The sequence below is a fragment of the Alosa pseudoharengus genome, unplaced genomic scaffold (assembly GCF_046254945.1).
Source record: "Alosa pseudoharengus isolate Yale_2024_CS ecotype anadromous, Long Island Sound unplaced genomic scaffold, YU_APseudo_1.1 YU_APseudo_1.1_scf_20, whole genome shotgun sequence".
In the NCBI taxonomy this organism is placed as follows: domain Eukaryota; kingdom Metazoa; phylum Chordata; class Actinopteri; order Clupeiformes; family Clupeidae; genus Alosa; species Alosa pseudoharengus.
Window position 1 is genome coordinate 20,457,689 of NW_027468664.1, and position 72,089 is coordinate 20,529,777.

Below are 72,089 nucleotides of genomic sequence, written 5' to 3' on the forward strand. Positions count from 1 at the left end.
AGTTGCCCAGTGCTCTCTGTTCCTGTGATAGTTTTGGGTCTTTTAACAGGGGTCTAAAGACGTATCTGTTCAACATGCACTTGAATTAACACTTATGGTTTGTATAGTATTGTTTCATTTTCATTAGGCTGTTGATTAATTTGACATTGTTGTTTATTATTGATATTCTCCATAATGTAGTCTTACCATGCTATTGTTATTTTTATTATATTATTGACTGAATGTACATTATTGTTTATTATTACTATTTTCCCTTTTTTCTCATTGTTTATGTCATTAGGCTATTGATTGAATTGACATGGTTGTTAATTATTGCTATTCTCTTTATTATAGTCTGACCAACATCTTCATTTGTTCCCTGTTCAATTTTAAGTATTATATTGTTTTGTATTTATGTTGCTTTGGACAAAAGCGTAACCATAACCATATGTAATTGGAAGCAAATAAAGGTAGCCTACACATCATAGTATTACAAGAGTGGCTTTAAACGTAAGAAAACGGTAATGATTTGTCCTTTTTTGGTCATTCAAACATGTAGATTTTTATTCACATAATTACTAGGTTGTTGCCTTTTCTATCCAGTAGGTGGCAGTCCAGGATAAGAAATAGAGCAGTAGTTGAGTAGGAAAAACGAAAACGAGAGAAAGTTATGCCCATGACATTTTAAAGAATGACAGGCTAGAAGTTTGCAATTGGTAGACAGTACATTGATGTTTGATGGCTAGCTGAGTAGTTCTGTATGGACTGACAGGCTGGAAGTTTGAAATGTAATACTGTAAAAAATGTTTTAGCCTATTTAAAATTACAAAAACGGTAGGTAAGACCATACATCGATGTTTGATGGCTAGCTGGGTAGTTCTGTACTTCAAGGATTGACAGGCTAGAAGTTTTAGATGTAATACTGCAAAAACATTTTTATTTGTTTAAAATTACAAAAACGGTAGGTAAGTAGGCCTAGGCTACATCGATGTTTGATGGCTGGGTAGCCTAGACTGTTCTGTATTTCAAGGATTGACAAGCTAGAAGTTTGAAATAATACTGCAACAAATGTTTTATTTGTTTAAAATTACATAAACGGTAGGTGAGACAGTAGGCCTACAATCGGAATGTGTTTTATGAATCGTGCGTGCAGATCTAATAACCGTGCAAACCAAGTGCCCACACTATGCTCTGCTTCGTGCTCGGCACTAGTCACGCGATCACAATAGCTCTGCACTCGATTGCTTTTCCTGAGCTACCAGCTGTTTTTGTCTCGGTAGACTGAAATTGAATTTCACGTTTTGAAACTGAATTTTGAGAACTGAATGTGAAAGTTCCAAGAGCGAAATTTTCAGTCAGGATAATTTATGTATCAGAGCAAATGAGTTCAATTTCAAAATATTATATTCAATTTCAAGTTGCCTGAGATTCAGTTACAATCTAATGAATTCAGTTTCAACATATACTATTCAAATTCGTTTTTCCAATACAATTGTTCAAATTCAGCAATTCAAATGCAAATACAACATATTCAAATTCGGTTTAAGGTGGCACAAGTTTTACTCCATATTGGTGTTTCTAGAAAGGGTAGTTAGAACTCTCAATCGCAAACAAGGATGCAAAGTTTGGTGGTTTGGACTACTGTCCTTAGGCAGTCGCACTTGTGTCGTTCCTTGGTAGTTCCTGTTGGTGTCCGGAGCGCCTAACCAAAAATCACAACCGCCTAACCAAAAATTGCGAAGTGGATGTTTATCTCGTGACTCAATGATTGATCTATCCTGTAGCTTAATTTTGATTAAGACACTGACTCCCCTACTTGGCTCATTCTTGCTATTTATGTTAATTCGAGTATTGCCTTGCTTTAAGTATTATAATCTTCACAGACTCTTACAACAGCAGTGATAAATGGTGTAGTAGCTAGAGCAGAAGACTTGTTATCCCAACGTTGTAGGTTCGATTTTCTTATGATGTGAGATTGTCCTCTTGCTTCTCGCTACCTGCAGGTGAACTGTGTGACACGTAGATTCAATTGTTTTTGACTGATGTCTTATAGCCTACCTATGTTGTCTCGATGTAGAGTAACTATATACATAAATATGTAAGGTCAAAACCTATTGTTGTGTCTCGTAGGCCTACTCTTACTCAGAGATGAAAAGAAGAGATAGGATGCGAACTTCGGCCGAGCGCGTAGTGCACTGATGCGCTACCGTTAAGCCATGAGACAATAAAATTTTTGCGATACCCAGACATTCGTCCAGGCTATATATTTTTTCCAACATAGATATTTAACACAAATAATGACACATATTGGTCGGCTTCAGTAAAATGTTTTATATACTACAGATGACGATGACAATGTCAGCATTAATCACTCGGTTTAAATTAGAAAAATGTCAACATAGGCCGTGGCAGAGAATTTCTAGGGGGTGGGGTATTACACGTTGCCACTGTTTCCACCAATGATATGTATCGCTGCATCATCAACAACGTTGTTGGAACTACAGTGTTCGAACGTCGGAGGTAGCGAATTGCGACACAGATACGATGCTTTCTGGAAACAGGTGTAACGATGTCCTTGTTTGGTCGCAAGTTGCGTCGTACTATGGTGGTTGAGCAACGTCGTTGCTAACTTTTCTAGAAACGGCCCCCAGAAGAACTGGAACTGTATCAGAAACCTTGTCTGTGTTCAGCTGCACTCTTAAGACATGAAAATGGACCTGTTACAGTACATATCTCATTCTTTATTACATGCTAATACAGTATATCTCATAACATGCGACTATGCAGCATTCTATATAAAATAACAAATGTCACAAAAATACACAGAAACTTTATGAGCTTGTGTGGAAAATGTAAGCTGCATATCAATCATCTCCCTGCACTTTTCCCAAAAGACTTTACCGTTCCCTCCTTTTGACTCTAACAATGCTATTATGAGGACATTTCTTTCCATGGAGACTCAGTTAACATGTGCATCCATCCATGTGGGGTCATGTTTCATGCGTTCTGCATAAGGCTGGGTGGCCTGTCATTTTTCTCGGGTCCATCGCAGTCCGTCTTGCTCAGGGACATGCAGTGAAGCTCCTCTACTCCATAAAACATCATTACTGTCCTCAAGTGGAGAAATATTACAGGTGCTTGGCCATCATTTCTGGAAAGGAGGCTTGGAGAGACAGAGGAGGAGATGGGTGATGGGGAACGGCAGCAAACCGAAGCATCATGGGGGTATTTTTGTGTCAAATGTGTGTCGAAAAAAAAAAAAAAAAAAACAATCCAAGGAAATGAAATCCATATTATATTTATCTTCATTCGGGATTGAGGTGATGCAAAGTTGATGTATGTAGATGGTTCAAAAAATGAGAATTTTCAAAGACAAAATTGACCATCATTTCCTCACCATTGTTCTAGCTTTCCCTTGACAAGGAATACGAGAGGAACTGGAATTGGCTAGCACCTTCCAGAAAACTAAAACAATGACAATGGAGAGGCAATTAGATCTCAAACCCTCCAAGAATAAAGTACTGTAGGCTATATAGCTCCTCAATGCCTTCTGGATGTGGCATTCTCATCTTGTAATCATGAAATAACAAGTGAAGTTAGTTTGTGGTTAACACTGAACATGGATGTACCAACCATACTGACAAACCTGAACTTTCATCACCACAATATCATGCTGTGTCTCGTCTAGCCTCTGTCTCCTACTTTACCTCATGCAGGTTACTGTAATAGTGAATCTTAGGCATGGCTTTGTATCGCAGGTCTTCCATGATAGTGTGTTTGGCTGCATGTTGTACAGATGATTGACTGCACCGGGCGCCTTCTCAAGTCACTTTCTATTTTCTCTCTATAGCCTGTTTATATCACAGGGCAGTTCAAAGCCAAATTATGATTTAGAGACAACACAATGGCTTGTCATGGGGGAAGGAGGGAAAAGGCTTTTAGTCTAATTTGTTGACGTGCGCTTATATTGTAAGGTAAGCGGTTCCTTTGTTCTACACATCTGCTGTGTTTTGCATTTTAAACTGCAGGCCATGTTGAATTCATATTGTGTTGTGCAGCCGATCAGCAAGGTGCCTGATGAAAAATCAAACAGCTATTTTCATTTTGCTGTTCAGTGTGACTGAAAAGGTAAGTCATTATGTTTTCAAACACCTTACTTTATGGTGACCTACAAAAATATATACAATAATCTGAAATAAAAAAAAAGCCAATTGAATGTGCCCATCTCTAATGCAGCATAATGATGTAGGGCTGAAGGCTTATTTATTTTGAAGGTCTTCGGATGACTATTTCACATGGCACTGTACAATACCACTGACATCGGTTGACAATAAAATGTGTCCTGCTCCAACTGCTACCCCAGGCTGCTACTTTGACCCTGAACAACAAATACTGAGTGAATCTGAATAATAATATAGTGTGCAGACATTGGGAACTGAACCTGTAATATAGTGCAATAAAATCATATAACTTTACGTTTCATATTCATTTCAGTCATCCTTACTGCTGCCTTTCTCCATTTTCCACTTTTCCACAAACTTGTGTTTTTATGGTGTTGGCTGTAGACTACCAACAACTATAAGTAACAGTCTTTCAGTTCATGTCTTGCGGTAGTCATTTACAGGAGTGCCCCTCAAGTTCACAAAACAGACTCAACGAGCCATCATAGAAAATGTGTAACCAGCCCACACGAAGCTCATGTCAATGACCCGGGCCGTCTGCTCGGCGGCACGAGGACGAACCTGGCCCGCACTATTACAAGATGACCCGGCTTATGATTAGAGGTGACAGGCAGCGAGGCGGGGAGGACTCCACTCGCCTGACGCCTCGAGCAGCCGCGACCCCAGCGATTAGTGACAGATGCTTCGCCGAGAGAGGGGATCAAAGTGCGCCTGACGAAAATGCCGTGAGCGAGCAGCTGAGAGGAAAGCTCTGTATTAGGGAGAGAAAGAGAGAGTTTGAGGAATAACTAGACAGAGAAAGAGGAAAAGAGAGACAGAGAGAGTAGCAGGTCTTAATCAGTGGTGTGCCGAAGCTGAGTGGGACTGTTGAGTGCTATGGGTAGGTGAAAGGGCTCCTTCATGGATATGTCATCCGGAGATGAGTTCTCTCTCTCATTCTGGAAAAAAGGGAATCAAACCAAACAATTCTCAGAGGAATGAGTGCTTTTGCAAAACATTTTGTTTGTGGTTGAAAGCCAAGGTTGACTGAACATGATATTCCCAATGTCAAAGTGAGATGGCTGTCTCACAATTATTAAGAGGTAGACCATGATAAAATGCAGTGGAAATTCCCAGAGACACTGTCTCTTTGCACAATACATTTGTAAACAGAGGTTTTTTATTAATCTTTAAACAAGGTAAAGTGATCAAATTATGTACGGTTAGATTTGTAATGTTTTTGTATTGATTTGTAATCAATGTGTCCTTGGTGGATGATTTAATTGATCAAAAGCCTTTGTTAATACAATCGATTTATGAATACTTTATAACCCTTTATGAATGTTTGCATAATTTGTTGTGGATATTGTCTTTACAACTCTGTTTATTCTGAAAGCTTGCGGTTCTTGTTTTGAAAGAATAGATCTGAAACACTATTTTTGACACGTATGTCATTTTGCTTTGCAGGCAATTTTGTTTTCTTCCTCGCATTTACTACCTTAAACTTTAGAAGTAAAAGAATACAGTTTATATTTTATTGGAGCTCTTAAAGGTGCGATTTGTAGGATTGTTACCGAACGTTCTGTAGGCCAAAATCAAAACACTGGTGAACGTTCTCAAGACTACCAGACGCGAGCCTCTTCTGGGTTGCCAGATGTAATGAAGACTTAGCTAACATTAGTTGACCTGCAGCTGCTTTAACTTTTCTCCAACCATGACCCAGCTACACATTACGGAAACAGTGAAAACAAAAAATACCTCTCTAACCAACGTAACATATTTAGCTGAAGTTAGCGATGCAGATGAACTTTAGCCTAGGCTACCTGTTGTGGAGAAATATGGCCAGCTCTGCGTCAGACTTGATATTCTTCGTTTGACGAAGACGTCACCATCTCAGGAAGCTCCTCCGATGTCCACTTAATTTGTTTCTTGTTTTAATTTTGGAAATTTGCCTGCCTCTCGTAGGCGTTCATGACTACAACTGACAGCTGTTGACAGTTGGCCTTTGCTAATTTGGCAACCCAAATAGGCTAGCCCATTATTAATACGCTATTCTAGAATTAATCGTTCAAAACATAAACGAAAATTCCAAGATATTCCGCCCCGTAACTAATTTTTTTTCATGGGTTTTACGGGTTAGAGTAATGTTGTCAAATAAGCCATTACTTCAATTCATCGTGTTTCCTTACTCTCTGACAACATATGGTGATCATTTTTGGAATGGTTACAGTTTATTTTCCATTATTTCCTACACACTGGACCTTTAACCTGTTGAGGAGTACGGTCACAAATATGTGATTAGAATGTTCGCGAACCGAGAGTTCCACATTATGATGTGACAATTACCCTCAGAGATTTCCCCCATAGACTGTATTGAGAACACTGAAACTATAGATCGTTTGCGTAGAATTCTAGAAGGAAACAGGAAAATAATTCACTCAACAGGTTAAATTATATATCTAGTAATCCTCAGACTGTCCAGGCTTCTCTCTCTCTCTCTCTCTCTCTCTCTCTCTCTCTCTCTCTCTCTCTCTCTGTGTGCACACTGGGAAAGGCAGCCCTTGGTGAAGAACATTAGCTATTTTTTTGCGACAGATTCCTGCTGCTTCCTTCTTATCCAACACAGTTACAGCCTGTGTGCAAGCTGGGTCAGATTGGTTGAATGCTATTTGGCTGTAAATGAATTCCAGACCTCTCAGCAAAACAGAGAACTCACCCCAGTTTTACTTCCACTGTGAAACTCACTCTAAAGTTTTAATACAGGGTTTGAAAAAAAAAGGATCTGTCTGTGTGTGTGAGAGAGAGAGAGAATGTGTCTGCTCATTGATTCAGACCCTTTTTCTATGTGTGAGAGTGTGCGTACATTGATGGGTGTGTGTGTGAGAGAGAGAGTGTTTGGAACGAGGAAGGGATTAGGAGTCCTTTGCTGGCTCATTTGTGGAGAAGGAAGGGGCCGGCACAGGTGGAAAGGCTGGGATCTGAGCGGTGCAGGGCATACATGAACACCTTATCTCACAGCAAAGCCCCCACTTCTCACCAAAATCACCACACACACACACACATACACACACACACACACATACACAAAGAGAGAGAGAGAGAGAGAGAGAGAGACTGGGTATACTACTTCTGAGTCAGGAGACAGTCAGGACAAATGCAAAAACTCAAAAATAGACACGAAAAAAAAGTGGAATAGAAGTCCAAATGTATATACTTATAATACGCCATACACTTTGGTAGCAATTGGCGTTCCGATTAAAAAATGTCTCTACACTGAATTCCCCCTACCCACTGCACAGGGTGTCAAATTCACAGGGGACTTCACAGGGAACTCAATCGCTAAAACAGTTGGAATGCCCTGCTAGTCCATAGTTGCCATAGAGATGTTTGGATTCATGAGACGTGGGATTACAACAGCTTTTTAAGAATGTACAGGATCTATTTCCCACAAAATTCAAGCATAAAAATGCCAAACAAAAGATGTTTAGGCCTATCTGCAAATACGCCCGCCTCGGACCATCTACTTAACTTCGGGTGCCATCTAACTTCCGGTGAAGTGATGTAACTATTTTCACTCTAGCTCCCTACAGACCGTGCAGTTTACTTGGAAATGAACACCGTCGCTCCCTACGGAACAGAATATCACTTAACATGGCTGAACAGCCTGTGCAGTTTACTTCGCAGTCCACTAGGCCTACGAGGCAATCGGAATGCACCCTTAGTCTAAAATTGGTTTAGTGTGACCATTAAACAGGGGTTTGGTAGAGTGAACAATGACCGAATGAGACAATAGATCATTCCCTAAGAAAAAATAAGCTACAGTCATAGCCCCTTTCATTCAACCAATTCACAGGACAGGATCAGATCCAATCCATTGCCGTCACATTGCTAGTTTATGGCTTCAAATAGTTGAGCTGCAAGAGACAGGCTTCAAGATATTCTGTATGTAGAGAGAAAAGGGCCTGTCAGAATAGAACGGATCCCTTCTCTGGCTTTTGCATATGAAAATCCAACGCTGTCAATCATGAATTAAGATTTCTCACTGACCGCCTTGCAAAGTGAATCTTCTTCCCCTGTGAATCAGAAAAAAAGACGAAAGATAGATGCCGATAGATACGGAAAGATAGATGCTAAAGTTCCCTCCAAGTTACATCACTCAGTGTTGACACACACTTTTACTGTGATTGGCCACCATTAACCAGCATGAACATTATGTTGATTCTAATTTGGCTGGGTAAGGAGTTAAAGGATTCCAATTCAAATTATCCTAAAAGTAATTTGTTTATCTTGTAGTTCACTTATGGAACTTAGTGGGATGATGAACCTGAAGCAGAAGTTTCTCTGTGGAAGCCCATGTACATTTTGAGCTAGATTTCCAGGACCGCATAATTAAAAAAAAAAAAAAAAAAACAGATGCAAATAACACATCATCTCTAACACCCTGGCAGCTACCAGCAGTCCAAGTTGAACCAAAGTTGAATTTGAAATGAAAGCTCACCCTCGAGTCATCATCTGGAATGCTCTCGCTACAGTTCATTGACCCATGTCTACAGTGCAATGCTAGACTTCAATCTCAGTGAAAAACTATGCTGATATATGGCCTAGCATTGCAGTCAGGAAATATTGTAACTCATCCGACTGAGCTAGGCATATAGATGTATAAATCTTCCCCAAGCGCCAAATCTAATGGCTTGGTCAGATTAGATGATTTTTTTTATTTATTTTTTCCACGATGGTCTTTTAGGATTGACCAAGACAGGCTATGTGATCATAGAATCATATATTCTTGCCGCGTTCTGGTGGGTAGATTGACAACATTCCAAGATCATCTAACAAGATTCACGTTGTGTGTCATCATAGTGTCAGTGTCAACACGGGGGTCGTAGGAGATTCCGCAAAAACTCTACTAGACTTTTTTGTGTGTTGTCGTGAAATGTCACAGACAATAAATTGCTGGTCGTTGGATATGTCACATTACAAGAGGCGTTCCTCCCTCGGCGTCATTCCCGCCCTTTTATATTCAGGCGCAATGCTGAAATGTATCGGCTACGACAAAAATGTGGCAGATTGCCTGGACATATTTTACCATTCACCCTTAAGGTGATATAGTTAGATTAAATAAAATATACTGGTAATGGCAGGATACTACATTATACATATTGATCCGTTTCAGTCTCTTTTTAATTTTATGTCATTTTGTCCCTGATCATCTTAAAATAGATTCAATTCCGTTTTTCTTTACAGTGGCAAAGTAAAAATAGGTTTTTGGAGAGTTTTCTTGAATTTATAAAAAGGAAAGATACTAATAATATATCGACATTCATTCTTGTACTGTAGTGTCTTCTAACTGTTGTAGGTTACCATCCAATTAAATTCAAAACAATTACTTCTATTCAAATGCATGGGTTCAAAGGGCAAAATGCGTTCTTTTCAGTTATTGCATGTTTATGTTGTAATGGCACTTACCATAATTGAGACAACAGAGTTTTATACAGATATTTAATCAAGTTCAGGAGAACCGTGCTCATATTTACCCTCTTTCATTTATATGTAAATATTTTCCCCAAAAGAAAAAAAAACAGGTATTTTGTTTTGTCCCAATGAATACCTGCTCGGACAAAGTAATCCCTGGCCTTCGAACCTTGACAAAAAAAAAATGAATCTAAATATCTGCTGTTGTGATGAGCAACTAATGGAATTCTGTTCATGGAACTTGTTTGAATACAAATAACCATCCGTATGTGCATTAAAAATAAATAACTGTATGCAGCTCAACAGGGACACACAATTTATTCTCATCACTGTAAATAATTAAGGTGCCACTACCAAACCAGATTGTCACACTTGATCGTTAAAAATTGGGATTGCATTGGTGGAAGTTTGCCTTGAGGCCGGGTGTCCTCTCCACCAGTTCACTGAGCAAGGCTCCATTAAGGCCTCGACTAGTTGCAATACATACATACCTACATGCATACATACAGTATACATACATAGTACATACTGTACATACATACATGCATACATACATACATACATACATACATACATACATACATACATACATACATAGACATACATACATTAATATACAGTAGGGCAAGGGGAGGACAATCCTGTGTCTGGGCGAAATAGGAATGTCACCCCTAATGTACACATATAAATATATAGGCTGTGGCAAATTATTTATTATTTATTAATCATGTCAGAGTTGTTCAATTGTTAATAGATTTAAGGTGGATATTTCGCCAATCCACAAAAGCTGGATGGCAAGGAACTTCCTACAAATAAATTAAATTAGAATAAAACTAAAATCATTATTTTTGGGCCTCCTAGCTCTGTCCGAATGAAAAGTGCTTTTTAGTTTAACTCAAGTATTAGTTTTTGACCTCCCAGTTTCTTGCCTTTTATATTACTCCCTTTGTTATAGCTTTGCCCACTACAGTCATTAATGTTTAAGCCCAGCATCTCCAGATGGCATATCAAAGTGTTGCAAAGTGCTTCGCCTGTTGTGGACTCGACTGGGAGAAATCCAGTAAAATGTTCTGTTATTGAAACATCAGGGGCCGTATTCAAGAACCTTAAGACTGAAAGTAGCTCCTAACTGGCGAATTTAAGAGAAAACTCCTTAAAAAAGTTTTAGTGTGATTTAGGAGTACTCTTAGCGTTGAGATAAAATACTTGCAAGCCATACTACAAAGTGTAACTGACATTTGCTGAATGCAAAACACAACAGGTACAGTAGTTATCGTCTGAACTATCATCCTTCCAATCTATTATATGGGTTCGTTGTGAATGTCCTTTCTTAAGCAATGTTGTGTCATGACTGAATTCTCTGCAAGTGCTCATTCATCACTGGGGAAAACTTAATGAGGAACTCCACTTCACCAAAATAAATTGCGTGGATGGGTCATAGAGTTTATCGGACATCCCATGAAAGAGTGAATTACACTCAGCTAAGTGGCATACAATGCTGATGATTCTGGTTAGAACGGCACACCAATGATTGCTCTCAATCAAGTCAGCTTCATATTATGACACAGTCCACAGTTTTCTGACCAGCAACTCCAGACTTAAGAGCGTGCCATATCTCCACACTGTAAACCCCAACAGGTTCAATGAACTCAAAATATTTGATGAAACTGATTACCTCAAAATATTTAGCTATGTTAAAAAATATTTTAAGTAATTTCTACTTAAAATGAGACTTTTTTTAATGCTCAAAATCTTTAAGGACAAGGATAAAATTAAAAAGAATAATGTGAGAAATAGATATTTTAAGTTATTGTTACATTAGTCAGACAAGCTCTTAAGACTCCAAATCTTTGAGAAAATGAACAACATTAAAACAAATAATTTCAACAAACAAACATTTTAAGTAATTACTACTCTAAACTAGAAGTTATTCACACTCATTTTTTTAGGAAGTTGATGAACTGAAACATAATAATTTGACAAACAAACATTTTAAGTAATCGCTACTTAAATTGTTGATAAGTTCAATGAACCTGATAATTTTGAAACCATTGTTAAAACTAACAAAATTGACACTGGAAATGGAGTTGATTTTTTTAAGTTATCACTCCTAATAATATATTCATGTTATCACCATGACTCATTCAGTTTCTCAAACCTAAACATTGTCACTTCAGTCTCTTATATTTTTAAGTCGACTTCACTCTATTGAAACACATTTTTTGACTGTTTAGGTTTACTATTTACCTCAAAATCAAAAATATTTTATTTGTATGATTCAAATAAAAAACTACTCAAAAGACAATTTCAATGCAGATTCCATTTATTTAAGAATTCCATTAGAATTCTAACAGAACAACATCCCCAGCAATGCGGTTAATACAGAACATCAAAGAAATAACAAACTTTTACCACTTCAACAAAGGTAATAATACTCAAATAACAAAATAATAGGCCAACATAAATAAAAGCGAAAAAGCTCCATTGCTTGCTTGAGTATTAACATGCTGGCAATATCAACCATGACATTTGGAAAACAGAATGCTTACTCATCCATCATCAGCAATTTATTTTTAAGGCTAAGCAGCAGTCTAGGAGGTAACCGCTTCAGGTCTTCCAAACCCATTATAATTTTTTGAATGAAATTAAATGTGTAGGACAATTGCTTTGGATAATCGAGATGAAGTGCATACATTAAGCCAAATAGCCAAATTATGTCTCTGTCAACTCTGCTATATCACACACAACAATATCTCCGTCAAGAACTATAGAATGGATAGCAGGACCAAACTTCACAAGGGAGTCTGTATCACCCGAGACAGTGAGAATAGCTACAGCTGCATCTGAGAAGTCTGGCAGGCCAATTTCTTCTGCCTGAAGAACATGACAGTAATTAGTTAATGAGTAGAGTAGTCAATGAAAAACACTACGTGTGTATTTAATATAATATGAAATACCAGTGAATGAAAAGTTAATGTAAAATTCCCAAATATGACATTCTTGGTGAATTACTGTAGTATGATTTAATTGCTATTCTGGTGGCTAGGAAGATGGTTGTGGTTGTTGTCTTTTGGCTGCAAGGTAGTATCAGAGAGGGCTGAATAGAAATAGAGATATATAGAGAAGACAAAGTAAAAAAAGAAGAGAGTGAAAAAGGACACACTATTTAATCAAAAACTTACATTCCAGGTCTTAAAAAATCCATCTTCCCACAGGAAGATGGGAAGGGCCTGCAGAGTAATTTTCCTTCTGCTGTTGACATTGACGTCTTCCTAGAAAGACAGAGGGATTTTGGCCAAAGTGGAAGACACAAATCAGCAGAATATTAATCCTATGCATATATTAAATAAGACTATAGTACAGGTGACATGTAAATACAAGATTAACTCCTTCACGCTCCTGATATGCAACCTCCTGCTCTGTCTTTCTATGAAATCGTGAGAGATGAATGTTCAGTGCATTAATAGACTGGAATGAGCAAATGCATGAGTGGTGTATGCATGGTAATGGGCTGACCCTTGAAAACTGACTGTGATTTAACTAAGTAACTGAGCCTGTGTCTCGGAAGAGGCGTCACATGACCTGCATAGCCAACACATTTTGAAAATGCCACATAAAATAAGTCTAAGGTGTCATCCCTTCTTTGATACAAAAACATCACTCAACCCTAGCCTTTGTGTATCCCTGTGGAGAGATGCAAAGGGATAACATTAGGCTAGGCTATTCTCATTCTCATAAATAAATGCTTACAAAATATCCCTATAACTTATAATAATATAGGCTACACGTTGGCTACATTGTGACACTAGTAAATGGAGGACAAATAAGTTATCACTTACCATGGTGTGATGGTGGTTCCTTGCACAGAACTGAAAACATGTCACACAGCCATCTGGTCCTGAGGGGAAAAATATTATGAACAGTATTATTTCACTTTTATGAACAAAAGTCAGTCAGACAGTCTCTTCTTCTTCTGTATAGGCAGGCCTATCAGAGTCGGATGTTGCCATTGATCATGCTTAGGCTATTGTCAGTAAGTTCGGAGCTACAACTTGGCTTCCTATCCGTGTTAACAAAACTGGAATTGACGTTAATATAAGACATATGCTATTGCAGGGTTATTCTTCAACTATGGCGCTCTTTGACCTGGTAATTTTCAGAAAATGTAACATCTTTCAGTAAAAATCTTTTTGCATGGTTTAATTATCTACTCTTTCTAGAAACTTGCCCTAATAGTGGCTGTAAAGATTTCACTTGAATAATATATATTTTTGACATTTTATTCCAAAAGTCTAACTGTCATTTCCAGTATAAGTAAGTATATATACTCTTTTGATCCCGTGAGGGAAATTTGGTCTTTGCATTTATCCCAATCCGTGAATTAGTGAAACACACTCAGTACACAGTGAACACACACTGAGGTGAAGCACACACTAATCCCAATGCAGTGAGCTGCCTGCTACAGCCACGCTCGGGGAGCAGTGAGGGGTTAGGTGCCTTGCTCAAGGGCACTTCAGCCGTTCCTACCGGTCGGGGTTCGAACCAGCAACCCTCCGGTTACAAGTCCGAAGCCCTAACCAGTAGGCCACAACTGCCCAATCACATGTTTCCAAAACACAACAAAACGTGTGTTTTCAAGCAAAAATAACATCTACTGTTCCAAATGTATTTTATTAAATATTACACATATCAGCCAAAATATTCAATTTATTAATTTTCCAGAAATGTTGTATGTTGTATTATTTTTACATGTTTAACTTAAAATATGTGTTGTGCTTGGAAATGACAAAGTGTGGTGGAGATGACATGACATACATAGACAAATTTAAGATTTAAAAGCATTAAGATTTTTAAAAAAAAATGCGTCCCTGCCAAATGTTATGTTATTATGATGTTTTTTTCTACTAGATTCTTTAGTAGGCCTACTATGAAGCAAATAAACTGTGTTTTTAGGGCAATGCCATTTCCACCACCAAAAACCAAAGTAGCCTAAATATGTTTTAGTTTTTCTTATTTCTTCCAAGGACAAGAAAAGTATCATAGTTGAAGAATTACCCTGCAGTGTTACTTTGCATTACATCTAGCAGCTAATGCAAACCATATAGCTTATGGCACCTTATGCTACTAATAAAATGTTTAAAAGTGCGCTGCCTGTTTGTGCGTGTCATGTGTTTTATTTCCAACTTATGAAACGTTGCTTTGGTGTCTAACCTGCGCGGCCAAAGTAGGCCACACCAGAAACGGTTGATAAAAGGATCTTTGGTAATGCTAAACCATACTGTTTGTCTGTCCAGTTTCCACTAAAGTAGTGCAACAACAGGCTGGCTGGCTGGCTGACAGCTCAGACAACAAACTTTAGTTAACTCGCTATAAAACATGCAGCTAGCCCGCAAAAGGTCTCTCTTACATAGCCTACACTTTAGCTGAGGTCTGCCCGCTGGAAGACGGTAGGCTACACAAATAAATAAACAAAGTAGGCTACACCTCCATTTAGGCGCGTTCTTACCTTTGTGTAGTAGCAGTCTGATGATGATTGATGGATCATCTCATTGATTGCTTGCAGCTTGCCTGCCTACATCCGGGTGCGCAGCAGTCCTTGCAAACAATTAGTCTTAGGCCTACGATGTCAAAGTGTATCAATTTACTAACTGCTAGGGATGGGCAAAGCGAGCCTTTATGAAACACTGAAACGTTCCAAGCAATTGTGCCGAATTGTTCCGAAGCTTTGAAACAATTCCGACACCTTAGAGCTGTTTAGGGTGAAACAAATCTGTCAAATACTTCGTATTGGAAATGTAGTCTTTAAAGTTCGTGGCTCGCTGTGTTACCTGTGTTCAGTCTTTGTGAAAAGCTAAGCAGCATACCCTTGGTCAATTACTGGATGGGAGACCACATGAAGTCACAATAAAGAGAATCTTATTGCTGCAACTATGTGTTCTCTAAATCACTTTCTTCTTATAAAAACTCTCGATTTTTGAGAGTTTAGTTGAAACTGTGGTTAATGGTGAAGTAAGAAAACATAAACAGATAGGCCTACGATCTGAAACAATACCTTACAAATCAAACGGGGATCGAACCACATTTGAGCAGCCTGGTCTACCGTGCAAAAAACACCCTCACTAACCACTACACCATCATGGTTATTGCTTAATAGAAAGCTACACTGTTAATTGAACGCGCTGGCACGCCTGCCGACACCGGTGAAACGTACCGAAGGTTCACTTAACTTTGGTCACATGATATGGGGATTTTGAACGATGTTTCGAAGCAGTGGTCACATGATATGGCTGTTTTGAACCACGTTTCGAAACACTTGTGCTTCGAAGCCTCGACACTGATTCGAGACGTCAGTTTCGAAAGTCACACCCCTACTAACTGCCACAATCGATCGTAGACTAGTTAATTCACCATTCATTGGGATTTCTGATTTTTTTTTATTGGTTTATGTTGGTTTGTGTAGGTTATTAGGTTATTTGCCATGTTGATATGAACCTAACCAATGAAGTTGCACGTCTTTATTACGTCAGACGTAATTTCAATCCACTCTTGAAAAAAATGAGTTTGGGGGTCAGTTCTACTCATATACTAAGAGTTAATCTTGTCAAAATAATCAATAACTGGGAAACTAGTCGAGTGAACTTAAAACTTTTGTGGTGCCTGAACAATATGGCAGCTTTGAGTACAGCTCAGCAATTTTATTGAGTTTACAACACTGTTGGGGAATACAGTGCATGCTGCAAATGTGTGCTTATGACCATTCATGTGCTTTTAGAATTTTACAATCGTTGCAACCATCCTTTGCTAGACTAACATTAAGCTTTCCAAATAATCTGCTGCAAAAGCAGAAAGTCCTATCATGCATGGCTTTCAGAGTAACAACCATAACCGTTTGGGCATACAGTACACACACACACACACAGACACACACACACACACACACACACACAAGCACACGCACACGCACACACCCACTGCTATTCCTCACAACTAGAGTAACAAACACCACAGAAATTGATCTACACTTACAGCGTCTCATTCGCTATTACACTTTCCCCAGTCCAGAGCTGAACCAATTAAAAAGGTGCAACTTCTGTTTCTGTGAGATTTCCGTTTCGCTCACCACGCTCCACCGTATCATACTTATAGCAGAAATAGTTTCTGATGACATGTCATTGCTCTGAGCTCTGATTTTTCAAGATGAATGAATTGTTGTTTTGTCATGTTCCAGTGAGCTCAGTGAAATGTTGCGGTCCTTGATCAAGGTCTTTTTTTTCCAGAACATTGAAACTTGTAATGGAAATGTATGTGCATATGATAGAATATCGTGCTCTTTCCAACTTATTTTAGTTTCACAGTGTTTGCAGGAGGACTGGCTCCATCTCTGTGAAAAAACACAGAAATACAGTATTTTTTTTTATCAGACCATGACCTTTCTTATATCACAGCCACCATACCAAGACCACGATTATGCATTTACTCACACACACCCGGTGTGACTTGCAAAAAGAATGGCATTTTGAAAGCAGCTTCTATGTTTGCACTACAAGGGATTGCAGTGCCAAATGTGTTACAGAATCCTTCAGTCTTTCCTGGTACTGAGTGAAGGAAAGACCCTATGTATATATATGCTCTTTGCCCTGAAGGTCAGATTTGAAAAAGCATGATAATAATAATAATAATAATAATAATAAGATACATAAAAGGCAGATGTTAAGGGTTGTAAAGTTAATAAAGAACACTGAAGTAAAATACTTTGACCATTTGTGAGAAGAACAAAAAAAAGTTGGGTTTGAATTTCTCTTATCTTCTAAGATTACTCAGAAGAGCTTTGTATAAAGAAGAGTAGGCTATAAAACAGACTTGACTGGAAACTAGAGGACAAATCGGGCAGATAGGCATCAATTACTGTCAGATCACATTAAAAATGTAAGCCCACAGCAGATCTCGGAGACAATTTGTTTTGGCCACGAGAACATTTCTGTGTGTGGTGTTTCAAATGGTGTGATCAATAATTATAGATCAAGATGATCAGGCCTATATCCACTGTGGCTATGAATGATGACAAGGTTAGGGTTTCCTCTAGTCCTTCATAAATTTAATATATGTCTTATACAGGAAATTCAGTCTGGACTTGTTTCACTGAAAAGTCTCTATGGTTTAGAACTGTGTTATACGATGATGGGCCGATGAGCAACAGTGCCACACCATTCACATCACCCGAGCATGCTTTGTTTGATTTTGTTTATAACAAAAAGACTCTCGCTAGAAAAGCTATCGTGTGTTGCACAATATTTTGACAGTGCAAAAACAAACAAAAAAAAAGAAAATGTACAGAAAAACAGCAATTAAGGCATTTCATTTGCTCTGATTGGTTAGGTCTATCCAATTGTGCGCAGAACCATTTTCCCCCCATGTATCGGTTGAAACATGCCCCATAATCACATCCCAATGATGCAGTATCAGACTCAATTATGTCAAGCTAGTGCACTTTCATACATAGAGCAACATAAATCTGTGATTCATGATGTTAGTAATGTATGAAACAGTAAAATGTCAAACATTTAAATAGTAAGATATTTCTATTTTTCAGATATTGGAAGACTAAAAGATCTCAGAGATAGTGCTTGTACACTGTAAAGGAGAAGGACTATGCCCATGACCTCCAAGTGTCCATTTTACAGATGAGGCTGTCATCTGCTGGAGGGGTGACAGTTAAAAAGACCTGCTGACCCTTAAGCTACTTGGACCCAGGAACGGAATGGGACACTAAATATTACTGGGAGATTTCAAGCTCGAGCGGCCCCCTCCTGACAGGCTGTTGATGGGAGTACAGTATGACCCAACTTGGCCTGATTCCTATTTTAGGTGGAAAATCCAGGGCTACTTAAGACAAGTCGCGGTCGCTCATCTAATCTGTGCCCATCCCATTCGCTACACATCTCATAACCTGTATGTCAGGTCATCATTTATTACCACGTGATTAAAAGGGCTGTGAAGAGAGGCCGCAGAGAGTGAGAATGAGGGGCTGTGATCGCAAGTCCAGGCTGCAGGAGGGCACAGCAAAGTACAAACCGTGATATCATGCCCCTTTAACTCCCCTTTAACAGTTTTTGTCAGTCGCTTTGGTGCTTTTCTCAGATCAGAATGACAATTCTCATAACTATTAGTTCAACCTCCACAACATTTTAGTCATTTGTACACATCATAGCAGCAATTTCTCCTTCCTCTGAACAAATTGCAAATGCTTTTGGACATGTATCAATTGCTTTCATACAATTTTCTGTTTTATAACATTATCCTTTGCTTATGTCATGTCAGTCAAAATGAACTATACTTATGGATGCTGAATAGTCGTTCCAAATAAAACTAATAGTCTTCATTTCATTGCTTGAGTCACATAAAAAAATTGTTGAACTAGTTATCAAATTCGTTCACAATGCTGTAGAATTGTAAAGAGCATACAGTATACAGTAGAAATGTGAAACGTACGTATTCAGTGTCTTGTACTCACTTACTCCCCTAACTACAGCAATGTGTAACTTTACTGTAGTTTTCAAATGGCTGTACAAGTAGTGTATAGTGCATTTTTGCGAATGTGTAGCGCCCTGCCCCACGAGGAACAGAGCTACACCATGATGGTAAGAAAATAGGAATAACAATTATTGTGCGGGTCTCACAGTAACAAGCTGTGCAATAGCATAACATCTTAGTTTAGCTTTGGAAAGGCACGTTCATGAAGGCGGACGGTTACTCTGGGAGCAGAGGTGGTGGGGTGAGGAAGGAGATAGTTTTGCTTGGCGTTTTGGTTCAAACATCAACAGACATGATGTCATCCAACATTACTTACCCTACCTTTGAACTAAGATAACCCCAGACTTGCCAAAAAAATAGCTAGCCTTTGAAGTGAAAATTTAATCCCCCCATGTTTCATTCACAGACTGTAATCTCCAGAGTTTTACTCAGCGTGTGTTTATGCCTCCATCTCTTTTGCGGGTCACAGTTCAGTTCTTATAGGCTGGAGAATAAAGCTAGCTGATGAGGGATCCTTATGACAACTCCATAATCGGGTGTCTTACATCAAGCCACAACCAAGTGTGTGTGCATGTGTGTGAGGTGTGTGTGTGAGCTGGGAAACTGTGTTGATTATCTCTGTGAGTGCCTCAACAGACAGCCGACCACTTCAGCGGAGGATGAGCAGTGAAGTGGCTTCACGGCGGCTGCCACAGGACTCCCTTTGCTCTCTGCCCTCTGTAATTACAGCCATTCAAGGCATCTCTCCTGCCCCCCCCCCCCCCCCCACCCACCACACACACACACACACACGTATGATGGAGGCATTTAGCTTATGTAATCTCAGTGAAGTGGCACTTTAGCATTGCTATACACGTATGGTTTTTATGAGGTGAATGCTTTCTTGTGCAGCGTACCTCTGCTGATGGATAAACATGTCAAGAGTGAGTGTGTGTGCGCATATGTGTGTGTGTGTGTGTGTGTGAAGTTTCCGTGATGGAGAGTGTTTAAAAGATGTGCAATTTTGTGCTAAACAGTGTTTGTGTCCATTGAGTATGAGTGTGGGTAACTTTTTTTTTGTGTGTGTGTGTGTGTGCACGTGCATGTTCTATGAAGTTTGGTTATGTTATGATGAGTTTTTATGTCCAAACAAAGTAATTAAATCTCAATCTCATCTAGAATCTTCAATCTCAACAAAGCTTTAATGTGGAATTCTAAAGTCACTAAAGATATATTTTATTCTTTGGTACAGATATAGACATACAGCCTCTTTTCTCTCTCTCTCTCTCTCTCTCTGTCTGTCTGTGTGTGTGTGTGCGTGTGTGTGTGTGTGTGTATGTACAGTACGTGCACAAGGACTCTCAGTTGTTTGTACACATAGCCTCTGGAAATTACTTCCCTATTCCAGAAATTGAGCGTCCCGCTTTGCACATCTGTCTGACCCACTGCAAAATGTGTCCCCTCCTGCTACCTGTAGTGAGCGATGGCCTCGGTACTGCCTCCAGGCAGAGACAGACGGCTCTATTCATCCATAGCCAGCTCCCTCCTTGTGGCTATCCAGCCGTGCTGTGCCACTCTGTCAGCCACCCATTTAGCGTCTGCAGCCCTGATGCGGTTGTCTGGGCCATTTTACCTTTACAAGACCTGCGATGGAAGGTTAGACAGGGATGGATCGGAAAGTGTGCCACCTCTCATTGGTCATGACCTGGATATTTCCTTTGGCCCACATGTGTGCTTGGAAGTGAATGGAGAGGTCAGGAGTGTGGATGTGGGCAGAAGGAGTCCACTACAGCTGGAGTCAAACCATGCTGATAGACCAGGGTGCTTAAACTAGGGCAGGAGGCAAACACACCTCATACTGTATATGGTGTAGGTCTGCAAAATGGTATACTGAGATGGTGATGCTTTTCAAGTGGGTATACTGCGTAGTCCTGCTTATCATGTAGACTACACCACTGTATTGTAATATAGGCTAAGGACTAACCCTTTATATTTTGGAGCAGAATGCGACTTGTGGGCAAGAGCTAATTTGACCTGGGCTTTATATTCCCCTCTGCTAAAGTAGCTTCAGGTGTTACACAATCAGGCTGACATTTAAAGTGTTATCAGGGATAACCGAGAAATTTAAATATGTGAAAAGATAGTATGACAAACAGGTGCCGTTTTATGATGTGTTTCATTTTACCATAGAGATGATGAGTCATTGAAGTGTACTTGACACTATTGTTAAACATTTTAAGTGCAGGTTTTAGGCATGATTCAGCCTCCTCCTCAACTGTATTTCTATTCATTCTGCAAAGTGTCACATGGTCTTCCACTTTTAAACTTCTTTGAGTGAACCGTGTTCGAAAGAAATTGGATGTGAAGTAACGGAACAATACAAGAAAGGATTTAATGAAACAGGATTTAGACACCACCCACAAAACACAATCATTAAAGTTAAAACTGTTGTTGTCCTGCTTAATTGCCGTCAGTTACAATGGGCATGGGAGTGTGTTAACTGCAGCTGAGGACTTAGTGCTGGCCCCTGCTGCAATTTTGTGCATCACACACACACACAGAGATTTATTTTTTTGTTGCTATGTGTGAATGCAAAATGCAAGAATGCTAGATTTATGTCAAGGTACATTTTTATTGCTGTACATTAGTGAAGTCACATCCATTACTGGCATATTGGCAATATATATTGTTCTTCAGTCTGAAAGGCCACATTTGGGGATCGAACCGGCAACCCTTTGGTTACAAGCCTGAAGCCCTAACCAGTAAGCCACGACTGCCCCACACTTCTCAAGGTTTCCGAGGGCATTGAATAATAGAACACATACATTGAACACACAACATTGACATATTGTTAGCAATTGTAGAACAATTTTTCAGTGGTTACTCTGGATCTCTGGATTACTATTGCCATTTCCTCCTTTATTTTTCTTCTCCTCTTTCTGTATGTGTTCTTCATACTGGAAATGTTTTCTATGTATATGTTTTTTTTTTCTCTGTAGTTGTTTGAATAACTTAGCGCTGCCACTGTGAAATTGGCTCTGGTCTTTACTAGGAGCTGAACAAGAATTATATTTTAAGGAATTTGCTGTGTCCTAATAAGTGTATCCTTAGTAGTCCTTCTTGCAAGTCAAGATAATTAAAGAATAAACTTCTATTTACTACTAGGAAAACATGTAGCCGCATATACGGCAGTAATCAAGGCACTGCGTAATGAATGCCAGTTAATTGCTGTCTTTATAATTATGTAATGTATTTGCTACTCGCGACATGGTCTGAGGACAGAATGCTGGAATATCTGTTTGTAATTACTCACACTTGGTCTGGCTCCCAAAAGAGGAACAGGAATATTCATTTTCATACATACAAATCACTTTTAAAATCCTCATCTTCACCTACAAATCCCTCCACGCACTTGAACCCCAGTATCTTACAGATCTCTTCCACCCCTACAGTCAATCATGCTCCCTGCGGTCCTCTGCCAAAAAGATAATCTTGCCATTCCCCGCACCAGATTCCGGACCTTTGGGGACAGAGCCTTCTGTGCTGCAGCCCCCAGTCTATGGAACAAGCTACTCCTCCATTTACGCACTGCCCCCTCCATAGGCCTTTTGGTGTTTTAATCCCCCAACATCGTCTTCCAGGCAGCGCTGCATGGAAGGCACTAGGGTTAGGCAAGGGTTAGGATTAAGGTTAGATTTTGAAGCCAACGATTGCAGCGCTGCCTTGAAGTCGACGGTGGGGGCTTAAAACACCATCAAGCCCTCCCTAGACGTGTTCAAATAACACCTTAAAACACACCTGTTCTCTGAGGCCTTTGGCCTCTGAGTCCCATTCCCTACCCATCCCTTTGTTAGTCAAGCGACCTTGGGTATCCTGAAAGGCACTATATAAATTTAAGCTATTACCATTATTATTACATTGGTCAACATGAATGTGTACTAACGTTTACAGATTAATATCAAAGCACACATGTGGTGCCATGCAGTGAGAATGATGTAATAGCTTTGTGTGGGGTGTGCCAACAACCTCTCCAACCAACAATCCCACTAAGACCCAACTCACAACTCAACTCACAGACCCACCTCAGACCCATCAGCAAAATATTGTGAATAATCCTGTGAAAACACAGGGCCTTCATTTAAATGCTGGTCAGTGAATGAGAAAAGTTCTCACACATGAACTAACGAACACATGTGGGGTGAAACAGCTTTTAGCTGACCCACCCATGTTTGTGTTTAGGATTTTTTTCTCACTGTGTAAAATTTGCTAATAGATTTTGTGTAGTTTGTGCAAGCTTTAGTTACATTTTAGACTTTGCATTTTGCCCAGCATTTAAAGTAGGGCCCATGCTATTCCTCTTAAAATAAGCCAAGGACCAGCGTCCCCTTTATAATTATAAGGTTCTATCTCAGTTCTGAGTAGTTCTGAGATATTGAGCTTCAAAGTCTTAGAATTCCATTCCATTCCAGAGTTTTACTGATAAGCGGAACAAACCTCTTTAGATATAATGTCTAAAAATACATACAACTACACCTCACCTTCTTTAGGTGTCACAGAATAAGAATATTTCAATAACTCAATTTTGACAAAAATGTCAGCTAGAACCTTATAATTCTAAGGGGACGTGTTTGTCGCTCATCACAGATGAGTGAAGACACTTGTCAGATTGAGCAGGGGGACCGCTGACTCAATGCATGCTTTATTTTTGGCCAATCCTGTGCCTCTGTGTGCAATCCCATCTGATGACAGGCGGTTGAAGAGGGTGGCCTTGTGCATTCATTCAAGAATTCATTCTGTGTGCTGATTACCTTTTTGTTCATTAGAGTGTGTTGAATGAAGGCTGAACTATTTATTCTCTGTGTAATACACAAAAGTTCAATCCAATCTGTCAATTTGGGAGAGGATGAGATGTGACAGGCCGGCTGCATTCGATGATGTTCACACAGAGACAAAAATGTGAGACAATATTGCCAATGTTCCAAAATGAGAGTATTGAAAACACCATTTGGAAATGTTTTGTGTGTTTGTGTGTAGTTAAATCAATGAATCAACAATGAATCATCTACCTAATTAAAAAAAAAGTTTTCTCCATGAGCAAAATGCCTGGGTTACAACTGTAACACCGGTGTAGGGGCCAGACCTATTACTTCGATTAGATGATGTGATCTTGCGATCAAGTCCCATTGAGTGATAGGTCACAGTTTCTGCAATATGGAACTTGTTTTATTGTGAATGTTTACCATCAGAGGTGAAATACACATGACAGGTAAACAGACTCCTCTCACAAGATGCTTTGTACACGATGAAGGCAACTGACAAAACAACACAGTCAAAGACATATACAGTACCTGTTCCACCCACTCATTAGACTCTCATTCTCCGACAGAAAGAAAGGGAGCATGTCACGGACATGCCCACTCTTATCTCTGACCCGTTCTCCCAGCCTGATAAAATCTGTGGCCAGACTCGGTTACCGATATCTGGATGCGGCTCACTCATAAGCTGTGATGTGACGCCGTGATTAAGATAACAGCCAATGATAGCAAAGCAGTGACACAGTGGCAGGTATAACAGCAGTGTTAAAACCCACGTGATATGCATCCGATACACTGACAGGATGTAGAAAAGGAACCGTACATGTTGCCTGATTTTTCATCTCAATAGTGTAGAGAACCTCTGTAAGCATATAGCACAATAAACATATCTATATAAATTGTATTATTGCATACAATTATACATTAAGGTATAGAGTATTTAGTAATATACTAAGGTAGCAACATTCAATATTCAATGCCACAATAGGAGAGTAAAGGGAAATGATTGAAGGCTTGCAATTGGTCTTGGCCCTGAGAGCCAATTGCAAGAAGGCTCCAGTCTTTCGTCATCCTCACCTAACTTACTCTTACAGTCCAGAAACACACACAGTCATCTAGAGGGAGAACCCCGGGCTTGCGTGTCCTTTAGGAGTGCCTCGGTGTTGGACGATAATGAGAGAGAGTGCTGCTGAAGTAGTCCAGAGGTCCGTCCATCCTCCAGCTGCCATATCACAGTGCCTTTCTCATTAGCCCTGAGCGTCCATCCTTCCTCCCTCGCTCCCTCCCTCCCACCTCCTTACTGTGCCTCGTTAGCTTCTCCGCGCCTGCTGCAGCTGTCACGGGCCAGGTGCCTGCCCCACCCCCCAGCCTTCCTCTGCTGTGAGCCTACTAGTGTCACCATTCAGGTAACTGTGTGAAACTAGCCCGTCCCTGCTGTAGTGTTGTCATAGGGAGCCTCTGTTCCAGACTCATCACCTTGGTGTGCTTGTAAACGAGGGAGACTGTGGAAACTCACATTAAAAGAAAAAATGTTGTGTTTTAGTGATGGTGTCATACTTCAGTAGTATTCTCAAGTTATTCATGCAGTGCAATACCCATTTAAAGTTTAGTCAAAAGATTATTATTGCATTAAGAGTGACAGATCTCCTTGTCAGAACTTATTTTGCAACAATAACTTTGAGTTATCATTGCAACACACACACACACACACACACACACACACACAGACATATATGCATAGCCTTCTTGTCCCATAGTCTGCTGCATTCAGATTCCTGTTTTTGCATTTGACTGGGCTGTCTATGGGCTGCCCACTCTGCTGTCACCTCCATTTTTTATTCCACTGCAGTGCTTAATCGGGGTGCCTCTGTGAGTGACAGGCCGGGCATCTGGCAAAGGCCCAGTTCGGCACTGCCTGGCGGTCTGCTCCTGGGAGCCTGCGAGGCCATACACTCGCAGGTGTCTGGCTGCTGTGAAGTCTGAACCTCTTTTCTGCCATTTGCGTGATGGGAATGAATGTTGGTTTAGATTTATCTTAGAGCTATGTGAGTGTAATTAAACATTTGAACGGCTCTCAAACCATTTATATTTAAAGTTGTGTGAAATCTGTGAGGGATGACTTTTTCAGTCAGAAACCATATTTCAGATTATAAGTAACTTTGGCCCATGCTTTTACAATATCATCTTCACCCATCATTCCTTATCTAAATATTGTTCTATAAAGTAATGAACATTATATTATAGCAAATATCACAAATAAATAAAAAGACATCAATGGGATCCTTCCAGACAGACAGACTTCCAAGGTAAAAAAAAAAAAACTGAGAAAAGGTATGTACTTGGGACAAACACTGACTAGGTTTGCGAGATCTTGAGTTTGTTTTTGCGAGATCTCGAGTTTCTTTTGCGAGATATTGACTTTCTTTTGCGAGATATTGAGTTTGTTTTGCGAGATCTTGAGTTTCTTTTGCGAAAATAAATAATCAAATAAACGTTTTCTGTGGTGATTCTGCATTAAGTGCATTCATTGATGTGTCTCACTTACCAGCTTAAAGCGTTGTTGCTTGTTGTTTCTGGCAGTTTCCCTATTGGCTGATAACGATTTATTTTTAAAAATGTATCAAAAGTTACCCCTCCCCCCGGGGAGTAGTAGGCTATGTTAGCCCATCTGACTGCAAGTGTCAAGACGTGAGATTAAGAAGAGATTCTGTTCTCGGTAGCGTAGCCAAAAATGTTCAAATGGGTGGCCATACAAACATTAATCATAGGCATGTTATATTTATGACATAAAAGTGGAATTTATTGAAGGCATTTGATCACAGCTGACAAATTACTCAGAAACATTTTCAACTGGAGCAAAACAATGCATGAATGAAGCTTTGGTGCGTCACATGAAACACAATTGAGACAATAGATGGACCATATTGGACAACTTCAAAGCCTCATCATAGGCATGTTACATTCATGACATGAATAGTGGATCTTATTGTACAAAAATGACACATTATGCAGTCGGCTAAACATTTTAAACTTGGGCAAAACTGCATGAACCCAGCATCGGTGCGTCGCATAAATTAAAACACAAATTGAAGCAACAGCTTGACCATCGGACAATCCTACTGCAAAGACTTTTCATAGGTATGGTGGAATATGAACGCATTTCATCACACCTGACAATTACGGAGCTGCCGGCTGTAGTCTACGCGATTTGACTGATTCTTGAACTCAGTGTTGACTTGCGCGTCTTTTTTAGATGGTGAACGTAAACGAAGGAAAGCCCTCTAATTGGACGGGCAAGACAAGTAGACAGGCCCGGCCGTGGCTACGCGTATGCTTGGTTGGCAAAACTAGTGAAAAAATGTCTGTAAACCAATTTGGTAGCCAGAAAAAAAACATTAACAGAGGATAGAAAATACAAAAAAGGAGGGAGAGAACGCAAAGAAGGTAGGCCTATGGTTCTTGGCTTCATGTTCGGGCAACAGACGAGTTTGAGGATACGGTAGGACAATGATGACATTAATACAGTAGCCCACTGTTGCATGGTCACTTGCAATTGTATGGTTGATCTATATTATTTTTAGCCTGACAAGCCAGACCCACATTAAAATGTAGGGTCTGGGCACTCACCGTTCGCAGTGCTCAGTCCGAGGGGCGGGATAATCAGTTGTCTTTCAAATTCCCTCTGCAATAGTACAGCGGCAGCGCTATGAGTCCCATGCGTTTCCCACCAGCGGAGCTAGTTGGCTAGTTCAAACGTTTGCCAACTTAAAGGAAAATTCGGTTTTTTAGCACTTTAAGGCCCTTTTCTGGTTTGTTTTGGATGAACTAGAGTGGTGGACACCGAAATTTTGACGATTGGTCCTGTCTCAACTTTTCTGACTCGTTTTGAATCGCCTTTGACTTCTCAGGGTGGCTGGCAATGGGCATACTGTAGGCTACTCAAACATGTCCTAAAACAACCCTTAACGTTCGTTTTTCAAAACTGTGCAACTCACCGAGTGGTTAGTGGGGTTCGTTGCTAGGGGCGCGTCTAGATTTCTAGGCTATATTATTTTAACTAATTGATCTGAATTGGTTGATGTTTCTCCTGGTAGCCTGTGCTCGCCTGTGCTGTGTGCGTATACCTAGGCCATAATGGCTGTTGCGGTCGTAGGCGTGTTGCTCCCCGGCCCAGAATAATGTAGGACCGGCCCTGTCTAAAATCAAAAGACTATCACTGTACGCGTGTGTGGTAACGTTAACTTCTGATCAGGGCCGGCGCTAGCCATTTGGGTGCCCTAAGCACAAATACTTGTGCTTAGGGCAAAAAAAAAAAAAAAAAAAAAAATCTGACTAAACCTATATGAATGTGAATATCTTGAGAACTGTAGGGCCTAGGATGACCATTTTTTCCGTATATTTGCCTCCAGGGGTCATGTTAGCCCAGTTCATGTGCACACATGTGCACAAACAGATACACACACACACACACATTCACAGTAATCATGACACATACTCACACAGTAGACATGTACGCTTCCATGCACAGGCACATACGCAGGCACGCACACACACACACACACACACACACACACACTCACACACACACACACACACCCACACACATAACATAAACATAACACAAACAATCAAGAATTTCTCATAATTATGAACAGGCAAGATGGAGGTGGGGTTGTATAAAATGAATTTTACATGTGAAATCTATGAACTAATCATGTTTTGGTACTTGTTGTCTAGCAGATACCAGTGAGAATTGAGTGTGGATAATGCAATTTAGTGAGACAGTTAGAATCATATAGGCCTTTCAGCGTGATTTCTTTTTGTGGAAAAAATGTGCTGGACTGGGCGGCGGTCATATTTTGTACCGCTCTGCGGTACATCTAGTTTATTTAAAACATTGTCTTAACTGCAAGTGAAGCGCGAGCATCATCCCGCTGTCTCTTCTTTTTCCTTTTTTCCGCCCCCGACTCTTAGTGCCTTTTCAAGGCGATGTCTACAGTCTGCCAAATTTGTGATTGAGGAATAATCGAACAGACCACTGGGAGGTGGGGGAGGGGGCACCAGAGGGAGACTGGACAGAGGGCTGCACAGGAGATTTACCTTTTTCTCGACTAATTTGGTCTAGGACTATATTCATTTTGTATTGCTTTTGCATATTAACATGCTTTAGACATATTTTATTTGTTATTAATACTAGTAGCCTATTGTGGTGATTTTTCACGACCCAGATTTTTTGGTGCCCCCCCAGGCACTTGGTGCCCTACGCGCAGTGCGTGATGTGCGTGTGCAGAGCGCCGGCACTGCTTCTGATCTTGACTCACTGCAGAATGCAGTGGCTTGTTCACTGCACTGGAGAATACAGCTAAACAAGTTAAAGAAAGGGAAACGAAACTTCATATTTTTAAAGCCTCTAAAATCAAATTGACTATTGAAATCGAGGTTTAGGATGGAGTGATGTGTAGGAGCGATGACGCATCCTCGTCTCGGCTTTATTCACAAATCGCACCCTGACTAGGTTGGCTTGTCAGTCAGTGTGGAACGCAACCTCAGACCAACGCAGATGCCAAAATAAGGAACTGCAACCTAATTCCAGTGGCTAAAGCTCTCCGGAACATTTCTAGTGGTTCTCATATGCATTGATGGATTTGCGAGACTCACAAAAGAAAGTAAAGATCTCGCAAAAGAAAGTCAATATCTCGCAAAAGAAACTCGAGATCTCGCAAAACAAACTCAATATCTCGCAAAAGAAAGTCAAGATCTCGCAAAAGAAACTCAACATCTCGCAAACCTAGTCAGTGTTTGTCCGAAGTACATACCTTTCCTCAGTTTTTTTTTTTTTACCTTCGTTTTTTTTTTTCATGTCACCTCCTGGGCTCAGTACCAGATGGACCTGCAGAGCAAATTTAAATAGTTCATCTGGATTTACCCAGACTATTTATAAACTATAAAAGACACAGAAATGCTGAGTGCAATAGCTATTTTGATTTTTAGTCACAACGGGAGTAAAGAGTCAGAAAAATGTATGATGATCCGGTTATAAGACAGCATCTCGGGTTGCCAGACAACGGCACTAAGGAACTTGTTGTGTAATCAGGATGTGTTGGTAAGCAGGATGTATTTTTTTGTGGTAAGCACTGGGGATTAAAAAAGTCCACAGTGTTATTAGTCCATCAGCCTTCAGGCCTGACCAATCAAAGACGGTCTGACGGCGACGTCATTGTGAATCCAGCCATGCAGATATACATGTAGAGCTGACGACCTCCTGGAGAAAACAAGCAGATATGTTATGAGTCTAAAGCAACAGTTAGAGAGAAGCAAGGGAAGGGATCAGAGAGAGAGAAAATAATTGAAGAAAGATTGAATTATTAAAAAAAGTGAGCCATCTGATGCATGTCAATTGGTCCGACTTAGAATTTAAGATTTAGAACTAAAGTTATGAAAAAATCCATGTGAAAAAATGGGAAAATTGCATAGCCTCTGATGAAGAGAGAACGCCCAAGATCACATAATGGAAGCTGTAAAGTGACTTCTACTCCAATTAAAAAACACATTAATTACTCATTCTGGTGTCATTTGTGTTGTCAGATTTGAAGTTGGGCTCTCTGAAAATGGCTTGTCTCAAACAATTAAGTCAATAAAAATGGACTTAATTCAATTAAGCCAAAGTGATGTCTCATGTGTTGGCGGGTTATTGTAATTAAAGACGGACTAGATTGGACGTTATTGATGGTTGTCCTTATGGAGTCACAGCACTGTGTGTAGCGAGCCAAGACTGGGCAGTTGTCATTTAGAGACATCTGAGATCAGTGATAACCTGGCAGCTAAACATGTCCCATCGACAACGACTCTCTCTGAGGGGAGGTAGAATATTCATCAGTATTCATCCAGAGTGTTGCATTTATATTGACGCTACAGTATGCCATACACTGACAATCTGAACTACCTGACATTATTCAGGGTTACATTAGTATAGCACTCTTTGTTACACATTGTTTGATCGTGATTCAAAATCAAGCAAGAGAAATGCATTCCATCTCAGTCCTCCATTCCATTCAGTAGAAATGTTATGTATCTCTCAATAAATGTTTGTGCAAATGTCTTGTGTTTGTGCCATCTGTTGCTGTTGGTTTCCAAGGCCACGCATGGTAGTGAATGCTCAAGGGCATCTTATGGGCATCCCCTCCTTGTTCTGGAACTCTCTCTCTGTTCTGGGATTCCTCCACGCTTGTCTGATCATATCAGAGCGTTGGTCACAATACCAAACATGACTGATCTTTTCTCCTCTGTAAAATCTCTGCATTTTCTGTATGCATGGCTCATCCTGCACTATGAAAAGAAATTGCCTTGTCCATCTGATCACATTTTAACAAGGACTTGCTAGTCCACACAAAGCCCATAAAGTGAGGTTTCAGATGTCTTTGCCATGCAATAATTGAATGTATTCTAATGTATTACCTCCAACATAACACTAAAACTGTATATGCTGGTGTATGTGAGTTGAGATTTCAGATACCACTATATACCACAATACCACTGATATAACATTTCACTCTAATATGTCACTAAAACATAATAAATCCCTGCACAGGCATATAACAGCCATTGACAGTGTGGAAAGAAATCACACACAATAAAAAAAACTACCGCAAATGCAATGCTATTTCTAGGACGCCCAATGCCAAAAACCACAATGAGTCTTGTTCCCCTTGAATGTTACTAATGGACCAAAATGAGTAGGTCTGATTCAAGGGGCTACTTCAGTACTGGAAGAAGGCATTAAAAAAGGGCAGACTGAGAGAGCACATGCCAGGGCTACTACTGTAATCTCTCCTGCTCATCACCTCTGTTCTTAAGCTCTCATATTCTCCTCCCTCTCTGTATTGATTTGCCGCATTCCCAGAAATTGAAACAAATATGTGCTCAAAAGTAATCTCATGAGTGGACGACGTTCCTATCGCAAAGCATTAAGTAGATTTTATTTCCCTCTCTCTCTCCAAGGTTGCTCTCTCTCTCTCTTTCTTTCTCTCTCTCTGTGTGTGTGTGTGTGTGTGTGTGGCTGTGCTGATCCATACGATATGTTTTATACTGCCCACATTACCTTGCCGATCTGTGTGTGTGTGTGTGTTTCTGTTTGTGTTTTATTTGTCCCTATTCATGGGAAAGAACAAGTTCTCTGTCTGTTCTGCCCCTTTTGTAATAAATTAATAGTAGGGCATGTGTGCACTCATGCAAACACTAATGTGTCAACAGCACACATAAGTAGAAATTAATATTGTATATTCAGTGGCGGAACAAGTCAGAGCCGGGCCGGGGGCGGGGCACATGACCGGGCCCTTTATTAAACTCATAATTTTACAACATACACATGCCCGCAACAGCTATGGGTATGTCTTACAAGCGTCAGCGCCACGGAGAGCAACTATGTAATTTTGAAGTCCATCGAACGTACATAAAGTGTAACCAAGAGAACAACAACAAAAACATTAGGCTACATGACCCCTAATAATAAAACAACAATAATACGCAGCACTATTTGAAGGGCATACGACGAGCCTTGCGCTCCGCGAACTCGTCCACGATGCTCTGTGTATGTCCATTTTCTTTGCTCTCTCATTCTCTATGGACAACATGGCAAGTCCACTCAGTCTCTCCTGTCCCACTGTGCTCCTCAAGTGGTTTTTAATGATCTTTAACTTGGAGAATGAGCGTTCAGGTTGCAACGGTGACGGGAAGAGTCAAAAATAAAATGAAGGCGGTGCAAATCTCACTGAATGCAGAAGTTACTGCTGGGTGGCTCAAGCCCCGAATCTCTTTTCAAAAGCCCCGAATCTTTTTTTGTATGTGTTTCAATTTCCAACGATTCTAATTTCTAATTTAACTTCCCCTCGGTTTCTCTATAAATGTTACAAAATGTAGCCTACTATTACTGAGCAAATATCCCTTGCTTTCAAAGCCCAATATTGACAGATAATCTGATTTCCCATACGATGAGTTTAGGCAATGCCAGAGCCGAGATGTAGCGGTAAAAGATGCTTCATACCAAAACAACGATCAAATGTATCATGACGTGTTGTCACAAAGACTTACTCCAATTAGAAAATCGAAACCAAAATCATGTAAGTGTAAGTGTTCTTTCATTGACGCCTGTAGGAGACAATATCGTTGATCCAATTTTGTAAATTTGCACGTCGTAAATTTCAATATGAGAGTTAAAATAAAGCCAGTCATACAGCAGAACATTTTATTTAATATTTTACTGATGGTAATTTTGAAACCATAGATTCAATAGAGACCCAGTCAGACCAATAGAATGAAAAATCAGGAACAGAGTTTATTTACAATGATGCGCATCAAGGGAGAGACAGCATGACCACCTAAAGATCCATCAGCTGCTCTAACTAGACAAGGACATAGTTAGAGTTTAAGTATCCTTCCAGGCTGACGGGAGATGGCGTTGGTCATCCCATCTCACGTGGACTACACTGAATCAGACCCTGATTAGTGGCAGCCTGGCAATCTGGAGCAGATAGCTACTGACGCAGCCATGCAGAACAGTGAAACACTGCAAAGTCATAATATTCATGCTTATCTCTAAACATAGTCACACAGAGATATACACAGGGACAGTACAGATATCATACAGTCATTACATAGAATCATACTTTTAGTATCAAAGTGACCCACTAATGAGAAATGCAGAACATTAAACCACATATTGGAATATTGGACATAATGTTCTATTCCACTTTCTCTCACTACTAAATCATCAAAGTAAATTTCAAAACTTTTCAGCAACCGTGAGTCATAACTCGTCCTGACTGGGGCAACCTATAAGCCTAATACGTCCCACTCTGATGAAAATGATTGAAAAGAAACCGTTTGCATGATCTTAGCTCCTCCGGCCTTGTGCCGTGGGAGAGGCCCGTCCCACCTTACCCGGAGGGCCGCCGTTTCACTTTTGGGCCGGTCGAGGAAAAAAATATTGACATTTGTCACGTTAGTCTATGTTCTCTTAAAGTAGGCTATACACGACGTTCCGCAATCCGCATTCTGTGCATGACACCTTTGCCTCTGCATGGGTTGTAGCCTACTATGTGAGGGAGCTCTCCCCTCCCAAAAAGAGTTGGTTGGGTCCATATAGCCTGTCTTTTCCAAAAAGTTTTCTCAGATAGCCTAGCCGGGCCGGCCCTACAGTAGCCATAAGCGTCAGAAGGATGGATGGCAGAAAGAGGCCAGGAGGGACTGAAACGGCCAGGTAGAATGGTGCTAAATGTGCCAGGCTTCCAGATTACAGACAAAAGTGGCAACTGGCAAAGAGAGATAGCCTAATGATTATTAGCAATGTAATTGTAATTGTAACTATTCGCAAGCAACATGGCCTATTAAATGACTTAAAATATTAGCCTTTTGTATCCGATTCATAGACTTTGCAGTATGCAAATATTGATAACAAAACTGAAGATTGGTCTGTGTAGGCCTATGCGGTAAAAATTGTAGCCTCTGAGCAGCGGATCAACCAGTTGACCACTGAAAATGATCCCGAAATTAGTGATGAGGAGGCCATGAGCAGGAACAAGTAGAGAGGATAAATTAAAGTTATTTAATGTAAGAAAGAGCAATTATGCTACATGATAAACGTATATCCTTGTTTGCTCAGAAGAGGGTGTAGTAAAGGAGTATAGGCTAAATCACCAAACAACAATATAGCCTATGCAAAAAACATGTAGCCTAAACATTAGTTCAATATGCCTCTTTGTGGAAGCGTGGGATAGGCTACATTTCAAAGGCTTTCTTTCTTTCTTTCTTTCTAACTGTTTCTGTTTTTGTTAACTTTGTTAAATAATGGAATATTTTTTGTCAACTTCTCAGTTGAAGTGAATTATTATAGCCTATAACCTTTACACATTTGTTGAACCATGGTTCTAATAGAAACTACAGGATAGTAAGAGTTGAAATGTTGCTTCATTTATCCAATTTCCACCACTATGGAAAACGTGGGCCAGTCTTGGGCCTGAAACTCCCGGGCTGAAAAGTGGCCCCACTCCGGCCCTGCGGGTCCGGGCCTGGGGCGTGCCGCACCCCCTCAAGCTCCGCCCCTGTGTATATTGGTTCTGTTTCTATTTTGCAGATTCTTGTGGAAAACAGTGATTCAAGTCACTTTTTTCTCTATATCATGCGCCATTAACAATTCTGATACATTAGTTTTCTTGTCATTCTGTTGTATTTGAATGTTCTGAAATGTTAATTATTTTGCCATGTTTTTCACACATTCCATTGGGTAAACTCAGTCATTTCTTATCCCTGCTTTGTTTGCTATGTCTGGCAAGCATAGGACTGGGCTGTTGAATGAGCTCTGCTACTTTGTATATCCATATTCTTCTACAGGGTCCCTACCAAATCATTCAAGTATTTTCACAAACACTGTACATCGAATCATAACAATGTTATTTCAAGTTTTACATCTTCAAGTTCAAGTTCCATTTTGACCTTCACTTATTCCTTATCCATGGAACTCCCTATTGGTGTGAAGTTGCCTAGCAACAGGATAGTAGCATTCATCATTGAATTCTCCCCATGTGTCAGTAAGCCAGGTTATGGCCTGATAGGTTCTCCTCAAGACCCGGAGCTCTTGGGGCTCAGCCCATACGGACTCACATAATGTGTGATTTCTGCTAACAGCAGTCCCTTCCTGCCAGGATGTGTACAGACAGCCTGTTGTGGGGAGGTAGTTGTGTGTCCCATGGAGAGCTTGACACCGTCACCTGCATGTTTCTGTAACAAGCTCCTGCTGACCAGGAAATACGGAAGGAGTCGGTGGCACAACCGAGAGAGAGAGAGTGCTAATAACTGCAAATCATTCTCTTTGGTCACAGATGAATAGAATATTGGAAAATGTAACACAATGATGAATACAAATTAGTTGTGTGAAAATGTGAAAGAATTCCTTACTCTGTCAAGACTGTTTTGCATTGGTATAAATGGGGTCCCTATGACAGAACAAATGAATGAATTGAGGGTTGCGCTGACAAGATCATTTTGTATCGGTAAAAAAATGCTGTCTCCATCACTTTAGAACTAATGAATAACTTAGACTCAATTATGTTGCCTTGTAAAAAGTAATTTCACTTTAAAACAAAATGCAGATAAAATGTATGCAGAGCAATATAAAATGCACCCCTTTTTATATATTTTATGTGACCAAACACATGCACATTAGTTATCCTATTCTCTGACAGGGGAAATTGGTAGACGGCATAGATGTGTCTTTCTGCTGGCAGACGTGGACCCTGGGTGAACTGTCATTATCTATCATTACTTCCAATCAGCCCCACAGGTAGTGTTGAAGAGAGGGGGCACCTCGAGGGTCTCTGGATCTTTTATCGAGAGGGCAACAAGAGCGCCGACTGACAGCCTCAAAATGTCCCAAGCAGTGACTTTGGAGCGAATGATGAAATATGACCTTGTCAGGTCATATGCAAGTAAAAAGTGTGTGTGTGTGTGTGTGCGTGTGAGTGTGAGTGTTGGTGTGTGTGTGTGTTGTGTGCGTGTGAGTGTGTGACTTGAATTCAGTGGTGTTAGAATTTCACAGAGTTAAAATTAGGTAGGGATGACAGATAGTGTCAATATCTGTTTCTCACCTCAGTGGCAGATTCAAGAACATTACTGAGTTTATCTGGAGTTTGCCTTGAGTACAGCTCCTATTCTACGTAATTCAGTGCCGACGATGACAGCCAACGAAATGTGTTTTTCATTGTGTTTTCCGTGTATGCCCCCCCCCCCCCCCCCCTCAGGTGCTGCCTTTCTTGGCTGGCAAAATGCTACTGGCTCTTGATTGGCTCTATGATTGAGGGTGGGGGGAACTGAGGTCATGACAGTACAACAACATGGGGCCCTATCATGACATTTTAAAGCGCATCGTCACTCGTCAAAAGTTTATTCAAATTTAGTAGGATGTCCAGTTCACATTGGGAGGTGTTTCGTTATCAAACGTGGAGCGCATGGCGCAACAAGGTGTTCCTAGGTTTTTTAATCAGTCATATGGATGTGTTTGGGGCGTAACATCATTTAAAGGCACAATCCGTCAGGATTTCGTTTTATTTAATTCACACTCCACACGCCAATCCAGTTGGGGGCAGCATGTAGGAAAACAATGTCACAATGATTTGCTAGTGGTAGAAACGACGAAACACACATTGCCCATGCCCTCCTCTCCTCCTCCGTCCCCCGTCTCCGTTTTCGCTACTGTCTATCCCTATGTGTCTATCAGATAATGTCTCTTGTCTATGGTCGCCACCTAGAAAAAAAAAACTCCTAAATCCGGAAAATATCTTCTTCAACCGGCTCACCCTTACCCGATCACTACATATAACAGTTTTTATTAACGTTTTGCTTTTCACACTGGTATTGTTGGTAATGAGACATTTGAGAAATAAATACAAATTTGCTAGCGGCATTTGGCAAGCAAGTCTTAGCAAAGGCTAGGCCTAGCCTGCGTGTAGTAGCGATTGTATGGATGGATAAAACTGAAAATAGTAATAAGGTATTTTTTTCGGGTGGAGACTGACGACGAAGATTACATCCCCCCTGCATCGAGTCAGACAAGAGTGGGCAAACGTAAGGGCCAGGCAAAGAAGAAAAGTCCTGGGTGTTTAGTGTCAGTCCCAAACCTGGAGAGAACAGTACAGAGACGGCTCGAGCTGTCAGAGCAGCCAGAGAGCGCGCTGACCAGCAGAGGCGTTTGGAGAACAGTCACCGTGAGAGTCTGGTAGCAACACAGGTGTTCTTGCTACGTAGCCAGTAACTAAAATGCTCCATGTAGTCAGTGGTTACAGCCAATCGTTCTGTTTACTATTAGGTCATTATTATTACCATTTATTACACGGCTCTTTATAATGCTGTAGAATGCTCCATTCACTCCGATGGGACTTCCCAATGTCCTACGGTCTGATAATTTTTAATACCGGACCGTTGCTAAGTATAACTAGAGAATGTCAAGGAAAGTGAAACTCGGCAGGCCACGGCCAGCGCTGCATCACTGTCGGGAGATATGCCACGATAATGACCGCCTTACAGAACGTTATTCCTTACACAATCATCCTCTACAACTAACAATAAAGCTTCCCATTCTAAGAGCACAGTGGCTACATTTCATGTAACATAAAGAATACCTGAATTACGACTAAAATGGTATGTTCATCTTTTCCTTTGCACCTTTAGGCTATGAGTTCATATTTAAAACTATGGGCACAAATGTCAAGAGCCAAAGCTACCACACAATGAAATTACATTAGTTTAAACAACTCTTTAACAACAAATAGATTCTAAGAAGTCAGGAACAGGAGAGAAAAGCATGATGTTAGTATACCAATCTTGATCAAAGAACACTTTCAGGCACAACCAATGTTTCACCAATCCTGATTCTTGGTATTTATTATAAAACTACAAGACAGGAATAAACTTTACATCTACCAAGTGCAACAACATGAATAGAAATGTAACTTTTGGACTATATGAGGCAGGAGGGAAGCAGCTGGGCACATGGATAGTCCTTAGCAGTCTTCAACAGCAAGCAGTTGGGCTAACGAGTCAGGCTTCATGTTGATGAGCCACAGGAAATGAAGAGGTGATCTGCAGCAGGAAATTCAACCTGTTGACACACCAATCTGAATGAAAGAACATGAACAAATCAAAGCAGGACAGGACCTCTTAATCTGGGGGTTGGGACCCCATTGTGATTGTGAAAACTGCTGGAATTAGTTCTTAAACATAAAGCTACTGTGTCACTAGTCACTGTTTCTACTGTTTTTTAAAGCCTACTTACAAAGATAACTAGATTCCTCTAAATATTACAAACAGCTTATGAAACAGCAACACTGGCATCTGTCTGGGGAGCAGGGTTTGCTTGACCAACTTTTTTGGAACCTCTGCAGCAGGAAACAAATTACTAACTGGGCATTAGCTAAGCATTTTGCCACATTACTGAAATTAGATGATATTACATTTTCCTACCTGTTGGGCAACAGCAATGCAATCGTTACACCTTCATAGGGGAGGACTGGACTGGAATTCTGATCCTGTGAAAACAGATAAACACACACATGGGTATATTGTGATAAAGACATATTTGAAGAGCTTCAAAGGAAAATGGTGATGCTATTTTGCAACAGGCCCGACACAATCTAAGCAACTTATAACGTTACCGGAGATAGAGGATAGTATTCTAACGTATCTGAAAGTTATCCTAATCGTGTAGAGCTAGCATTAGTTGTAATTGTAGTATCTTATGCTGCCAACATCATTCGTTAGCGAGACTACAAGCCAGTGAACATTCACCAATATATCAAAATGTATTTATTGCATATTGGAACATTACACTCTATGTATTGTGTAGGACACAAAACTTGGTCACGTACAAATAATAGTATTTGGCAAACTGTTTATATGCAGCAAGGACGATATCGCTAGGTTGGTAACGTTAGCAATGGCGGTCGAACGAAGTCAATTTACCGCGATCTACAGCTGACAAACATTACCTAGTGGCTCGAGAGCTAATTCTACAATATCTCCTTTGCGTAATCAAAATTATGAATTATGTTTAACAGATGTTTACTTACCAGTCAAGAAGAAATGTCGCAAGTTCAGAATCGAACTGCATCTCCTTGCTATCCAAGCTGTCTCCATTGGTGGAAAGCACTCCCTAGATCAGCGGTTCCCAAACTTTTCCCTCCGCGTACCACCGCCTACATTCCGACTCGGCTCGCGTACCCCCACCATCCGACACATAAACACATAACCCCCCCCCCCGCGTTGACAATATTTGTCCGTTTCCCGGTTTTAGGTGCGTGCATTTGGTCAGTTAAAAAGTTATGAAAATTAGCCTGCATAGTAGCCTAACTACATCCACATACAATATCTTATCTTATAATAGGCCTACAACAATGCATGACAAGGATGTATTCGTTTGTACAACACTATACAGCCTAGAAAGACTAAAGTTAGGCTACCTTTAGTTTGTTAAATGTAAAGCCTAGCTTAATGTTACCTTTCTTTCAAAAACCTGTTATATCCGCGAAACTTTCCCCCCACGGACCATCCAACAAAAGTAACGCATTCTATTAGCTATTCCAGGCATCATGTTTAATAAGCTGCCCTTTTTTTGATGAACACATACAGAGTTTATAAATGATATCCTTTAATTTCACGTTTTCATATCATTATGACCTGATTCGAAATTATGTATTTATTCATGAATTAATTACAAAAGATTTAAATTTTTCATTTTATAGGCTACCTGTCCGCCATAGCCCTTTTCATCTCGCGTACCCCCTAGAAGCAGCTCGCGTACCACCGGGGGTACGCGTACCACAGTTTGGGAATCCCTGCCCTAGATTAACGTGTATTTGCTTGCTTCCCATCTGATATTCTTTTCGCCTCAGATCAAGTTTTTTTTAGCTGGAGGCGATGGAGGTCTCTTCGGTCTCTTCCTAGAACTTTCGGCCATTCTCGCAGTACACTTCACTGTAGAACTTGAACTCCGTGGGGGAGGGGAGCGTGCGTAATTGCGTTGTCTCTTTCTCGACTGCTCTGGGCTGCACTGAAGACGGTTTGGCCGGTATGTTACTCCCTGTCGCCACATCAGACATAAACTGGTATTGCAAGACTGGACGACACGGGGCTAGTTGGTTAGCACGCTAATTCTGGAGGAGATCTCTGCAATGCTATGCATATTCTTCGATTAGAAAATGTCAGTAGTGTTATTTCTTCACATGCTATTGATATGTATAGTTGATTTTTGAATGCATTACACTTCAAAAGTTCACAAAAAAGACACATTGTGCCTTTAAACCAATTCCCTTTAACGGCGCAAAGCGTGATATGTCAAATAAATGCATCGGTATTTTGGCTTTCAACGGCGCATTTGAAGGAGGCTGCTTGCGAGACCGTATGGAATAGTCATTCCTAAACCATGCTTTACTAAAAACCTAGCATAGCCTTCACACATTTGCACTCGTCTATTATTTGAACTCATTGGCAAAGTGAAACTAACTTCACCAAGGTGTCAGTCAACGACAAGACAGTTGCTGTTGCATATGCAGTTACTTTCACTATTGACTGACAATGGGTTACCATCGAACACATAGGCTGGAAAAAGTAACTCTTACCATAATATTACTCAAATGACTGAATAAAACAACATTTATCCTGCAGAGGAGTTGCTTATATCTCGTGACAGTGCGTCTTCAGCTGTGCTCCATACGTGTCTCTCGCCTCTACCCTAATCACTTTTAACCGTCATTACCAATTTGCAAATGATGGTGAATAACTACTCATCATGAGATGTATACAGTATTTCGTAATATCTTTATTCTAATTATGTTTCCCATTGTAATCGTGCAATTTGTAATGTTTTGCATGGACGTGCGCTGGTGTGCGTTCATGAATGATAGAAGGATGGTGCTTGCACCTGCCAATATGACTGTTGACAATGCACTCTTAAAATAACATATAAACAACTCGCCATAGGCTTCTGACCAGGTGTACAATAGCGATTTTCAGACAATGCGCCAGGCCCCTCCCTAGGTTGTTAATTGCCACACCCCTGGGCGCATTGTTTAAAAAATAAACGTGCAAAATACCGAATTAAACTTTGCACGGGTGGAAAACTAGTTTTACGCCATGCGCCAGTGTGCAAAATACAGCCCATTATGTTTTTCATGAGATTCTGCATTTTGTTCTCTCTTGCATGTATGGCACAGGTCCTTATGGTAGCACTTGCCTCCATTACGGAATGTCACTGAATAACAAGTTTGCCAGCACAGGCTGCCTATTGCTACTGTACATAGTAAGTTTAAATCCTTAACAATAGTCCACAAACAAGCCACAAACACCCATCTTCCTTCAACTGCCTCATCCATGTTCACACAGTATAATCCATCCTAGGTTACTAAATCAGGTCAGATATAGTCCCCTCACCGCATGGTGAAATGTCTCAATCGTGGGGTCCTTTCTTTTGTAATCCTACAGTGCTGGAACAGACCACAGAGCTCCACAGGACCTGCTAAGCCCCTCTTCATCTCCAGGAAACAGTTTGAACCAACTCAGCGGTGGTCACCCACGCACTTGACATTTTCACTCACCCTCAAAAATTCTCTCTTTCCCCTTAGTGCTTTCTAGCACCTCTGCCATAGCTCTTCAGTATTGTTCTCTGACACGTTTAACACGCTAGAACTTTAGCATGGCATTGCTTTCACCTTTAGTTCAGTGTATTGCCCTTGTTTCCATGCATTACGCTACTTCATGTTGAGGTCCCTTTGGATTTAAAATGCCTGCCATAAAGAAGCAATGTTAATGTGAACTTCCGTGTCAGCTTTCACTGCACTTAACTGGCCACTCAACAGTGTAGGCCAAACACTGTGGCTACTAGACCTGCTAATCAAGCTAACGCTATTCCAGCAACCCTCTTATGGACCTGGGCTGTCTACTCATAATGTTTTTAACAACTTAACCTTTTCATATTTGACTGTAATATGGCACCAGTGGTGGAGGTGGATAGAGGAGTTGCTTGGCAACCAGACAGGTGCAGGTTCAAACTCAGGTCCTTCTGACCCTGTCCAAAATTTCATTGAGCTAGACATTGGCACCTTTCACCATTCAATGTACGTGTAAAGAGGTATACATTTGTAAAGCGCTCAATTCAAATGCACTACATTCCAACCAGCAACTTGAGAAGTGGACCATGCTGTTTAGTGACCTTGGCACACTTAGCTAACATTATGGAGTGAGATGTGGTTATGAGTAACACTTCTCTGTGTGTTTTTAACAACAAGTCATATTGTTGAATTAAAAGCAGCTACATCAAAGCTCTAGTTACTCTGAAGCATGTCACCAGTAACATCCAATTAATTCACACCTCTGTTTACAGGTTGTCTGGGCATGACAAATTGTGTTTGCAAGGTAAGGGGGCGACCTTGAGAAACAGATGGCACTTCAACCAACAAGCTTTTCCTTTTATCCTTTTTCCTTTTCCTTCCCTCTCTTTTTCTCCACACTATCTGTCACTCCCCTCACCCTCCATTCACAAAGCAATTAGAAGGACCGTGAAATGGCGCTTCAGGGAAACATTATCATGCATAATGCATGGCTGCGGTGGAAGATGGCTCCATATTTCACTCTCTTTATTGGAGGATCCCCGGTACCAGCCAAATCCAACTGCAACTGTCCAAGCCAAATGTTTCCTGTGGCCATTTTGGAAAGCCTGGCTGCCGTTCCCTCATATGGAGAGCCAAAAATAAATGTTGTTTTTTATTCAACCTGGCATTGAACATGTTCTTTATTTTTGCTTATTGACAAATATTTGAAGCATTGATCTCTTAATCACCAGAGCTTTATGTAACTTCAGAATGTTTCATGAAAAATAAATTAGCGCATTACTGTGGATTCATTGATAAATAATGAAGTTTTTTCTTGACGGTACATGCCATCAAGAAAGTTTTTGGGAATTAACTAGGGAAATCTTGGTGAGATGACAAGATGCCTCAACACTCAGTGCTCTACTTTTCATGAGGTCTTCTGAGTTTAGGTTATGTAAACATGTTGAATGGTAGCTGTTATAAGCAACCCAAACAGGTTCCGACTTCACATAAAACTTCACCTCACTATTCATAAACAAAGTAAAGCTCCAGCCGTTAATTAAACCCCCATTCCTAACACACCTCTTTCAGCCGCCAAACTCCGTGGTGGAAGGAAAAGAAAAAAAGTAATTACTTCCGAGTCTGAATTATTCTGAGCACAATAGACTCATGACCTTCTCGTCATGTGGGATCTAAGTAGGGAGGCTCACCACCACACAGCTACGAAGCAGGGAGTGATTGTCCTCATGACATCCACTTTTTGAACCCATTTCAAGCTTTTGCGGAGGTGTTCCAATGAATGGGCCAGGGTACTATTAAGGGGTGGAGGGCATATATAGCAAAGCAACATACATGTTAAAACCAAGCCCAAAATCAAATGCCTTTTCTCCTCAGCTGTATATTTGCTATGTGCATTAGGGTCAAAGGCATCATGGAGTCATGGAGATAAATACAAAGTGTGCACATTGCATTTAGAAAAGAACTGTACAATGGAATATTATATAGTACAGACAACATGCCCTCTCTCACCTTTTGAACAGGCAAACAGATGCAGTCCACATGGCTGCCTGGCGCCTGGCTTTATTTAACAGGGACAATGATTCATGTAAATATTTGCTTTTGTAATTAGACTGTCTGCGAGTGTATTCATAATTAAACGTTTTCATTTTTCCCCTGCCAGGAGTACTGAACAACCAGTTGCTTTGTATTCAAAATGTGAAAATTGCCCCATTATTTTGTTCACCCAGATTTTCTAATTAGTACAATGCTGCTGAGGTGAATGTAATTAGTCGACGTCTGTTTGCCCCCTTGCAGGACTGGAGCAAACATGTATGACATTACTCTGACTTTCCACAACTGACCTCCGCATGCTCCTGCAGTCCGCCGCATCTCAGAGGGGTAATTAAGATATACATCTGTGTGTGATGACAGAGGTGGGATCTGGACCCTCAAGTGCACTTCAGCATTGCATAAAGGGCTTTCATGCTATCATCCCCTGTCATGCCAATCCATTATGTGCTTAAGAATATCTCTGACCTGGAGATGTACTGTACACTGTGGACATATAATGTGCATCTGGTGTAGTAAAACACATAGCTGAAGCAGAAAACACGGAGGAAATCAGAACACAAATTATACAATTACACTCATACAACTAATGTGTCGTCTCATTGTGTTATTTTCAACACATATTGTGTAACAAATAAGAAAAGGAAACAAGGCAAACTGTTCTGTCCCTATCTGGACAGAGAGATGTGTTAAAAACAACGCAAGTTGTGTTGTTTTCCACACATTCGTTTTTAGAGTGTATGCAATGATCATCAAATACAAAGTGATGACTTGTAATGCTGTCAGGTGAACAATGCTGTTTTTTTTTAAAATGGCGTTTTACAAACGGAAGTTCGGGAGGAGCGTGACTGAATTTGCCACGCCTCCTTCTTCAATCAGTCAGGTTATTTATTCGCAGTCTACCTGCCGAAGTTACTCCGCTCGCAGTGACTACCGGTTTGCTCGCTTGTCTCAAGCAGAACTTGCTGCCCACTATCTGTTACAGACTTTCATGGTCTAGGTTGCGTGGGAAACTACTGCAGGGAGGTATCTTGTTGCTTTGTATTAGAGCTGTTTGTAAAGCCCACTCGTTCCTTCTGAATGTTGAGATACATGTCACAAACATGTAGGCTACTACTAGATGAAGGCACTTGTTTAGCTATTTGCCTTACTTGTTTTTAGCTAACAACTTTTCGGTCTTTGTCAACCCAGCAAGTTATGGGTGCCCGCGTGCAGCCCTCTACCTTGCCTTCCACTACTGCGGCCTCTTTTCTCTATTCCAGCTAATCAAGCCTCTTCTCTTTGCAGACCCAGGGTGCTGTGCAACCTCCTCCCCCTCCCCTGTAGCGACCGCGTCGCTACCTTTTCCCTTTCCCCATCATCTCCCACCGGCGTGAACCGCGTTCGTGCCCGTGTCTTCCCCAGCCAGGGACCGTGTCCCTGGTTCTCCCTCACCCCTCTTTCCCTGGATTGGTGCCACCACCCATGGGGTCACCCAGTGTTTCCCATACATTGACTTATTTGTAGCGGCCTACCACAATATCAACATTGACCACCACACAATGATTTTCCAGGTTGTATTAAATTGTGCTTAAATCTGGTTAGCATCATAACCACGCTGTGCTAATTTGATAAACTGTTCCATTCAAGTTAATTCTGCAAACCACCACAATTGGAATTCAATTCGTTGGGAAACACTGGTCACCGCATCATTCTAACAATGTTTTCCAGATCACACCCAGGTCAATTTTCTCTTTCCGCTCTTCATGTTTGCTCTTTACAAACCCTTTTGCTTCATTTTTTAAGGTGCCTTAGTTGCCCTCATCTTTGGGCTGTATACACGGATCCTGCTGACTCCTGCCTGCACAGTGACTCCTGCACGATCCCCCCAGAGCAATTTGGCTGAGCCATAGACTCTGCCAAGCATGGGTCTCTTAACATCCATTAATCAGTTTTAGCTTCAAGATGGCTCTTCAGGCTCTTCACTTGCCTAACCTACTCCAGCCTAGCCGCTTGCTCTCATTCTCTAAATTTCTTCTCATGCTCTTGAATGCAAACTGCCTCTATTAAAGTGTTTGCTACAGGTTCATATTTACTCTCTAGATTGGCTACCATAATGCTAGGTAGCTCAGTGTTCTCTACAAACTTAATACAGCAAAGTAGAAACCTGTAACACCCATTTATCACCTTTCAGTAACTATCCTTATATTCAGACCATGTGTATGCTATGTAATGTCTAAGATCCCCTTATAGCATATATTTGAAATTTTTTGCACATGTAACCCTCATTGGTTTTAAGGGCAACTCGGATATTTACCAATGCATATTGGTATTGGCACAGACTGTTTAGGTTTCATTCAGGCAAATAACGGTCTACCCGAGTAGTAGAATACTCTAGGCGCCTTAGATACCTTTCATATCACCTTATATGAAAGCCAGGGTCTTTTCAATTGGGTTGCATTTTTTGGGGTGATCACATGACATGGATCCTGCTTGATTCCTGCCAGCGCAGTACACTCCTGCAAGATCCCTGCAAAGCACTCCATGACCCTGGCTAGGGATCTTGCCAAACAGCAGAATTGTAGATTGTAATTTGGAATGTTAACTTTATGAATCACTCACAAATCTTCGAATCACATGCCATGAGCATCAGCAACTACATCAGTCCTCTATTCCCACTGCACTGGTCCCGAGCTCTGCTACTGCAAGCTGTACTCCCCTACAGTGATCCTGAGCTCTGCTACTGCAAGCTGTACTCCCCTGCACTGACCCCGAGCTCTGCAACTGCAAGCTGTACTCCCCTACACTAACCCCGAGCTCTGCAACTGCAAGCTGTACTCCCCTGCACTGACCCCGAGCTCTGCAACTGCTAGCTCATTGCCCTGCATGTTAAGTGCATGTTATGTGTGCAAGTGCATGCCTGTTAAGTTAGCTCTCAAGCTTCCCATTACTTCAGGATTGGTACAGCCACCACCGCGGCTGGGGGTCTGACCAATCCGCTAAGCACTCCTTCACCCTGGTTAGGGATCTTGCCAAACAAGTTTGCTGTTTTGCATGTCAACTCATAGATTGGCATTTGCATCATCATTAGACCTCCATCTGCCATAGACGACAGGTGCCCCTGGCTGTCTTAATTCAAGTCGTTCCTCTATCGCATCCCCATTAGATCCCCCATTTGATACAGATGACGGACGCTCCGTCACTTGCTTCTGTTTTCAAATGCAGCTCAAAGCTGTTCTAACGCAAGTCGGAATCCCAGCAGACCGTTACTCAACTTATTCTTTAGGATTGGTGCAGCCACCACTGCGGCAAATAACGGTCTGTCCGATCAAGCCCTCAAAACTCTCGGCCGGTGGTCCTCCGACGCCTATCACTCATTTATCAGATCAAATCTCTAATCTGAGGAAGCGCACCTCGCGCACTCCCATTGAATTTGCTCAGCGTGCTTCTTGCCATAGGGTCCTTCATCTTCAAATGCAATTTTTGGGGTGTATGGCGGAATCCTGCCCGACTCCTGCCTGCGCAGTCGACTCCGGCACGATTCCGCGAAGCCCTTCAGGACCATGGCCAGAGACTTCGCCAAACATGCTTTTCTATTATGCTTTTATGTATTATGCTTTTATGTCTTTATGCAAATTCAGGAATGTGAACTAGTGAAATGGCGTTTTACAAACGGAAGTTCGGGAGGAGCGTGACTGAATTTGCCACGCCTCCTTCTTCAATCAGTCAGGATATTTATTCGCAGTCTACCTGCCGAAGTTGCAGCATCGGTGTTACTCCGCTCGCAACCCACCACCTCCCCTTACGCCTCCCGTCTTCCATAGTTAAAGAATAAGGGGGTGTATGGCGGAATCCTGCCCGACTCCTGCCTGCGCAGTCGACTCCGGCACGATTCAGCGAAGCCTATCAGGACCATGGCCAGAGACTTCGCCAAACATGCTTTTCTATTATGCTTTTATGTGTTATGCTTTTATGTCTTTATGCAAATTCAGGAATGTGAACAAGTGAACGTACATGCACAGTATCAATAATTGTGCAACCTATGAAAACATTCCTATACATACTGAAAAATGGTGCTTTTTAACCGATGACTCAATAGAGGCCCCAAAGCTTTGCTGCTCAGGTGTGCTGCAGTGTTTGTCAACATTAAAGCTTGATGTAGCCTATTCCTGTAATATCCCTCAGGTTATCCAAACCACGGCGAGGTCAGCACATCAAGCAAGAGATGTCAAGGCCTGCTGATGCTGATGATTACAGCTGCGCAGACCAAGGCCAGTGTCAGAGCTTCCTCAGACGCATGCAGCACATCTGAGGGAATGGAGAGACTGACAGAGAATGAATGAGAGAGAGAATGAATCAGACAGACTGACAGACTGTAAAGAAGACAGACAGAGAGAGAGGCAAGCAGCAACTGTGAAAAATGGCGAAAGAAAAAAAGTGACAAACAAAATGCAAACAAAATCTGAAGGACCACAGTATGCAGAGAGTTCTGTGAATGATGTTCAGAGGGTTAGTTCATCATTGACAGGTTTGCCTATTAAACAAATAAATGCAGACTTGAACATTACATGTAGGTGTGTGTTTTGCATTGTAAGTTTTATAAATGTAAACTTTTATGAATGTTTTTAGTTATATATATATATATATATATATATATATATGCAGTATATACATATTGTTTGCAAAGTATTTGTGTTTCACTGACAATGGCAAATTTAGAACAGCGCCAATTACATCCATTCCATATCAGTGAGTGGGCCGAGGTGAATAGGGCACCCTATGCACAGCCATGCTGTACAGTACTGCTTCTGTCCTAATCCTTTTGTAGTTTGTAGTAATTTGCTACTGCATTTTGTTTTGGTCTATCTTTCAGTGGTTTTTGTACTGAGCCCTGGAGCTGTTTTTTTGACTTCACCATTTTCCCCGATGACTCTGTGCATTCTGCCATTAAAATCGCACTTATACTCCAGTGTTCATTGTTCTCTGAGTCCTACATTCATCCATAACCACATTGGCCTCTGACACCACAAGGACACACTGGTACACTGGGAAATAACTGTGTGAGTGGAACCTCTGGGTCACACTGCAAACTAACAACCTCAAAAAATTCCCATCTCTTCGAATTTGTGGAAGCGAAGCACCAACTGCTGCCAGTGTGGCATCCCTTTGCCCATTTACTGTATCAGGTTAGGCAGACTGCCTGTCAAACCATTTCCATTTTCTAGCCAAAGCAGCCAATAATATGTGAAGACTATATGGTGGTTTTCAGACTGGCAGCTATTATCGATAGTGGTTGTGTTTTGTACCCAGAATGCCGAGCAGTCTATCTGGCTGGTCTAGTCATAACTGAGGAAAAATTTAGCAATAACAGCACCTTGCAGTACAATGCACTGTTCATTTTATGTTTTCTTTCTGGTAGTGTGTCCATAGAGAATCATAAATAAAATAAGTTTTGCTCGTCAGCCTAATAACCCCCACAGTTCACGATGGCTGCCAGGAAAAGGCCAAAGCAAAAGGGGTGGTTCTAGATTCTCATTCTACACACTCTTCTGTCAAATTCAGCAAACTGCAATAACAAATGACTCATCAAGATCCACTCTCTGGCCATTCAGTGTGTACTCAATATGTGTGTGTGTGTGTGTGTGTGTGTGTGTGTGTAAACTATAGAGTTCATACACAGTTATTTCTGTGTAAATAGAAAACAAACATAGTAACTCAGGCTGAGCCTTAAACAGGGCTGTGATTTGATCATCTGTTGAGCTCAAATAACAGTTTATTCCCCCAAAACTGTGGACTGCACCTTCCAGTCTCTGTCTGGAAATATTTGTGTATGCGATTCTACAAAATCCTTTCAGCTTGCATTGCATGCTGGAAGGCAACCCATTCTTCACCTATTCTTTTACTTACTTAGCTGACACCAGACTTATCAAGTTTAAACTGAGATTAAGAATGGGTCTGGGGACCTTTCATTCACTTGCGATTTCCAAGGGATGTAAACTGCAGTGAAGTTAAACTTGAATTGAAATCTTTTCTGAAGTACAGCAAACGCATTTGTCTTACTCTAAACAAAGGTTTGAAATGCAGTTGTTTGGATCCAAAAGAAAATATATGTCTTATTGTTTAACATCAGTGCAGCCATTGGTTGTGCTGCACACTGCTGCTAACTGTACTCCTCTGTCCATCATCAGATGAAGCCCACTAGATGCCTGATAAGCGGTTGTGATTGGTTCCTGGGTTTTTAGTCATTTAGTCTCCAGACGGACCTGCAGAGCAAATTCAAATGTGCTAACAGGTTCGTCTGGGTTCTTCCAGCCTAGTAGTTTCTACCTGCGCTGAGAGCAGTATCTTTTTATATCATTAGTGGACCTGCATCAGTACAAAGTCAATATCATTCAATCTAGTTGTAAATGTCCTATATGGCAAACCGTTTTCGTACTAATGCTTTCATATTTCTTTCACTGAGTCATATCTAATGGCAGGACAATGCTTTAAACTGGAGTCTCAAGAAAGGATGGCCTGGAGAACACACGATTAAAGCTACGCACAGCAATTACAGCAACAGCTAACTGCTTTGAAATCCTTATAGAGCAGAACTTATCCGCAGGCTCTGGAGACACATACAGTACACTCATATTGCCTTGAGAGGGACATTGGATTCACAGGAAGGAGCAGTGATGAGAGACATTATCATAGCTGTATCATAAACAACTAGTACAGTATGTAAGGAAAATTGTATCTAATGTTTCTGGCAATTTTGAAGTAAAGTAACAAAGCCTACTGTACCTACAAGGCAGCAAAATAATCAAACAAGAAAAAACAACAACATACATGTACTGTATGTAAAACATTCTGCCAAAGGCTCAATTCCTAAATGAGATTTTGGGAGAGTGGCAAGCTGTGCTCAAAGTTGAGGTGAATTAGGCCCCATATGTGTATCCTGTCCTAGGCCTAATACACAAACAGTAAAGCACTGTTTTTGGCCTTAGACCAAACCACATAACTTATCCAGGGTTTATGTCATGAAAAACGTATCTGAACAACTTTATGGTGTCACTGTGAAAGATTAGAATAGCCATCCCACAGGTGTATGAAGGACAACAAACACATTGGATTCTTCATGGTTGAATATCCAAAACAGAAATAGTTACCATGTTAACATAGAGTCCATTAAGGTCATTAATTCAATAAATTAATATATTTTTTACTGATGGCATCTTTTCTCACATGCCAACCTCTCAAATTAACCTTTTGGTAACACTTTACTTGACAGTATCGTCATAAGAGTGACATGACAATGTTGTGAGCACATTTATTGCTAATCCTAACCCTAACCTTAAACCTAACCCTAATTCCTAATTCTAACCCTATGGTCTGAGCTACACCAGGCGCGTAACTGAAGCGTTCCATTCGCGTTGTGTCTGCTGCAACAATTAGCTTCCATTATAATCAATGGAAGTAGCTACACCCGACGTGACAGTGGGGCGTACGTTCGAAAAAAATAGACCATTCATCTCAAATGGATTTTTACGCGTCGCGAACGGAACGCTTCAGTTACGCGCCTGGTGTAGCTCATACCTAACTTGTTATGACAAAAACAGAATGTCACTTAATAACCGAAGCTGGTAACACTCCATAATAAGGTGCCATAATAAATAGCAAACTAGTAATTACCTAACCCTTTATTAATATTTGTTAATTGTTACTAAAATATATATTTGGCACAAGTTAATAGCTTTTTCATCATTATTTAAATATTAGTTGTTTGCATAAAATCTGGATGTTAATGTTTTAACAAATCTATTAACTAATATTGTATAGAATGCGTTACGTTTTTATGTGTTTATGTGTCGGATGGTGGGGGTACGCGAGCCGAGTCGGAATGTAGGCGGTGGTACGCGGGGGGGGAAGTTTGGGAACCGCTGGCCTATACCAATATGAACCACTCCCCAGGACCCTTACAATAAAGTTTAAGCTTAATTAATACATTAGCAGTATATAGCTATCAGCGTGGGGCCCCTTATGATAAAGTTGGTTAAGCTTAATTAATATATTAGTAATATATAACTATCAGTATGGGGGACCCTTATAATAAAGTTGGTTAAGCTTAATTAATATTTTAGTAGTATATAGCGATCAGCGTGGGGCCCCTTATAATAAAGTTGGTTAAGCTTAATTAATATATTAGTAATATATAACTATCAGTATGGGGGACCCTTATAATAAAGTTGGTTAGCTTAATTAATATATTAGTAGTATATAGCGATCAGCGTGGGGCCCCTTATAATAAAGTTGGTTAAGCTTAATTAATATATTAGTAATATAGAACTATCAGTATGGGGGACCCTTATAATAAAGTTAGTTAAGCTTTATTAATATATTAGTAATATATAACTATTAGTCAGACGGTGAAGGGACTGAGACCAAAACTGACTTATCACATTTATGCCTTTAGGCACTGGCATACATAAAACAGCATCTGCACAAGCAAAATAAAAAGAAGTACAGTAGTTGAATGGGCTATATTAGGCTACATGCATCATTCCTATACCATCACTGTCAGCCCTACAGCAAGGGAGACATGTGACATGGAATGTTCAGGTGCACAGAACGACAGTTCATTAATATTCTGAGACTCACTAAACATTCACAGACGTAGACCATACGGAGGTAATGCATAAACATAATGCTAAACTAAATGTACATTAATTTCCTGCTAGACTGAATTGCACTTTCCATGCACACTAAACTAAACTACACTGAATGCATAAAGTTGCTAGCGGAGTTTACAGCTAGTCACATAAGACTTAATGTGTATGAACTCGTGTTCATAATGAAAACATTAACAAACTTTCTCTAAGTTGCTAGAATTGCACCCAAATCCTAACAATACATGTAAAGTAATATAATACAGGTGATGTATCGAAGTTTTCAACTGAAACAACATGTTACAGATACAAAATCAAAACAAAGTGGGGAGTGCTTTGTACGGTCAACCTACCCAATGCAAAGCATACCGCTTCTGATCGTGTACAGCAACAATACAAGGACAAAACGCAGCAGAGCTGCAGTATACCATTTCTCCAAAGGGGCTCCAAAACACCAATCTCAATAAAGCTGCTTAATTACGGCGAAAATTACATACAAACACTAAACTACATTTCTAACTCTGTTACACCCACCTCCACTGAATTTCACCAAAATCGAGCAGCAACCAAATAGTACTTCCAAAGGCAGTACTAGACAGACGGTCACCAATTACAGGACAGCCAACCACAAAGGTATCCAATAAGGATGAAGTGGAAGAAGAGGTGTGCAAACACTCACACAACCAACTACTGGCAGTAGGGTGCCTTATACAACCCATAAGACCATAATGCCATAAACCATAAATACCATAAATTCTCCATAAAGCTAATCAGAAAAGCTTGGGCCACATAACCATGTTACCAAACGTATGTATGACCCCAACTCTAATTATGTCTAATCATGAAAAACCTGAAACACTGACCTACAGATAGCCTGCATAGACGGATGTGTGTGAACAATATCTTGTCTTGACATAGTTTGAATCAGTCTGTCAACTGGCTTGAGAATGCGACCAAATCTAGAACTCACCTGTGCGGATGTACTAGGATTTTCAGACTGTGCGAGATAAGCTACTGTATCAACATTGTTCATGTCATTAGTTTTGTCTGTCTGTGTATATTACTAATCTGTGTAGATATAATGTTATAATCTGTTTGTGTATATTACTATATTACTAATATATTAAGCTTAACCAACTTTATTATAAGGGGCCCCACACTGATAGCTATATATTACTAATATATTATTTAAGCAACCAACTTTATTGTAAGAGTGGTTCGTAATGGGATAGGCAGAAGCACAGTTTAATAACAAATAGATAAATAATAATATGTCATTAACTTTTATATTAACATATAGTTTGTAAATAAACATTTAACATTTAAATGATGTGAGAAATAACTGTTAATTAGTGCCAAAAAGACATTTAGTTAACTATTAACAAATATTAATACAATATTAGTTAATAGATTTGTTAAAACATTAACATCCAGATTTGATGCAAACAACTAATATTTAATTAATGATGAAAAACTATTAACTTGTGCCAAATAGATATTTTAGTAACAATTAACAAATATTAACAAAGGGTTAGGTAATTACTAGTTTGCTATTTATTATGACACCTTATTATGGAGTGTTACCCAGAAGGGGTACGTCATAAATGTTTATGACTTGTTTATGACACGTTCATGACAGTGTCATGTCACTCTTATGTCAATACTGTAAAATAAAGTGTAACCGCCTTTGGTTTTTTCCTGATTTATATAAGCTTTAACACATTAAACACATACTTTCACACATTTCCAAGATTCTGAATAAACAGCTGGTTAACACTGATGAATATGGTACAATATACATTCAAGAACATTCTTTCTGTTTCACTACATGAACACAGTGTTTTGATACACTGGCATTGTTTAATGTCATGTCACAATTATCACATCTTTCTTGACTTATTGACACATTCGTGATTTTACATTTACACATTATGTGAGTATTGCACCTTGTATCTTGCCTTGTATGTGCCTTCCCGTTTTAATATGTTCCTATAAAATATCATTAGCCCTACCACCGGACCTTTCAGTCTCTATACTGTTGTCCTGTTGCTCCCATATTTTGGGTGAGAAACCCGAGAAATCTCCCTTATTTTCAATGCTCAATGTTGACAGCTATGCATAGGTAAATCAGAATAAATGTATAATTTGTCTATCAATATCATCAATACATACAATGTCCCTGGGGAGAAGAATCTGTACAGTCTGAATCTCTGAATCCCATGTGTCACACACACACACACACACACACACACACACACACACACTCTCTCTCACATACTGTATACACACACAAACACACACACACACATCCATATACATTTGGGCTAATCCCTTGAGTTGATTTGTACCACCCCAACATGACGTTTAGTACAGGGGGGAAGAGCTATCGATGATATGAGCTTTTAGCGCCATGCAGATCCAGCAGTCTGTCAAAGTAATTACAGTTTGCCATTTTTACTGCTAATGAGGAGGTGCAATAGAGGCGGCCGGTACTGGCGCTGTTTCCTGACTTCTGACCTCTTCCTTCGGCAAAGTGCTAAGAGTGGCCTTCCAGAATCATCCATTCACAATCATTATTTCCCAGAAACTCACTGCGGTGGACTGTAATTACACACAAGAGACTTCTGGAGGGAATTTATAACTTCTCTGTGTGTGCGTGTGTGTGAGTGTTTGTCTCTTTGTGATTTTATGTCTGTTGGTGAGCTCATATGAATGTGTGGCAAGCAAGACAGACAAGCAAAAATGACTTGGACTTGAAATGGTTTTGACACATTCCTCTTCCCACCTATTTGGCCTGTTTGTGAGCAAATTAAACTATAATGCTGTTTTGTGTCTCATGATTGTGTTTTTTTTTTATGTAGAAGACTTTGATCTTAACGGATCCACTAACATACACACACACACACACAGAGAGATAGACAGTAAAACAGATAGATAGATAGATAGATAGATAGATAGATAGATAGATAGAGAGAGAGAGTTAGAGAGAGGGAGGAATATAAAGAGAGGGAGAGTGTATGTGTATGCAGGAAAAGAAGGTGATCATATTCTTGACCACAATGGTAAATTATGTACTGTGTTATTTAGATAGATAATAATCATTTTGATTTGATGTAATTAGCCTAATTGCATGATCATAGAGTGTGTTGTAGTGCACTTCAATTATCACTGTATTTACAAGCAAACGTATTAGCACTTTCTTGTTTATGACAAGCAGTAAAATAGTGAACAAGCAGTCACTGCAGCAGCTATAAAACAGCTTTCACTTTTGTTAATTGTCTTAAAAATGTTTTTCCAATATTTCAACTCTTAACAACACTGAAAATTACAACTGTGCAGTATAAGGATATTATGCAAATCATTGTTTACATTTTTTGAGAGAGTTCAGAATGGTTGTCCCTGCCTCAATTAATGCAAAAACGAAACATTTAAAAGTTTAGCTAAAGCTACAGACAGCTAAAATTGTTTATATGTGATTGGAATTAAGTAAAACTAACTGTGTTGACCCAAACTCTGCCAGTTTTAAATACCAGCCTTGTTGGCTCATGCATAAAAACTCTGTACACCACCGAGCATATCTAGAGATTCATAGTATACACTGTATGCAGGGCACAATATTCCCTTATTGTGAGGAAATGATTCCCATGTATGGGCTGCTGCAAAAGCCACTGCAGAGCGAAGGAGAGTCTTCCAAGGCCTTGATGAGACATTTCTATAAGTTGACACATTGGATTGTTGGAGGAAGTGGGAATGAGGAACAATGATAGAGAAAGTGACAGAAACTAATCAACCTGTCCTTGCTTTTGCAAGTCATTTCAATGTCACACACTCACTCGTCATTCCAATGGCATTTTATTTTTGTCTGAATGCAACTGCATGTGGTCTTCATCTTATCATCTGGTGGTTATTTTCTTGAGAAACATCCTTTATTTTCTGTTCCTAATGTTAGTTCACAGAGTAATTGATCCATTCAGCAAAGCAATATAAATGCGTAAGTCAACTCAGGAAATAACACTTTATAAGATGGCTTATTACACTGCAAATGCAGATCTTTAGATGATGCAGAGTATAGATGGCTTATTACACTTAGATAGATAGCTAGATAGTTATATAGATAGCTAGATATACAGATAGATTATTTTATTGTGTATGTTGAAACACAATTCAATTCAGTTTGGTAGTCCTCCAACCTTAGGACTTAGCAGCTTATTGGAAAAGTTGAATGGAGTAAACTGACGACAACATTAAAAGAATCAAAAGCTTAATCATACAATTATACATGATAATTAGATAATTAGATAAGTCAACAAACAGCAAGAAAATGCAGGGCAGTAGTTCTTCTTCACTTATAATATACTCAAACTTTGTGCAGCTAGGCTATGACAGATCCAACACAGTTTTTTTTACTGCTACTGGGTGATGTGGTGAAGTGGATGATGTGAAAAAGCAAAAGTAACATATTCAAAGGTAAGCAAAAGTTGATTTAGACATGGTTCAAAGAAGCAGAACTGGTGCTCTGAATAGTTCTGTTGTTTCTCGAAAATTTCTCCTTTTGGTGCATTTTACCGCAATCTGAATTACTGTACAACTACTTTTTATAGAAAATGTTTTACCTCAAAACAGACGTGCACAATTCCCATACTGGAATATCAATCGCTTTTAGCACTCCAACTCTCACATTTTTGGGCGATACTCCCACCTTCGCCTTGACCTTCCCATTTTATGCATGAGTAAGAAAAGGTCAGCCTGCCTGACAGCTCTCCTGTGCCTGGCAAAATGCACTTCCAGTCATGTGTGGTCTGTTCCTACATCAATGTCTTGTTGAAAGGTGCAAATAAACCATGAAACAGGCACATAAGTCTTACAACAACTCCTCAGTGTCTAGACACACAACATGATTTATTTATTAGTGTAACTTTTGAAGATTAGGATTTATCTCTCATTGCATCTTTTGAAAGTACTGTAGCTCTTGCAGACCTTCATTTGCCACCATTAAAGGCACAATGTGTCTTTTTTGTGAACTTTTGAAGTGTAATGCATTCAAAAATCAACTATACATATCAATAGCATGTGAAGAAATAACACTACTGACATTTTCTAATCGAAGAATATGCATAGCATTGCAGAGATCTCCTCCAGAATTAGTGTGCTAACCGACTAGCCCCGGGTCGTCCAGTCTTGCAATACCAGTTTATGTCTGAGGTGGCGACAGGGAGTAACATACCGGCCAAACCGTCTTCAGTGCAGCCCAGAGCAGTCGAGAAAGAGACAACGCAATTACGCACGCTCCCCTCCCCCACGGAGTTCAAGTTCTACAGTGAAGTGTACTGCGAGAATGGCCGAAAGTTCTAGGAAGAGACCGAAGAGACCTCCATCGCCTCCAGCTAAAAAAAACTCGATCTGAGGCGAAAAGAATATCAGATGGGAAGCAAGAAAATACACGTTAATCTAGGGAGTGCTTTCCACCGATGGAGACAGCTTGGATAGCAAGGAGATGCAGTTCGATTCTGAACTTGCGACATTTCTTCTTGACTGGTAAGTAAACATCTGTTAAACATAATTCATAATTTTGATTAAGCAAAGGAGATATTGTAGAATTAGCTCTCGAGCCACTAGGTAATGTTTGTCAGCTGTAGATCGCGGTAAATTGACTTCGTTCGACCGCCATTGCTAACGTTACCAACCTAGCGATAGCGTCCTTGCTGCATATAAACAGTTTGCCAAATACTATTATTTGTACGTGACCAAGTTTTGTGTCCTACACAATACATAGAGTGTAATGTTCCAATATGCAATAAATACATTTTGATATTGGTGAATGTTCACTGGCTTGTGGTCTCGCTAACGAATGATGTTGGCAGCATAAGATACTAAAATTACAACTAATGCTAGCTCTACACGATTAGGATAACTTTCAGATACGTTAGAATACTATCCTCTATCTCCGGTAACATTATAAGTTGCTTAGATTGTGTCGGACCTGTTGCAAAATAGCATCACCATTTTCCTTTGAAGCTCTTCAAATATGTCTTTATCACAATATACCCATGTGTGTGTTTATCTGTTTTCACAGGATCAGAATTCCAGTCCAGTCCTCCCCTATGAAGGTGTAACGATTGCATTGCTGTTGCCCAACAGGTAGAAAAATGTAATATCATCTAATTTCAGTAATGTGGCAAAATGCTTAGCTAATGCCCAGGTAGTAATTTGTTTCCTGCTGCAGAGGTTCCTAAAAAGTTGGTCAAGCAAACCCTGCTCCCCAGACAGATGCCAGTGTTGCTGTTTCATAAGCTGTTTGTAATATTTAGAGGAATCTAGTTATCTTTGTAAGTAGGCTTTAAAAACAGTAGAAACAGTGACTAGTGACACAGTAGCTTTATGTTTAAGAACTAATTCCAGCAGTTTTCACAATCACAATGGGGTCCCAACCCCCAGATTAAGAGGTCCTGTCCTGCTTTGATTTGTTCATGTTCTTTCATTCAGATTGGTGTGTCAACAGGTTGAATTTCCTGCTGCAGATCACCTCTTCATTTCCTGTGGCTCATCAACATGAAGCCTGACTCGTTAGCCCAACTTCTTGCTGTTGAAGACTGCTAAGGACTATCCATGTGCCCAGCTGCTTCCCTCCTGCCTCATATAGTCCAAAAGTTACATTTCTATTCATGTTGTTGCACTTGGTAGATGTAAATTTTATTCCTGTATAGTAGTTTTATAATAAATACCAAGAATCAGGATTGGTGAAACATTGGTTGTGCCTGAAAGTGTTTAAGATTGGTATACTAACATCATGCTTTTCTCTCCTGTTCCTGACTTCTTAGAATCTATTTGTTGTTAAAGAGTTGTTTAAACTAATGTAATTTCAAGTGGTAGCTTTGGCTCTTGACATTTGTGCCCATAGTTTTAAATATGAACTCATAGCCTAAAGGTGCAAAGGAAAAGATGAACATACCATTTTAGTCGTAATTCAGGTATTCTTTATGTTACATGAAATGTAGCCACTGTGCTCTTAGAATGGGAAGTTTTATTGTTAGTTGTAGAGGATGATTGTGTAAGGAATAACGTTCTGTAAGGCGGTCATTATCGTGGCATATCTCCCGACAGTGATGCAGCGCTGGCCGTGACCTGCCGAGTTTCACTTTCCCTTACATTCTATACTTAGCAACGGTCCGGTATTAAAAATTATCAGACCGTAGGACGTTGGGAAGTCCCATCGGAGTGAATGGAGCATTCTACAGCATTATAAAGAGCCGTGTAATAAATGGTAATAATAATGACCTAATAGTAAACAGAACGATTGGCTGTAACCACTGACTACATGGAGCATTTTAGTTACTGGCTACGTAGCAAGAACACCTGTGTTGCTACCAGACTCTCACGGTGACTGTTCTCCATACGCCTCTGCTGGTCACCGCGCTCTCTGGCTGCTCTGACAGCTCGAGTCGTCCCTGTACTGTTCTCTCCAGGTTTGGGACTGACACTAAACACCCAGGACTTTTCTTCTTTGCCTGGCCCTTACGTTTGCCCACTCTTGTCTGACTCGATGCAGGGGGGATGTAATCTTCGTCGTCAGTCTCCACCCGAAAAAAATACCTTATTACTATTTTCAGTTTTATCCATCCATACAATCGCTACTACACGCAGGCTAGGCCTAGCCTTTGCTAAGACTCGCTTGCCAAATGCCGCTAGCAAATTTGTATTTATTTCTCAAATGTCTCATTACCAACAATACCAGTGTGAAAAGCAAAACGTTAATAAAAAAAAAATAATGTTATCTGTAGTGATCGGGTAAGGGTGAGCCGCTTGAAGAAGATATTTTCCGGATTTAGGAGTTTTTTTTTCTAGGCGGCGACCATAGACACAGAGACATTCTCTGATAGACACATAGGGATAGACAGTAGCGAAAACGGAGACGGGGGAGGGAGGAGGAGAGGAGGGCATGGGCAATGTGCGTTTCGTCGTTTCTACCACTAGCAAATCATTGTGACATTGTTTTCCTACATGCTGCCAAAGTCCTTTTAGGCAAGTCCCTCCACTCGGCGGCCATATACCAACGTTTTATGGGCACTCATCGGACACAGTCTTTGGGTCGAACTGCGTGTGCGCAAGGCTTCACGACACCAATCTTGCTCCAGCGGCGAGATCACAACACACGATTGGCACGATGTCTTCACAACACACCATATGATTGGCTCAATGTATTCACATGTCGACGTTTTGCCGAGGAAGGGGTGGGATATGTGTAGACAACGGCCATATTGGCGTGACAAACTAGCCCCATGCATTTCTATGGAGTATTTTTTGAGTGCTGTGTCTCCTCATTAGAAAGTCTCTGATGCTGCCCCCAACTGGATTGGCGTGTGGAGTGTGAATTAAATAAAACGAAATCCTGACGGATTGTGCCTTTAAAGCTCTTGAAGGAAAGTCTCTGTCAAGCACATCTAAAACTGAATCTCTTATCAGCAACAATAGTATGTTTTTGTTACTGACAGTGAGTACCCGCAAATGCCCTGAATGACTATTGTATGCCAAATTCTGATGAACTGTTGTGGCCTGTCTTGTGCCAAGATTTAAGATGTTTGACAGCAGGCGTTAAAACCATATCTTTCCTAACTAAATATTTTATTATGTCTGCATTTGGGTCTAAGTCTGCTTCTCTGGCCTATTTTGCTGTAGCAACAAGCAAGAAATGGTGGACTGGCAGAATGGCCATGAGAATGAAAGCTTTTGTTCACCTTGTTTGTAAAAAAACCAATCATTGTATTTAAGGAAGGAGAAACAATCCACTTAATTCGAATTCCTTTGAAGTACAACATAAAATATGTAGTTTCTTCCTTTAAAAAAAAAAAAAGATTGCTCTCCCTCTCTCCATATAAAACACGTGCACATAGCCACATATACAGAAATGCTTCAATGCTGTCTCTCCCCAGATGTGTTTTTTCCCCTCATGTCTTCACTCAGTAGATGTCTCAAGAGTCAATAATAATTATAACTCAGGTGTGCTTACATATCCTTTAATGATATGTTTTAATATTTATGACCAGTAGGAAAGCCAGCAGGGTGATTCACGGTCGGCGGTGCCGTGCTCACCAACCCCTCCTGTGTTTCCCACACCCCTACAGTAAATTAATGTCAGCCCCTGGACAGTGTAAATCACCGTTATTCTGACAGTTGTCTGTGGCCGACTAGGTTTTCTTAAGCTGAGCTCATAAAAAATGGTTTATTGATCCAGCCCCATGAGCTCCTTAACAAGGGGTTTGCATAGCAAGTGTTTCGGTGACACATAAATCCGGCAGCTGGACAGCGTGGTCACTGAATACAGTCTGTGCCTGAATAGGGTGGAACTGTGTGTGTGTGTGTGTGTGTGTGTGTGCGTGTGCACATTGTTTGTGTTTGTATGTGTGCATGTGAATGTGTATGTATGTGTGTGTGTGTGTGTGTGTGTGTACACAGTAAAATTGACAGTGTTATTAAGTGTTAATTTTTCAGTGTTCATTAGTGTTAATTAGTGTAACTTCGGGAGTTGTTTGAACAAACATGTACACCCACGGTGTAATTAAAACTCACAACTTAGTGTTTTAAGTGGGTGTGAATGTACGAACTCTGGGGTGGAGTCATTTACACTTCCGGTCCTTCAGTTGAGATTTTTGAAAAGAAGATGGACGCCATTGAAGTACAGCGTGGGATAGTAAAAGGTAAATTCATTTGTTCCCTCTACTTCTGTAAGCTAGCATGAAAACTACGACAAATACACAATTAAGTAATGTCACATCACAGGTATATGTTTTCATACCAACGTGTTTTACCTACTATGAAATATTGGTGACGTTAGCTTGGTCGCTAGCTAGTAGCAAGGTCGCTAGCTAGCTCAGAAAATTATTGGTAAAACATCCAGCAAGCTAACAACTTCGGTGGGTTATAACCTTATCAAATTGAAATGGTTAAGTTTATGTTAATTTGTAATACTTAAACTGTAAACTGACATTAATGTAATATTGGAGTCAACAACGTCTTAAAGTCCTTTCTGAAATTCGAAAAGGCGGTTGGAATTTGAATACCCACTGAGGGAATAGCTCTAACATGCTAACGTAGCCTAGCTGATTAACATTAGAATTAGTTACAGCCAGAACTCCACTGTTCATAGCGATCTAACGTTAGTGTGCTGCCAAATGCTCACCTGGCACAAATGAATCTGTTGACTGACTAATTATAACAGTCTGTCGACTCATTGACGTTTGGTTGAACTGAACACTAGTGATGTGCCCAATGAAGCGAGGCTTCGGAGCTTGTGTCGAGCAGAAAGGGGCGTGCCAGATGAAGCCCCGGTTCGAGGCTTGTGTCGTTTCCATAAAAATCACGTGACTGATGACAAACGAGGCCTCGGTTTGTGAGTGTGACGTCTGAAGCTTCGTTTGGGACACACACCCACGTGACTGCTTCGGAATCTGATTCAAAGGCTTTGAATTGGGCAAACCAGGGCACCCGCTCTAGTGTCGGAATGAGTTGTGTTGTATTGCAAGAGCCAGGCGAAATTTGTGGGTAGCCCTGATTTATATAGGATGCTTGCTCTGTTTGTGAATTTACGTTCTTTTCTTTCCGGAAAATGTCCATAATCCATAATATCATGCACATATAGAAATAAAGAAGAAATAGCCTAGGCCTAGCCTAAAGCTTTGCCATTTAGAACAATGACATTAAAACGTGTCTGCGTTGCAGTCTCAACTTCAATCATGTCATTTAAAAGCAATACAGGCTAATATTTTCTATGTAGGCCTAACAATAATGGCTGACATAATATTTTCCTTTTATTGAAAGTTTGATTCATGAAACGTCAAACTATGTCAGGCCATGTAGGGTTTGGTTTAATTAGGCGCCTGGTCGTTTCCTTTTCACTCTCGTCCATAGCGTGTTGAGGTTGATAATACTTCGTCCTGGTTCAGAAGCTAAGTAGTGTCTACTGCGGTCGTTAAGTGGATGGGAGACCGATTGGATCATTGACTGGGATAACATGATTTCACGCCTCCACGGAAACACCAATCTTCACGTGATAACGAGTGACGGGATTATGTTGCCTAATCGTATTTTATTGTATTGAATTGAGACAAACAGAAATGCACATTTCTTGCAACACTTTTAATGTAATGAATGAGAACATTTCGAAGCTTTGGCATTGTGTTGAACGTGTAGGCATTCTTTTCACTAGTCCGTGACTGCGGGGCTTTATGCAAACCACCAGATGTCGCTGTGTTTTCCTTATCTTCCATGTTTCGAAGCTTCGACACATTACTCGGCACATTAGGGAAATGTGCCGAGTAGCGCTCGAGGCTTCATTTACTCATCACTACTGAACACTATTGCTTGCTTATAAAAAAAATTGCTGCTAGCTAACATTAGCTGAGACCACGAGGGCATTCGTTTAACTGTTAGGCATTTTACCAAACAGAGGTGCCATAGATATATACACTAGATGTCGCCTTCTGCTTCTCAGCATGCGTCAACACCGCCGCCATCTTTGTACAGGGATCTGAATCGCTAAACTAGTTCTCCTGTATTGTCAGCGTTACCTATTTAGCGACGTTTGGCCATCCCCAGCGATAGAAAACCTTTTTAGCGATTAGCGACAAATTTGGGAACTTCTCACAATGATGGCAGATCGGCTTCTTTGTTGTTGAAACGTAAGAAAATCACCTTTCTCATGGCTTTGTCATTTATGAATTCAGCTACATCTCGTTTGCCCATGGCACTGACCCATGATTATAAAAGTAACGACTGGCGTAGCCTATGTAGTAGCAGAGGTAAATGTTCTACAGATCTACAGCAACTTCTGGTGAGATTACAACTTACATGAGTAAACGAGACGAGGGGTATGTGGCCTCAACCAGAGCCTGTCTACGAAGAGCCTGTTTACTTTCATTGTATCGAACCTGGTTGCAGTTTACTCATTGTTCCTCTAGGGGCCGCCGCTAGCTAGTGCAGAATAAATGGGAGTCTATGGGGCTAGACGGGTAAAATGTATCTTTATTATCGTCTTAAGCTTAGTTTTCTGTAGACTCAACCATAAATACATGCCTGTCAGTTGGAACAACCCAAAAAATTAGATAATTGCTTGAGATTTTGACGATTTATGGTGATTTTATTTTCGCTAGATCTTTGCCCAGATTGACGCTAATGCATTATAGAGGAGTGGATCACTGAAGCAAGATGGCGTCTCGATTGACGCATTCGTTCCAATGAACAGCAGTAGTCAAGGCGACATCTAGTGTATATATCTATGCAGAGGTGCAAGGTAACCGTTAGCCTGGTTGGTTTGGTGCAGTCTCCATTCTCTGTATGGCACTGGTATTCGTTTCTGTTAGAGTCTGTTGGCTTTATTTGGGTTAGATCAATTTCTTTGTTTCCTAACTTATAAAGGGTGCAGGTAAGCCAAAGAGTATAGAAGTTAGCTAGCTTATACTAATTTTAGATATTTGTAGAAATTGTGGTTCAATACTAGCTTGCAAGCACGTGCATAAAGATATTCAGTCCATCAGGCATAACGTTACAGCTGAGCAGAGTAAGAAATGTTAATTCTCTGAAATTATGAGCAGTTTTTTTATGGATATGGTAATATGTAGACGAGTTTACTGCCTAATAAAATTATTTAAGTTATTACTTAAATACTTTCTTACTGTTGAGTTTTGAGTTTAAGTTATTACTTAAATACAACTTACTGTTGCTTAAAAAGTAGGGATTATATAAACATATTTTAAGACAAAAACACTTGCGGTTGAAACATTTGGTAACCTGTGGTAAATAATGTCAGAATAAAGTTTAGAAGTCCTTTGCTGGTTAGTTGATATACTGCTGATAGTCAAATCATTGTTGTTCTTGTATTGATGTAATCATTTTCTTTGTTTTAACAGGGTCAGCAAAATGCTCATCAATGTCCAGTACCATGGAGAAAAAAGTACCTCAAACTGCAGCCTGGTTTTTCTTTTCAAAGTTTAATTCGAGAAGGTGAGGTTTTATGTGAGTTTAGCCAAAGTCCTTTTAGGCAAGTGCCTCCACTCGGCGGCCATATTGCAACGCTTTTTTTTCCCTTTTTTCTAGCTTGTGAATCAGCCTGACCATAGGCATGTTTCTTAATGATTTCACATGCACACTTTGTATCCTGGCTGGAGTTAATGCAGATCCTTATGATCGATCCTTTTTAAGAAATACATTTGAAATCAATCAAGGTTCAAAATCCCTGTGCACAGCCCTTTTGCAGGTGCTGATGGTGTGCAGTATAACTATTAAAAAGTCAAAAACTAGTATAAATCGCACACTGAAGGGTATATTTTGTTGACTTTATTTGGCGTGAAGGCTTTAGGTTCACGTTCAAACCTGATGAAGAAAATTGTGAAACGTGTTGTTCACGCCAAATAAAGTGGGTAAGGTTAAAAAAAAAAAAAGATTTTGTCTTTTGTGAATTAAGTGAAATAAAATCGGAGACCGAATTTCTTAAAGCAGCCCTTTAAGATTCCAATTTTTTTTTCTTGTTCTTCAAACAAGGCACATCAATCCACTGGTGCAAAAGAAGAGAACACCTCTGCCATAGGAGATTCAGCAGAAAAAGGCCAAACAGGTGAGCATTTAAAATTAAAATATCACTAGGAGAAATCCTTGTCTGTCTCGTCTCCAAAATGCAGAAGCCTAGCTTTGTGTTCCGGTAGTGTCTCATCAGTGGGCACATTCAATCTTGCAGCTCTGCACTAATCTGGCTGAACGTAAAGTATGTTTATTAGATTCAGTCAGATCTGCTTGCAGATCCAGTGCTGCAAGATCAAAATCCCACTGATTTCATGCTACTGGAACACGAAGCCAAGCAATTTGCTTCCTTCAGATACAGGTCTTGTTATAACCTCTCTGTACACTTTACAAGTTTACAATACTTCTGTTTGTCTGTAGAGACCCTCATCACACAACCACAGAAGTGTAATTATATTTTGAGCACTATCAGTGGTATTAAATAGCGTTTGTTTTTTGACGTTTGATAGTATATTTTTTACTACCATATTTCTCTTGAGACTTAATCAGGACGATGCAGGTCAGAATCCAGGCTTTATTCTTTTCAATGAGGGGCCTAGTGCCCCTCAAGGGAGAAAAGTACATGTTTGTGTCACCCCATCATGGGTTTCACCAGATTCTCAATATTCTCTTCTAACTTCTCTGACTAACAGAGACCATATTTAAAGTTACACACAAAGAAGGAGTGACCTCTAGGTCCAACCCAGTTTGAATATGCAATAGAAAGGGAGGATGAGGATTAGGCCTTCATCAGGTCTGGTCAGCTTCTATTATCTTTTAATTAAAACTACCCCCTTTCCTGGGAAGTCCTTCAGAGGCTTGGACACATGCTGTTCTACAAACATTCACACCTTGGCGATGGGCAAAAGGCATAAACAATGGATACACTGCATACAGACCAAAGACACACACACAGGGTACACATGGGTACACAATCACAAATGACCATAAGAACTATACAGTCTTCAAGTCATAAAGACTTGAATCATTAAACCATTCACATAAAATATGAATACAAAATATTCCCTTCACGTTCTAGCTGCCCCCTTAGCTTTCTTGTTTGTACTCTGGAGTTACACTTTTTAGAGGGTGCATGTAAGTTTTCTCTTTACAAGTGTATCACTGTTATTGTTTCTTTTTTTACGCATAGATGGTCCAGGAGGTTCTGGAGAAGAGTTAAATGGGAGAGGAAATAATGGAGGAGTATAGTAGAGCACCTTGACACACTGTACAAGAAGGCATCTTCTGAATATCCTGGTCCATGGGTATGTTTTGTTTTGAATAAATTAATCTAATTGTATACAACAGTTAGGTCCAGTCAAACTATGAACTATTTTCTGACTGAACGAGAGGGATTCCATGGGTGGGGTTATCTCAGGACATCCCTACTCAGACTTAGGTAGTGCCATTTTTACATTGATCCAATGTTATCGTTCCATTCATTCAAAGTGAGAGAACAGTGTAACATAACATCACAATTGACTGTTTGAGTGAGAAAAATAGAGTGCATGTAATAGGGTGAATAATGTAATGTGAAATAAAATGAAAAATCATTATTGTGCACATATAGCCTCACACAACCTGCCTGCAGAGTGACAAGAAAACCCTAAATTGATGTCTTTTAATCCAGGTATTTGGTAATAGAATTGCTATGTAAAAACAATATTGAACTGGTGATTGTGGGTTTGATAAATGCTATAAGGCAGAACCTTAGCTGTAGGAATATCTATTACCAACTACACAGTGGCTCCATTTTCAAAAAACTCCTGAAGACACAGCTCTTTAGAGAACATCTCCTCTCATAGCACTACTTACAACAAGTCTTGCTGATCCTAGTACTTACCACCTGTCTTGAACTGACACTCAACTGTTTAAAAACAGCACTCACTGATGCACTTATTCTTACTGTACTCTACTGTTTTTAAATTGTTGAGAGAATTGCTTTAAAACTTAAACTGCTACCATGTTAGTCGCTTTGGTTAAAAATGTGTTAGCCAAATCTAATGTCATGTAATATTACTTAAGCATATTTTAGTGGCAAGAAGCGTTAAGTCTATATTTTATCCATAATCCATGTTTAATCACTCTTCCATTTTATAGCTTGTAATGTTGTCTGAATATATCTAATATAATTTTCCTATTGTTTTTAGAAGGATACCAGTACGAAGTCAAAGAAAAAGATATGCACTCGGCATTGTGACTGTTTCCTAATCTCAGGGATCCTTACTCCACCAATGGCTATGTAAGATTTTACTCATTTCCATTTAAGGTTATATATAATAATAATGTTCAACTATTGATCTGGATTATCATAGTTCTTGCCCACATTATTTTGCAGGAACACTTCTACGATGCTGGAAGAGGGACAGGCTATCTGGCATGGCGCCTAAAGCAACGAGTGTCGCAGCGTTTGGTCAAGAACAGCTCGGGAGCCTTGGAATACATGAACACCATGAGCTTTTTAAGGAGGTAGACTTTCTAATGAGGAGACACAGCACTCAAAAATCCTCCATAGAAATGCATGGGGTTAGTTTGTAACGTATGGTGTTGTTTACATATATCACACCCCCCTCCGTGACAAAACGTGGACATGTGAATACATTGAGCCAATCATGTGGTGTGTTGTGAAGACATTGATTGTGCCAATCATGTGTTGTGATCTTGCCGCTAGAGCAAGATTGGTGTTGTGAAGCCTGCCAAAATAGATGCCCGATAAGTGCCCAAAATGTGTTGCAATATGGCTGCTGAGTGGAGGGACTTGCCTAAAAGGACTTTGAGTATACCCACATGTAACATCACTTCATGGTGCATTATCTGCTTATGGAAAATTGGCCCATTATTGCACATCTCTAGTAATAGATTTGAAGCAAAACACAAGTTTGTCAAATTGTAAAAAATCTCTTGATTATATTGTTTTATTTCTTGTTTATGAAATGTTTACTCAGTGTTGCAGAGCATTTTCATGCATATGTGGTTATGGATTGTGAGGAACACTGTTTTATTGTTAGTCAATGATTTGTATGAGTATAAGGCCTTTGCTCAACAAAATGCTTATGGACCAAACTTTGACATATATATTGTACCTCTGCGCATTGATTTGAGCCATATCATGGCAAATGTTAATAAAAAAAGAAAAGTAATTAATTTGCTGTGGTTTGTTTAATATGTTTATTTTGATAAATATATGGCTCTAGAAACTAATTAATTAATTAATTACTCCAATAGAGTTAATTTTGAAACTCTTATAAGAGTTAATTATGAATCACTGATGGAGTTAATGATACACTCCAATAGAGTTAATTTTAACTCTGATAGAGTTAATTATAAAACACTAGGCTAGTGTTAATATGGCAACACTATGGCAAGTGTTATTTTAACACTGATGAGTGAGGATTATATAAACTCTGGAATAGTGTTAAAATTAACACCCGTAGAGTAAAATTAACACTGGCCGATTTACTGTGTTGTAAGTTAAAGTAATGTTGTGTTTGTATTGCATTCCAAAATAGAATCAATAGGATTTCCATGCTTGAATGGAAGCAGGTGAGATATAGAAATCAGAAATATGCATGTAGTTATACATACAGTAGGTTACACTGTTTTCTCTATTCGTATGGTTGCTGAGTGCATCTGAGTGCATCTGAGTGACATTCGAATGAGTTGATGGTCATATTCAACATTAACAGACCACTGCAAATTTGAATATGACCGTCAAACTCATTCGAATGTCACTCAGCAACCATAGGATGACATCAGAAAAATCTGTAGTGGTCTCTTAATTTTTTCCAGAGCTGTATATACATACCGTTATACATATTTCTTTGGGATTATGTTTTTATTTTGGGTCTTCCAACATCAACACCCTTGTCCAGCTGACTCCACTGGTGTCCAAATGGCTATAGGCATCTTGAGGCTGTCTCTGCTGCTTCGGTGGTGCTGCGGATGGCTCTCCTCTTCATCTCTCCTTCGATGCGGGTGGTAGCTGAAGTTTGGCTGTGGTACTTCAGCTGCCGACTGAGGTCCAGGGTTGCTGTCAGTCTCTTGCTGAGGTCAGGATGCCTGCAGATGATGATATCTTGGCGGGATTGGCAACTCTCCAGCTCTGATGAAGCTACCTCTCTACTGTAGCTTCCATATTCCATATTTAGCCTACTGTATCTGTCTTAGCTGGAATTCCTACCTAGACCATGCAGCATTTCCCTGATTTTTCTTCTTAAATTAAGAAGAAAACAACTCCATCACCTCCAAATTGACATGGTTTTTCCAATATCACAAAAAGGGAAAAGTCTAAAAAGTCTAAAGCACCTGCAATCCATCAGAGTGTGTTTTTCAGTATTGTTCCCTCTATCACATTCTTCACACTGCAGAGCAGGCTGAAATTAGGTGTGGATGTGTGTGAGTAGGGGCCACTTGTCACTTGTTTTTGTGATTGTTTGTGAGGGGATTGTTGTGTGCCACCTTATTGTTTGTTGGTGTGTGTGTGTGTGTGTGTGTGTGTGAGTGAGAAAGAGATAGAGAGAGAAGGAGAGAGAGAGTGAGAGAGAGAGAGAGGGGGGGGGGAGACAGAGAGAGTCTATATTGTCATAAACAAAGAAAAACACTTGTGGTGACTGAGTATTGAGTGGTACTCTGACTGCTGTTTTTCATGATTGTCCTTGTAAGAGTGGATTAGATGTTGGCCCTTTGTCTTTGTTGCTGTTCATCTCTGAACACTACTTATACTGTGTACCATGCGACAGTCCTGCTCCCACAATCACTCAGTCACAATCTAACTTTTCATTTTTCACTCAGTCACAATCTAACTTTTCATTTTTCACAGAGCCAGCAAATGAAAGAAATTAGCCAACGGTCTCATTTTCGGCTGCAGATGCAGTGGCAAAAATAAAAGGACAAAGGAAATTTCACCACAAACTAGAAGTTTTTAGGCAGGGGGGAAAAACGCCATGCTCTGTGTTCGACTACAGTATTTGTTCCATGTTATGCTGCTTTCTCTTCTTCCATGGTACATGGCTAACAGCATGTTTTATTTGGGAGACAGCGGCTCAGGAGGTAGATGTATTGTCCAGTAACTGAAAGGTTGCTGGTTTGAGCCCAACTCCTCCTGACTGTCCAAGTGTCCTTGAGCAGGACACTTAACCCCAGTGCTCCCGATGAGCAGGTTGGTGGCTTGCATGGCAGCCTCTGCCATCGGTGTGTGAATGTGTGAATGTGAGGCATGATAATGTAAAGTGATTTGGGTGCTCGCAGGAGCTGAAAAAAGCACTCTATAAATGCAGTCCATTTACCATGTTTACTTACCCCCACCTCCTATATCCTGTCGTCTCCTGCCCTTACTACCCTGTGGGAAATAGATGGGGTGTTTACACTGAATGGCTGTGAATATCCTTGCATACACAGTGGATTCTGGCACGGCCCTTGTAAGGGATATGAAGAGCTTGGCCAGAGGCCTTGCCAAATATGCTGTCTCTGTCAGAGTGAACCCGGCAGATTTGGTAATTGAATCTCACTACTCTAATAGACAGACAGGGTGTCATACAGTATAATCTCCATGAAGGCAAATATGCAAATACTGTACAAGTAATCTGGCTAATTTAACAGAAATAGCTAGATAACCTTTATTCATTATCAACTAATTAATTTATTCTCACAGGAAAGATACATATTCATGTGTCAATAATCATATTTTGAAGCACCCTGGCCTCAAATACCCAACAGATATTCTACTTCAATTAATATAACTAGATGAAGGGTGTTATTTGGAAAGCTGTCCAATGCAACCTTATTCCT

General features: G+C 40.2%; 5 long non-coding RNA genes across 8 annotated transcripts; 3 read left to right on the top strand and 2 right to left on the bottom strand.

The window, feature by feature from the left end:
- Positions 1–11,916: 11,916 nt before the first annotated feature.
- On the bottom strand, positions 11,917–16,337 carry LOC143136241 (uncharacterized). Of its 2 annotated transcripts, XR_012989276.1 has the most exons (4): positions 15,118–16,337; positions 13,451–13,509; positions 12,794–12,883; positions 11,917–12,485 (listed from the first exon to the last, which is right to left on the bottom strand). It is a non-coding gene; the product is annotated as an uncharacterized LOC143136241 (long non-coding RNA). The 2 variants fall into 2 exon arrangements; XR_012989275.1 differs by lacking the exon at positions 15,118–16,337 and having other exon boundaries at positions 13,451–15,110.
- Positions 16,338–38,466: 22,129 nt separating this feature from the next.
- Positions 38,467–39,616, bottom strand: LOC143136664 (uncharacterized). The gene is made up of 3 exons (XR_012989386.1): positions 39,550–39,616; positions 38,945–39,009; positions 38,467–38,598 (listed from the first exon to the last, which is right to left on the bottom strand). It is a non-coding gene; the product is annotated as an uncharacterized LOC143136664 (long non-coding RNA).
- Positions 39,617–58,153: 18,537 nt separating this feature from the next.
- LOC143136665 (uncharacterized) lies at positions 58,154–59,434 on the top strand. The gene is made up of 3 exons (XR_012989387.1): positions 58,154–58,292; positions 58,831–58,895; positions 59,241–59,434. It is a non-coding gene; the product is annotated as an uncharacterized LOC143136665 (long non-coding RNA).
- Positions 59,435–62,240: 2,806 nt separating this feature from the next.
- On the top strand, positions 62,241–66,421 carry LOC143136666 (uncharacterized). The gene is made up of 3 exons (XR_012989388.1): positions 62,241–62,449; positions 65,657–65,750; positions 66,288–66,421. It is a non-coding gene; the product is annotated as an uncharacterized LOC143136666 (long non-coding RNA).
- Positions 66,422–67,388: 967 nt separating this feature from the next.
- Positions 67,389–69,069, top strand: LOC143136667 (uncharacterized). 3 transcript variants are annotated; one of them, XR_012989391.1, is made up of 4 exons: positions 67,389–67,567; positions 67,873–67,932; positions 68,453–68,544; positions 68,641–69,069. It is a non-coding gene; the product is annotated as an uncharacterized LOC143136667 (long non-coding RNA). The 3 variants fall into 3 exon arrangements; XR_012989390.1 differs by having other exon boundaries at positions 67,389–67,932; XR_012989389.1 differs by lacking the exon at positions 67,873–67,932.
- Positions 69,070–72,089: the final 3,020 nt, after the last annotated feature.